This window comes from Notamacropus eugenii, chromosome 1, assembly GCF_028372415.1.
Source record: "Notamacropus eugenii isolate mMacEug1 chromosome 1, mMacEug1.pri_v2, whole genome shotgun sequence".
Lineage (NCBI taxonomy): Eukaryota > Metazoa > Chordata > Mammalia > Diprotodontia > Macropodidae > Notamacropus > Notamacropus eugenii.
In genome coordinates, this window is record NC_092872.1 from 758,910,933 (window position 1) to 758,981,407 (window position 70,475).

At 49.9% G+C, this 70,475-nt stretch overlaps 1 protein-coding gene and 2 long non-coding RNA genes across 4 annotated transcripts; 2 read left to right on the top strand and 1 right to left on the bottom strand.

Moving 5' to 3' along the window:
• Positions 1–7,479: 7,479 nt before the first annotated feature.
• On the top strand, positions 7,480–8,301 carry RHOB (ras homolog family member B). Its single transcript, XM_072648138.1, has one exon. The coding sequence runs from the start codon at positions 7,571–7,573 to the stop codon at positions 8,159–8,161; it is 591 nt and encodes a 196-aa protein (XP_072504239.1). The 5' UTR covers positions 7,480–7,570; the 3' UTR covers positions 8,162–8,301.
• A 7,995-nt stretch (positions 8,302–16,296) lies between these two features.
• Positions 16,297–32,131, bottom strand: LOC140529499 (uncharacterized). 2 transcript variants are annotated; one of them, XR_011975580.1, is made up of 5 exons: positions 31,998–32,131; positions 30,998–31,077; positions 29,690–29,786; positions 20,142–20,283; positions 16,297–16,821 (listed from the first exon to the last, which is right to left on the bottom strand). It is a non-coding gene; the product is annotated as an uncharacterized lncRNA (long non-coding RNA). The 2 variants fall into 2 exon arrangements; XR_011975585.1 differs by lacking the exon at positions 20,142–20,283.
• Positions 32,132–48,011: 15,880 nt separating this feature from the next.
• Positions 48,012–49,468, top strand: LOC140529561 (uncharacterized). The gene is made up of 2 exons (XR_011975598.1): positions 48,012–48,264; positions 49,161–49,468. It is a non-coding gene; the product is annotated as an uncharacterized lncRNA (long non-coding RNA).
• The last annotated feature ends 21,007 nt before the right edge of the window (positions 49,469–70,475 follow it).

Below are 70,475 nucleotides of genomic sequence, written 5' to 3' on the forward strand. Positions count from 1 at the left end.
AGAGAAGGGAAAGCATTCCAAGCACAGGGGACAGCTAGAGACGATGCCCAGTGATGGAGGGTTTTGTTTGAGGAGCAGCCAGGAGACGAGGGTCACTGGATTAGAGTAGATGAAAGGAAGTAAAGTGTGAGAAGAGTGGAAAGGGAGGAAGGGGGACACTAGGAAGGGCTTGAGCCTTAGGTGGCAACAGGGAGCCACTGAAGTTTATTGAGTGGATGGTGGGTGGGATATAATGGAACATTTTAGGAAAATCCCTTTAGTGACTGAGTGGAGGATGGATTGTGGTGAGAAGGGACTTGAGGCAGGCAGACTCCTAGCAGGTTAATGCAGTCTTCCAGATACGAGGTGAGGAGGGTTAGCACCAAGATGGGGGCAGTTAAGGGACAGAAGGGAGCATATTGGGGAGATGTTGCAAAGATGAAGTCAACAGGCCTTGGCACCATATTGAATCTGGGGGGTAAGAGATACTGAGGAATCCAGGTGACTCAAGTTGTGAGCCTGAGGGACTGGGAGGAGGGTGATGCCCTTGACAGTGATAAAGAAGGTAGGAGGGGTGGGAGGGAGGGTTTGGGGGAAAGCTCATGAGTTCTGCTTTGCCCATGTTGAGTTTATGGTGTCTACTGGACATCGTTAGAGTTATATGAAAGGCAATTGGAGGCGAGAGATTGAAGGTGAGGAGAGGTAGTGGGGCAGAAAACGTAGATCTAAGAATCATCACCACAGGGGGATAATTAAATCCATGGGAGTTGATGAGGTCACCAAGAGAAATAGTCTAGAGGAAGAAGAGCAGAGGGTACGGGACAGACCCCTGAGGGACAGCTGTGGTTAGAGGGTGTGAGCTAGAGGAAATCCAGCAAAGGAGACAGAGAAGGAGTGGTCAGAGAGGGAGGAGGAGAACCAGGAGGGAGGATCCTGAAAACTTAGAGGGAAGAGGATATCAGGGAGGAGAGAGTGACCAGCAGGGCCAAAGGCTGTAGGGAGGTTAAGAAGAATGGGGATTGCGAAAAGATCATTTTGGATTTGGCAACTAAGGGACAGATTATTGGTAACTGGAGGAAACAGATTTGGTGGAAGGATGAGGTTGGAAGCCATATTGTGAGGGGTTAAGAGAGTGAGAGTGGAGGCAGTTGGTGTAGATTGTCTTTGGGGAATTGGGCTTCAAAGGGCAGAGGAGTTAGCGGGATAGAAAGATCAAGGAAGGATTTTGTCAGGATGGGAGACTTGGGTATGTCTCTGGGTAGGAGGGAAGGAGCCGATATATAGCCAATACAGAGAGGGAGATGGGGGGGAGGGGTCTACTGGAGGAGATGGGACAGAAGGGGATGATCTGAGCAGGTTGAGGCATCTGCCTTGTCAGGAGAAATTATTATGGGAGACAGGGATGATAGAGTTGAGAGGGGCACAAGGCACCTGAGGGATGGGAGACAAAGAGGAGAGAAGGAGCTCACGGCCAATGGCTGTCATTTTTCTGTAAAATAGGAGGCAGGAGTCTCAGCTGAGAGAGTAGGGGAGGGAAGCCATGGAAGGCTGGGGAGCCTTGGTAAAGCGGGACAAGATTGCCTGGCAGCAGCAAGGGCCCAGATGGGGTTGTGTGGACTCCATCATAATGACTGCATGGGTAGGAGTGAAGGTGGGGAATGATGGGAGTGCCCCAAACTGAGGCCTGGCTGGACATAACTGGCCATATGATAAGGGGCTGGGGCCTGAAAAAAAGGAGGCCAGGGAGGGCTGAACTGGTTCACAAGGGGTTAAAGGGACTGGTGCAGGGGAGATGGCCTGGGGTCAAGGGTCTGGAGGTCATAGTGTAGACCTTCTGATCCCACCTTATGATTCCTGCAACAAAGTGGCAAAATAGAGTACTGCTCCTGGAGGCAGGAAGACCTAAGTTTGAATCCATTCTCAGAAACAGTGACCCTGGGCAAGTCACTGAACCTCCGCCTTAGTTTCCTCCACTCTACAATGGGGATAATAATAGCACTTACCTTGCACGGTTATTGTGCAGATCAAATGAGATAGTATTTGTAAAGCACTTCCTGCACACAGTAGGTCCTTAATGAACTCATTTATTTCCTGACAGAGGAATCTTTCCTGTCCCTAGATGTACTCCTGATGTTCCTCTTCGGAAGCTTCAGTGGCCCCCCCTTCTCTGCCTGGCATTTAGGCCCCTCCCCCAGACGCCCCTCCCTCCCTTTTTTAGACTTTTCCCTTGTGATGATTCCCCACCAACTCGGTGATAGTGACAAACTGCTCTGCAATTTCTCACCTCTGGGCTTTTGTATATGAGGCTCCCTAGGCTTGGAAGGTTCTCTTTTCCCCTCACTTTGACTTCTGACTAGTCTTCCCCTTGAAAATGACCTTTGGACATGTTGGGAGTTTTACACAATCTTTCCCCCTTTTCCTGTTTTTGTTACTCATTATAAGAGATATCATAGCTAGGTGATGTAAAAACAAAGTTATTGACACAAATTATTTATTTTACAAAAAAGAAAACTACCACGAACTCCCTGTTTCTGCCCTCACAAGGTGCTGTTTGGCCCTTAGGCGATAAGGCTATTGGAGCTTCTCTGCACTGGTGTCTGGGGCTGCGCTGAATGACCTGCGAGCTCCCACAGACAGGGGGCGGCTCCTTCCCTGGCAGGACCCAGAGCACAGCTTGCTCTCTCCCCTTCCCTCCCTCCCCCTCTTCATCTCTTTCTTCTCTCTCTCCCTGCCTTACCCTTTTCTCTTCTCTTTTTCTCCATCTCTTTCTCTGACTCTTCTCCCCTCTCCTCTCTCTCCCCCACTCTTCTCTTTCTCTCTTCTTTTCTATCTCCTCTCTATCTTTTTCTCTCTTCTCTCCCCTCTAGCTCTCTTCTCTCTCTTCCCTCTTTTTCTCTCTCCCCTCCCTTCTCTCCCCGACCCCCCACGAGTGGACAGTTTAGCTCTTATTTGAACCTCACAGCAGCTCTGATAGCTAAGTGCTTTAGGCATTAATTACTAGGTCCATCCACTTTGTGGATAAGGAACTTCAGAGAAGGTATATGACTTGCCCACAGCCCTACAGCCAGTCAGGTCAGAAATGGGTTTTGAAGTCACTCATTCCAGTACAGCAGGCTGCCTCTCTGACACTGACTGAATTTAATCAAAGGCAGGTTTTCATGACGGAGGCCTCTTCTACAATAAAATAACTGGGGCAGCTAGGTGGGGTAGTGGGGAGATGGATATGTTAGATAGTCAGGAAGACCAGAGCTCAATTCCTGCCTCAGATACTGACTTGGGTAAGTCACTGAATCTCAGTCTGCCTCCATTTCCTCACCTGTAAAATGGGAATCAAAACAGCACCCACCTCCCAGGGCTGTTGTAAAAGGCTCCGATGAGACAATATTTATAAAATGTTTAGCACAGTTCCTGGCAGATAGTAGGTGTTCAATAGATACTTTTCCTTTCCCTTCCCCTTACCTCCTGAAGTGGTCACAGGATTCGACAGGGTCAAAATTCCCAACCCTCCACTCCTACCACGAAGGCTGCCACGAGAGGGCGCTGGCATTCCAGAGAATCAGTGCCCATCCTAGCAGGGCAGGGAATTCAGGCTGTGCACCCTGGAGGAGTGTGACCCAGGGGGCACCATGGCCGTACTCCAATGGCCCTTCCCTCTGTGTGCCTGGGCTTTAGGAGCAGGGTCACTGCCCACCACAGGGGTGTTGGGAGGGACTTGAGCAGCAGCTGTCCCGAGAACCTGACCATGTCAATGGCCATGACTGCTGTTTCTTCCTTTTCTTGTCATTTCCTATGCGCTTGGGCAGAAACGGGCCAGGGACAAATCACTTTCCAGTTTATACTCACTGTGCTCCTCTTGCACAGGCGGGCAAAAGAACCATTTTGGGAAGCTGAATTAGACTGCCACTTCATTCCTCGTATTCTGAGCAAGACGGCTTGGCCCTGGGATTTCCATGGTAGAGGAAAGTCCCTTCACTAAGGCAGGTTGACCCTTTTCTCTACAATGCGGTAGGGTCAAACCCTTTGTTTTGAAATGAATGTTATCTATGCTGTGCTGAATTTTATTGATTTATTTATTTGGTTGAAAATTTCCTAATTATATTTTAATCTGGTTCAATCTGGTGGTGGGCCACAGGTGGCCAAGCTGTTTGACACCTCTGACCTAGAGGACAGAGCTTATGTGACTTGCCCAGGATCACAGTCAGCATTGGTCAGAGATGAGACTTGAAACCAGGTCTTCAAGGCTTTGAGGTGAGTTCTCTAGCAGCTAAAGCATCCTGCTTTGATTGCCATGGTCATCACCATCGGTGGCAGCAGCAGCGACAGTGGTAATAGAATGAATCAAGCTCAACTCACCAAGCGCTTACTAGGCACCTACACAGTCACTGAGAGTTGGTAGGCCATGATGATACCGACAGAAAAGTGAGCTTATATACTGCTTAAGTGAGATCAAACCTCAAGACAGAGTGCTCCAGATAACTCCGAGAAGGCCAGAGGGATCCTAAGCTGTGGGGTCTGGAAAGGCCCCCTTGGCTGAGCCTAGAAGGAAGTTGGGGATGACCAATCTCGGGGAGGAGGGAAGGCATTCCCAGCATGAGTGACAGATAGGGGGAAATGGAACGACTTAGAAAGGCCTGGCATTGTGGAGCTTTCTCTGGAGGGAACAAGTGTTTTCTCTTGGGGTCTCAGTTTCCTCCTCAGTAAAGTGGGGAGAATAATCCCTTCCCCTCTGCCCCTCCACTAAGCCCTGAGGGAGCCCCCAGTCATTTGCCTGGGGTCACCTCAGGAGTGTTGGTCCAAGGCCTTGTTCACACTGTGCCGGGAACCCCCCAGCATTTGTTTCGTTTTCCTGAGTTTTCAGTGTCTTGTTTACCAGAAAGAAGAAAGAAAAAGAGGAGGGGGAACAAAAGGGAAGCAGCCCCACAGGAAGGTTCTGGAACTCAGGAAACAGGCAATTTACCGTTTCCGGGTTCATTGTATGTGAAATAAAAGAACTGTTTTGTGTTCTGTGTTTTAAAATGCTCTTTCTCCCCAAGGTCCCCCTCCTACCCTCACCCCCGACCTCCATCTCTCAGACTCCTGAGTTAAGATAAGCGAGGAAGAAAACAGGCTGGCTTTGGGACAGGGAGGAAGGAGGTTTTCAGGGCCTGGTTCTTAGCAAGGGCCAAAGAATTCCTGGGGGTGCAGAGGCAAAAATGGATGGGGATGGGCCTTGCTCCTCATTCCCTGGGTTATTGTGTCTCCTTTTCCATAAAATGAAAGGGCTCCCCCAGGCCCCTCCAGACCAGAAGCATGCCTAGTAGCAACTCCCACTGTGTCTCATCCAGCACCTCCAGTTGGGTCAGAGCTGGGCTGACCACTGCTGCTGGGGAAGAGAGGGATGCAGTACAAGGATTATTGTGGCCACTTTTCAGATGAGGAAACTGAGGCCCAGAGAGCTAGTGGAAGGTGCACCTTGTGAGTGCAAAGGGGGATTTCCCACTTAGGCTACCACGGCTGGTCGGTGCTAAGCCTTTAGTCAACTCTGGAGAAATGAGCCCTTTTCAGTTTGTGGGGCTGTTTTGCTGGAGAACCAGTCTCCTGGCACAAGGCAGGGGAGGCTCCCCTCTCCCCAGCAACTTGGCTGTCCTCTTCCTTCTCCCTGCAAAATAGAAATTCCCTAAGGGCAGAGACCATTTCATTTTTATCTTACCTTCTCCAGCTCTGTGCCAGCCAGGCCTTAATAACTGTTGGTATTTACCTGGGTGGAGGGTCACAGCCCTAATGGGGAGTCATTTCCGGGGTGCTATAGCCAACAAAACCCCATGCCAGCTTGGGTATCACAGAGAGAAACCCATCCGGGAGTAGGGAGGTGGCCCTCCAAGTCTCCTCTGATTTCTTCTGACCCCATGGGAGGAGAGGGCTTAGACTTGGCCCCAGGAATGTGTCCAGAGTAGGTCAACCAAGAGGGGGAAGGGTCTTGGGTCCAGGCCCCAGAGGCATAGCTGAAGGAGAAGGTTTGGGGCAGTGGAGCGGCTAGGCTAGGCTAGGCTAACTGTCTTGGCAATTCCCTGTTCCAGGGAAGAGGGATTCAGTTTCTTAGGCTTTCTTTAATTACTCAGCACTAAGGAAGGCCTTAGGAGCCACTTGTCACCTTCTACTCAACACCAAGGAAAGAAGGCAGACCCGAAGGCTGGTTGGGGGAGCAGGCCTGTGAGGAGCCCCAGGGAAAGGTGACCGTGGGATAGGCTTGAAGCATCCTTGGGCCTGGGTCTTCCGGACCCCAAGACCTGTTCTGTCCGGGCTGCCTCCGAAAGCAAGAACAGAATAAATACCAAATAAATGCGAGGGCATGGGGTGGATTAGGAGAGGAAGTCTGAAGGAGGGGGCATGTGAGGGCGCCACTTTCATCCACAGCGGCTCTGATCCGTTGGCACAGTGCGAGGATCTTGCCCCAAGTTAGGTCCTCCTCCCCTCTGGCCTAGCGGAGAGCCCCCGCTGGTCTGCCTGCCTCGGTTTACCCTTTCTCTAGGCCATCCCTCCCGTGCAGTGCCCCTACAGCTGGCAAAGAAACTTGTCTAAAGCACAGTTCTGATCACGTCACGGCCCCCAGTTCGGGGCTCGGGGGGCCAAGGCCAACTCCGTGCCGGGCACTTCAGGCTCTTGCCAACCTGGTTCCGTCCGCTTCTGCTGAGCCCGCGCACGCCTCCCCAGGGGCCAGGGGCCAGGGGCCCGGGCAGGGCATTCTGCGGCCCTTCTGCCCCTCCACCTCCACCGTGCGGGAGGCCGAGCTCCGACTGGGCATCTCGGCTGGCTGCCCGCGCCTCTGCCCGCGCTTCCCCCGCAGTCCCTCGGCGCGCCCTGGGCACCAACACAACTTAGGTCCTGGAGGGCGTCCCCCGGCCGGGAGTCCTTGTCTTGTGTGTGTTTCGGGGCGGGTGCGCTCCCTCCTGCCCCGGCCCCGCTGGGCTGGACCTCGCGACCCGCGGCAGGAGCGCAGCACGGCCCCCGCTCCGCCCCACCCCGCGGCTCCTCTCCCTCGCCTTCCCCAGCCCCGCCCCCGCCCCGCCTCCTCGCTCCGTCGGCCCCGGGCCCCGCCCGCCGGCCTGCCGCCGCCGCCGGCCAATCAGGGCGCGCCCGCCCAGCGATGAGCTCAGCCCTCCCGCTTCCCATTGGTCGGCTATATTAAGAAAGTGGCCGAGCCCTTTAAATAGCGGGCGCCGGGGCGCAGGCTGCAGCAGCGGTAGCCGGGGCAGAGCAGGGCGGAGGCCGGCGAGCGGCGGGCAGGGCAGGAGAGAAAGCGGGAGGTAGGGGCGCCCCCCGAGACCCCCCGCAGCGCGCAGCCGGCCCGGGAGGAACCCCCAAAGCGCCTCGGAGGAGGAGGACAGCGGCGGCGGCAGCTGAGCCCGGCGGCACCGGCACCAGCCCCGGCCCCGGCCCGGCCCGGCCCAGGCCCCCGCCGGCCACGGTGCGCTCCCTCAAGGCCGGCCCAGCAGCCGCGCCCGGCTCCGCGCAGGCGGCGGCGGCGTCTGCGCCGTCGGGGCCCGGGGGCTCCGCGTCCTCGGCCGCCGCCCCGGGCCTGCCCCCGAGGCCCCCGGCCCCGGCCGGCCTGGCCATGGCGGCCATCCGCAAGAAGCTGGTGGTGGTGGGCGACGGCGCGTGCGGCAAGACGTGCCTGCTGATCGTCTTCAGCAAGGACGAGTTCCCCGAGGTCTACGTGCCCACGGTGTTCGAGAACTACGTGGCCGACATCGAGGTGGACGGCAAGCAGGTGGAGCTGGCGCTGTGGGACACGGCCGGCCAGGAGGACTACGACCGCCTGCGGCCGCTCTCCTACCCGGACACCGACGTGATCCTCATGTGCTTCTCGGTGGACAGCCCGGACTCGCTGGAGAACATCCCCGAGAAGTGGGTGCCCGAGGTGAAGCACTTCTGCCCCAACGTGCCCATCATCCTGGTGGCCAACAAGAAGGACCTCCGCAACGACGAGCACGTGCGCAACGAGCTGGCGCGCATGAAGCAGGAGCCGGTGCGCACGGAGGACGGCCGCGCCATGGCCGTGCGCATCCAGGCCTACGACTACCTCGAGTGCTCGGCCAAGACCAAGGAGGGCGTGCGCGAGGTCTTCGAGACGGCCACGCGGGCCGCGCTGCAGAAGCGCTACGGCTCGCAGACCGGCTGCGTGAACTGCTGCAAGGTGCTCTGAGCCCGACGGCCCACGGACCAGCCCGGGGCGCCCGCCCGCGCGTGGGCGTGGGCGTGCGTGTGCGCGCGGGGGCCGCGATCGGAGGGAGACGGCCTCCCTGCAGCCGCGGCGTGGGCTCGGGCGGGAGGGAGCGGGCACCGCCCCCGCCCGGCTGCCGAGCTCGGCCGGCCTGCTCCTTTCTTCCCGAGCTCCCCGCCCGCCCCCGATGTCGGGCCCGGCAGTGCGGGCGGGGGGCTGGGGCGGGGGTGGGCGCTGTTACATAGTGATAAATATAATTTTATTTTTTGGCAGTAGGATCTGTGAAAGGCCTGCTCTTATTGAAGGGGGAGGGCAGGGGAGGGGGGAGCCGCAGCTGACAGTTCGGGACCTCCCCTGGTCCCTGGCCGCTGCCCCCCAGGCCGGGGGTGGGATTGAACTGGGTTACACCCCTGGCAGAGGGGGAGAGACTGCTGTGACCGCCGGCGAGGCCAGGGGCGGGGCGGGGGTGCCATCTGGGCTGGGGCCGGCCCTCCTAGGGTGGTGGGGGCGGAAGCTCCCCGAGGAGCACTTGGTGCCCGTGTTCGCTGTCCGAGGGCTCCCTGCTCATCGGAGACAGGAGGCTGCGTTTGATTCTCTTCTCCCCCGAGATTCAGCGGAGCCACCGTTGCACAAAGGCCTCCTTTTCCCTGCTGGAGCTGGGGCCCGGGCCATCCTCCGCCCGCCGGCCCCAGGGTGTTGGCACCTCGTCTACGACTTTTTAAAAGGATGCCACTTTGAAAGATCCGGGAGGAGAAGAAACCACTGTAATCTAGTTTTGTTCCTTGAAACTCGCCGGGCAGCACTGATTTCTAGGGGGAGGGGGGAGGGGTTGGTTGCCTTTGTGCCCAGCGGGGCTGTTTTGATAAAGGGCAGCGAACGCTTTGGGGATTATTTAGACCATTTCCCCGGGCAGTCTGGGAGACTGGCCGGGCCTCGGGACTGCTGGCAGCTCTGCCTGAAGGCTGCCCTGTGCCTGCCTTCCTCTTTTTTGTCTTGAGCATCTTCTCCCTTCCCCCCAGCGGTACTTTGACCAGTGTCTGGGTTTTTATTTTTATTTTTTAAATAAACTGACCGTTGACCAAGTGATCATCACTTCCATAAAGGTGTTTACATGACATGCTCAGAAGCTTGTGCACAAAGGTTTTTTGTCAAACATTAAAAGATTTCAGCTATTTCACGAGGTGTGTGGTGGTTTACTGACATGTCCCAGAGGACTGTGGGCACGGGCCAGGGCCTCGGGATTCAGGTGAGGCTGGGCTTTCTTAACTGTCTCCTCCAAGCCTCTCACCGATCGGGAAACTGGGGAGGGGGTGGGGCCGTCGTAGACCTGTATGAAGGGCCGACTCTGTGCCCTGCATTGTTGCCAAATTTTCGGGGACAAAAGACAGTCCCCTCTCTAATGGAGCTCGTGGCTTAAAGCTCTTGCAAACAAGATAAAGGGGACATCCTTGCTCCTAGAGTTAAGGGGGGCCAGGAAAAGCTTCCTGGAGAATGTGGCTGTTTAGTTGGGACTTGAGGGAAGCCAGGAGGGGACAGCATGGGAGGCTTGGGGGACAACTGGGGAGGAGTATCTCTGTCCAGCAGCAGGGTCTGAGGAATTGTAACCACAGGCAAAGAAGGGGCACAGCTAGGGTTTGAAGGGGGATCTAGCTTGGACATCTGTACCCAGTGCTCTGCCACTTACCTGGGGCGGGCTTCCTGCTAAGAACGTTGTTTAATTAGTTCAGATTGGGCTTGTTCCACGAGGGGAGAAAACAAAGAAGGTGATGTGGGTCTCTGGGAGATCTCTGCCCTGGTCAGTTCTAAGCATTGGCAACATCCAAATAAGAGAATAATGCAAGGGAAGAGGGTGGAGGGCTCATTCCATAGAGGGTCAGATGAAGGAAGCTGAGGTGTTGGCCTGGAGGAGGTTGGGATGGGGGTGGGGGGTGTGAAACCACCTTCAAGCATTAAAAAGGCTGGCCCCATGCTCAGCTTGACATTGGCAAAGGGGAGGCAGAGAAAGATCAGACCCTCCCCAAAAGGTCCCTACCTTCAGGGAGCTTACTTTCCAGTAGGGATAATGTGCAAATGGTGGAGACAGGTAAATAAATGGCAGGTGATGCCAGAGGAAAGCCAATGGGGTTGGGGTGTGCGTGTGCGTGTGCGTGTGTGTGTGTGTGTGTGTGCGTGGCAGAAGGAAGGATCAGAGCTAAGACTGGAAGGAAGGAAGCTGAGGAAGCCAGCAGGAGGAGAATATTCCAGGCAGAGTTGATGCAGGTGATAGGAAGTCCCTGGAGCTGATCTGAGTGGCAGCTTTGCCATGATCCCACCAGAACTTCAAGTGGGACAATCTCTTTGGCTGTTGATTGAAAAAGACTGGTCCGGGGAGTTCTCAGAGTGAGAACAGACCAAGTGGCAGCCAGTGCCAGGGAGAGGAGGGCAGGGGGCACGTAGGAGAGATGTTATGAAGGAATCACCTTGGTAATAGATTGTTATATGGGGGAGGGGGGGAGACAATGAGTTCCACTTGGGACATCTTGCGTTTAAGTTGTTTCCATTGGAGATGTCCAGTGGTCAGTTGGAGATGTGAGATGAAGTCAGGAGAGATGTTAGGGCTAGATAAGTCTGAGCATCATCTGCATTGAGATGATCATTGAATCTGTGAGAGCTGATGGGCTCACCAAGTGAAGCAGAGGGAGCAGAGAAGGCCCAGGATAAAGTGTTGGGGGACACCCACAATTAGTGTGTGTAGCTTGGATGGAGACCCAGCAAAGGAGCCCAAGAAGGACTTAGCCAACAGATAGAAGGAGAACCAGGAGAGAGAGATCACAAAAACTCTGAGTTATCAAGGAGCAGTCATCATGGCTGCTGATGGCTACAGAGAGATGATGATCCAAGAAGAGTTGAGAATGGAGAAAAGGCCATTGGATTTGGCAATTAGGACACTGACAACTTTGGAGGGAGTCATTTCCGGTGGCAGGAATGATGAAGTTGGAGTGGAAGGGGTGAGAGGGTAAGAGTGAGAGGAGAGAAAGTGGAGGCATCTCTCAAGACATTTAGCCACAAAAGGGAGGAGAGATTCATGACAACTACTCAGTAGATGCATGGATCAAGGGAGAGATTTTTTGAGGGTTTGAGTATTGGCAGGAGGGAAACAGCAGCAGATAGGATGAGACTGCGGGTCAGTGATGAAGGGGGATGATCAGGGAGACAGGATGGCCTGGGATGGGCTGTGCAGGGGGGAGAAGGGTCACCTCTTCACGGGAGATGGTGAAGGAAAGAGAGAGGGCACAAGGCATCTGAGTGATTTGGGAAGGAGAAGGCGAAACCCTCCAAGAATGGCCCGTCTTTCCTTCAGTGAAATAGGAGACCAGGTTCTCAGCTGAGAGCGTGGCAAAGGGAGGCTGGCAAACCTTAGACAGGGATTAAGGGTCAAGGAACTAGAGGAAAGACTGGGACCTGTTCACCAAGGGGTCAAGATGGGGTGCAGGGGTGATGGCCTGGGAAAGAACTGAGGCAGGGAATTCTTGAAATAATGTCGAACCTCCCACAAAACTATCATTGTGCCTCTGCTCTGACTCAGTCATTCCACTACAGATTTCTTCCCCAAAGAGATCAGAGGAAAAGGACTCATGCACAAACATGTTTCTAGCAACTTTGTTTGTTATGGCAGAGAAATGGAAACTAAGGAAGCCCCCCCCTTTTGGGGAGCAGCTGAACAAGGCATAGCCTGTGAATGAGCTGGAATCCTATCATATCATGGGAAATGATGAAGGGAAGACTTCAGAGAAACCTGGGAAGACTCCGATGAGCTGATTCAGTGGGAAGTGGATATGAGTCAGAACAATTTTACAAGGAAAACAACATTTTAAGAACAAACACCTTTTAATTACTTGAGCTGAGAACTCTGATCAACCTGATGACAAAATAGGATTCCAGAGGACTCAGGATGAGATTCGATCCCACCTTGGACAGGATGGTCTGAGGCTGGGTGGCCTCAGAGGCCATCAGAGGAAGCCCAAAGACGAGGGAGGCAGTCAGAAAGGAAAGGGTTTCTTTAAGAAAGGTCCATTTTTGTGTAGTGGTCAGCAGTTCTCAGTTTATACAAAATTCTTGGCATGGCTGCTGGGGATATGGTGGGTGTCTGAATATAACTTTCCTTGAAAGAAGAGAGCAGTGGCTCAGAGGAGAGGACAGATTTAGAGTTGAAAGGGGTCTTAGGGAACCTAAGTGCCTCATTTTACAAAAAAAGGAAACTGAGGCACAGAAGCTTGGCTCTGCTTTCTACTGCTATCTCTCCTTGAGGGTTCCTGAACTCTCTGTGTGGATTATAGACTCCACTTTCTCATGCAGTGAGGTACGATGACCTTAGAGTTGAGGGGGCAGAGCATGGACCCAAACCTAAGTCCCTGGAGAAAGAATGTGCTAACATCTGGCCCCATTTTTTGAAAGCCATAGCACAGAGACAGGAGTCATGACACCTGGAAACTCCCTGAGGGCCATAGCTGTGGATCTATGGGAGGGGCCTTCCAGGTCATTCAGGCCAAGCCTTCATTTTGCAGGAGAGGAAGAGGGGGCCCAGAGAGGCCAGGTAACTTGCCCAGGATTAAGCAGTAAATGAAAGAGGCAGGGTTGGGCTCTCTCTAATGGATTGCCTGGGGCACACGTCTCTAACACATTTTTTTTTTTAAACTAGAAAGGAGGTGTTAGCAGCGTGGGCAGGCTCTCAGTGTCAGCCTCCAGGACCGTGAGTACAAAAATCTGACGGGGGCTTCCTCTCCAGAGCAGCCCACAGCATCTTTCTAGTCTCCGGCAGATTTGGGGAGAGCTGTGGCTGGGGGATCCTTGGAGGAGCTAATTGTTTGGGATAGAGAAAGCTGACCTGGCCCCTGGAGACCTTTCACCTATTTCTGGAAGGCATTCCCCACCCCCACTCAACTCCTGTTGTTGGTCTTGTGTGTGTGGGGGGGTGGTGGAGGTGTCTGGGACCTTCTAAGTGGAGCGCTGGGTGTGTATGGCTAGGGCTCTCAGAAAGGGGGTGTGTGTGTGTGTGTGTGTGTGTGTGTGTGTGTGTGTGTGTGTGTGTGAAGGGTATTGGATGTGTGTGTGTCTTCTCCGTCTCTGTCTCTGAGCCACTGCTTGGGAATGGGGGAGGGGTGGGCCTGGCTCTTCCTCTCTGGGGGCTCCTTGTTGCCGCAGCTGCTGGTCTGGGGCCTTCCTGCCCCTCCCCCCTGTTTCAGCTCCTCCCCCACTTTTCTCCATGAAGCTGAAAACATTTGGACCACAGACGTGTGTGTGTGTGTGTGTGTGTGTGTGTGTGTTGGGGGGCGGCGGGTGTCTGGGCCACCCTTTTAGGTCTCCAGATTTTGTTGTCCTCAGGTCCTTGGGCTGCATTCCCAGGCACTCCTTACCCCCAGGGGCTGCTGGGGCAGGGGAAGGAGCCTGTGTCCACAGCCCCACAGCTAGGGGCAGGGTCAGGATGAGAGGCTCCTGGGTCGTGGGTCAGTCTTCTGTGGGAGGGCCTTTGAGCTGGTACAAAATGGGGTTCTCAGGGTGCAACTGTACCCCACTTCTCGATCCCCCCATGTCCTCAAGCCAGTTGGGGCCCTGTTTCTGACTTTCCCTCATAGTCTGGTGAAACTGTTCTCCTTCATAGAAGGAATTTCTCTTGGAGGAGAAACCCAATGTCTATCTGTCCTTGCATTCCAGATCCTCTGGATCCCTGCCTACAGACCCAGGACAGAGCTCTAGGGCTGGAAAGGTCCCAAGAAGTCATTCATTCCCTCTTCTATATCCCTTTCAGTGAACCAGGTGGAGGACCAGGCCCAGAGAGGGCAAGGTAGTCACCTGGAGTCACACAGCAAGTTGATAAAAGAACTTTAGGATCTCAGAGCAGGCAGAGCTCCCCAGTCCCCCTGCCCCCATCCCTCCAATATAACACATTTCGCCCCCCACCTGCCCAGGCCACCCATCCTCCCCTCTGACCAACTCTGGCTCAAGGACCAAGCAGAACATGGTTCATCCCTCTTCTGCATCCTGGCCATCTGACTACTTAAAGGAGATATGAACCAAGCAGCATGAAGTGCCTACCATGTGCCAGGTTCTGTGCTGAGCCCTGGGTACAAACAAAGAGCAAACCCAAAAGCAGTGGCCGCCTCCAGGAACTCACAGGCTCACAGTGGCCAAAGACATCTGAACCAATAAAAGCTACTGAAGGTGAAATGGCAGGGAATCTCAGAGCAGAGTTCATGCAGAAGTAGGGGAGCCCAGGAGACAGAGAGGAGGAAGGCTAGCGTCTGGCCTTGGGGATGCTCGCTCAGCCAGAGAAAGGGCAGCTGGGAGACAGAGGCCAGGGTCGCTAGATGGGAGAGTGAGGAAGTGTGGGCAGGAAGGGGGTGAGGGAGGGAGGGATAGGGGAGGGAGGAAGGGAGAGAGAGGGACTGGGAGGAAGAAAGAAAAGGAGAGAGGGAGAGAGGGCTAGAGAGGGAAGGAGAGAGGGAGGGAGGAAGAAAGAAAGGGGGAGGGGGAGGGAGGGAGGGAGGGAGAGAGAGGAAGCTCCAGCAGACTTGGGATTCCTGAAGTTACCTAATCACTACTTGTAGCATGTTTCTGGGCCAGGATCGGCACCTCAGCTTTCTTTTTTTCTGTCTAGGTGTCTGCGGTTTATACGGATGGCAAAAGTGCCCGGACAGTGCTAAGTGCTTAATCAGTGCTTGTGACTGACTGTCAAAAGTGCCTTGATTTCTGACCTCCACGGACCTCCCCAGCCCTGGCTCTTAGATGTCCTCATGTGACCAGAGTTTTGACCTGGCCAATTTTTAAAATTTAATCTAATTTCAGTTCTACATTCTCTCTCCTTTATCCTCCTCTACCATCCAGGGAGAAGGCAAGAAAAACGAAGCCCATTGCCAATAGGTAGAGTCATGCAAAACAAATTCCTGTGTTTGCCATGTTAAAAGAAAGAAAGGAAGAGAGAAAAAAGAAAGAGAAGGGAAGGAAGAAGAAAAGAAAGAAGGAAGGAAGAGAAAGGAAGGAAAGAAGGAAGAGAAAAAGCAAGAAAGAAAAAGAAAGGAAAGAAAGAAAAAGAAAGAAAGGAAAGAAAGACAAAGCGTGCTCTGCTCTGTAGTCTCGGTTCCCCAGCTCCCCATCTGCAGGTAGCAGCGTGTTTGGTCTTGAGTGCGTCCTCTGGAATCACGAATCACGGTGGGTCATTGTGTGGATCTGAGTTCCTAAGTCTTTCAGACTCCATATTCCCTGTCATATAGTTGTTACTGTGTACGTTGCTGTCCTCGTCCGGCTCCCTTCCCTCTGGATCACTTCATACAAGTCCTTCTGGGCTTCTTTGAATCCATCCCCCTCACCCGTTCTTACACTGCAATAGAATCGATTCTAACCCTAAAGGCGCTTGGTTGCCCTAGTACTTTTGAACAGGTGGGGGAGGGGAGAGGAAGGGAAGTCCTTCATAAGTCTGTGCTAGCTCTCTAGAGGAGGTGGGGGAAAGAGAGACACAGAAAGAGGGGGAGAGAGAGAGAGACAGACAGACAGACAGAGACAGAGACAGAGAGGGAGGGAGAGAGAGGAGGGGGAGAGGGAGAGAGAGTGAGACAGGGAGAGAGAGAGAGGAAGAGGTGGTGGGGTGGAGGGAGGGAGAGGCAGACAAAGTCACTTTCTTTCGAAGGTGATTTGTGGTTGATCATTCTCCGACGCCATCAGGAGGGTGATGTCTTGACTTTCATGTGCTCAGCCTCCCTCTCTCCACAGTCATCAGAGGCCAGTGGCACTCGAAGGTCCAGATGACTGGTGATTTCTCTCCAGAGGAAGTTTTATTGTTGCAATACTAAATCTGTCAGTGAATAGATTAATACTAAAACATTTGAATTATACTATAATAGGATGCAAGCCTAAATGAGCTTACTATTTTAATCCGAAATATCCCAAGTAACTACAGAAATGAGTTATTAGCTTTGCCATTGCGTTACATGGGCATGTATACGATAAGGTCCTTAGAGGAGTTCATTCTTTCAGGATGAAATGAGGAATATACATGTATGTGCATATATGTATGTGTATGTACACATGTGTATGTATATTATGTATATGTATATATGTTCAAAAAGAGGCAGAAGATAAATGTGTGAGTTTTAAAATTTTAATTTGAGAAGACAAGATTAGACCGTCAGAAATCTAAGGACTGGGGTCCATCCACACTTGGCTTCCCCGTATTTCAAATGGAAAATACAGCTTGGAGTATGTGTCAGTAATAAGACTAAAACTGACCTCCCAGTTTAAACCATGCCTGGCCTCTGAAGTGTGGCGTTGAGCCGGCTCGAAGTTCAGGGTGGTCCAGTAGGGACTAGTCTCATTTCCCAGTGTCAGTGCAGGAGGACAGGAGCTGAGCTAACGATAATCCCATCTCCTCGTTGAAACCTGATATGAATGTGGCTGTACTCCAGTTTGTAAATGCAGCTCCTGGTTTTAACTGCTTGCTGCCTCTGTTTGCTAATAAAGGCCTTTTCTCTTATTAACTGAGTCTGCCTTAATGGACCAGGTGAGTCTTGAACCCGAATTTTCTTTTGAAAATCATTAGTGTTCAGTCTTCCTTTTCCAAAGAGGATCAAGGAGTGTTGCTTGAGGACAGCCAGGTGGCCAGTGTCACGGGTCTGTAGAGAGTATGGAAAGGGGCTTAAAAAGAAGCTTGGAAAAGGGGGAGAGGCTTTGAAGAGCAAGACCATTTTGGTTTTGCTGTTGGAGGCCACTGGAATTCATTGAGTGAGGTGTATGTGTGGGGGTGGGGATGAGGTGACAAGATGGGGCCTGTGTTTTAGGTATTGCAATGGAGGATGGACCAGAGTGGGGGGAGGCTGAAGCAGGCAGACCCACCGGCTGCTACGGCCATCGTCCAGGTGTGAGGTAATGAGGGTCTGCCTGCCTCGGATGTCTCCTCTCTTGAGTCCATCCTTCACTGAGCCACCAAAGGGATTTTCTTTTTTTCTCTTTTCCCATTTAATAGTATTTTCCCCCAATTACATGAAAAGATAGTTTTCAACGTTTACTTTTATAAGATTTTTTGAGTTCTAAATTTTTTCTCCCCCTCTTCACCCTCCCCAAGATGGCAAGCCATCTGATATAGGTTATACATGAACAATCATATTAGACATATTTTCACATTAATCATGTTGTGAAAGAAAAATCAGAAAAAAGGGAAAAGAACACAAGAAAGGAAAAACAACAAAAAAGAGAAAATAGAATGCTTTGATCTGCATTTCGACTCCACGGTTCCTTCCCCAAACAGACAGTATTTTCTACCATGAGTCTTTGGGAATTGCTTTGGATCATTGTATCCCTGAGAAGAGCTAAGTCTATCATAGCTGGTCATCACACAATATTGCTATTACTAAGCACAACGTTCTCCTGGTTCTGCTCATTTCACCCTGCATCAGTTCATGTAAGCCTTTCCCACTTTTTCTGAGATCTGCCTGCCCATCACTTCTTATAGCACAATAGTATTCCATTTCATTCCATTCATGTACCATGACTTGTTCCACCATTCCCCAATTGATGGGCAACCCCTTACCCGGGAGCTGCTTTTACAGACAGAAGTACAATTCTTGACCACCACAAAAAGAGCTGCTATAAATATTTTTGTACCTGTGGGTCCTTTAGCCTTTTTAAAAATCTTTTTGTGATACAGACCTAGTGATATTGCTAGATCAAGGGGTATGCACATTTTTGTAGCCCTTTGGGCATAGTTCCAAATAACTCTCCAGAATGGTTGGATCAGCTCACAGCTCCACCAACAATGAATTAGTGTTCCAACTCTCCCACATCTTCTCCAACATTTATCATTTTCGTGTTTTGTTATGTTAGCCAACTGAATAGGTGTGATGTGGCATCTCAGAATTGTCTTAATTTGCATTTCTCTAATCAGTAGTGATTTAGAGCATTTTTTCATATGACTATAGATAACTTTGATTTCTTTGTCTGAAAGCTGCCCATTCATATCCTTTGACCATTTATCAGTTGGGGAAGACTTGTATTCTTATAAATTTTACTCAGTTCTCTATATATTTTGGAAATGAGGCCTTTATCAGAAACATTGGTTGTAAAAATCGTTTTCCAGCTTTCTGCTTTCCTTCTAATCTTAGTATGGCTTTGTTTATGCAAAACCTTTTTAACTTAATATAGTCAAACTGCATTTCGTAATGTCCTCTGTCTCTTGTTTAGTCATTGGTCATAAATTCTTCTCTCCTCCATAGATCTGACAGGTAAACTATTCCCTGCTCTCCTGACTTGCTTATGGTATCACACTTTAAATCACGTACCCATTAGCTTGGTATATGGTGTGAGATTGTCCTATGCCTAGTTTCTGTCACACTATTTTCTAGCTTTCCCAGCAGTTTTTGTCAAATAGTGAGTTCTTATTCCAGAAGTTGGAGTCTTTGGGCTCATTAGACAGTAGATTATTATAGTCACTGAGTACTACATCTTGTGTAGCTAACCTATTCCACTGATCCACAGTACCAAACAGTTTTGATGAGTGCCACTTTATAAGACAGTTTTAGATCTGGGATGCCTAGGCCACCTTCCTTCCTATTTTTTTCCATTAATTCCCTTGATATTCTGGGTTTGTTTTTTTTTTCCCAAAGGGTTTTTTCTAATGTGAAGGTCTGAAACCTTATCACCCCCTGCTTTTGCATCCTTATACACTGACCTGCCTACACCAATGATCTGGTCTTGAGGACCTACCTATACTCAGAGGTGCAGCTGGCCAGGATGGGACTGATGCCTCAATCTTATGGTATTTGGTGCTTTTAAAACAATGCCCCCCCCCCCCCCCCCCCCCCCCCAGTAAAACAAGCATTTCTTAAGACTGAATGTATGCTGGATGCAGGGGGAGAGGCAGTTCTTGCACTCCTGGGACTCTTATTTTGGCAGGGGCCCCCAGACTCAAACACTGGGAAGGAGGTGGAATCCAGTCCTTAGAGAGGCCTGAGGTTTCCAGCTGGGGCTCCCCCAAGGCTGGCCTGACCTGAGTGGTTCTCTTCTTGGGTCCTGACCCCCAGCCATAGGGGTTCCGCCTGGGGCCCTAGCTGGGAATTCTCTCCTTGGCCCTTTAGCTCTCACCCCTGGGGGGGGCCACTGGGCCTTTTCCTCCCCCCCTCCTGAGCGATTTACCTGCCTCCTTTCTCCTATGTTCTCAGATTCACCATATATATGTGGAGGCTGAGAGGGACTTGGGAATGCTTTGAACATTTGGCTGTGAAAAGGCCTTATTCTGAAAGGTTTCCAGCGTGACCCTGTCAGAATAAGTCGTATTTCTATGAATTGAGCACTCACAGGAAATGCCCACTCTCTGGTTATGGCCAAATATGGAAAGCCTGGGTAGTGATATCTGGGTGCCCTCGGCAGGGGGGAGGCTCCTGGCCAGCCATTCACTCACCCATCCCTCCTACCCCACTCCAGGCTGGCCCTCTCTGCTCTGGAGAGATTTATGGTCTCAGGCCATGGAGACTCTGGAGCCTATCCCCCACACACCTCAGTGCCAGCAGGTAGGGAAGCTGCAGGAGTGCCCTGGGCTTGGAGGGGCCCATGAGCTCGCTGTGGAGTTTACTGTAAAGACAGCTCTGGGAACGCGAGGAAAGGCTGGAGCTGCCAGGACCCTGACTGGCGGGGTGGAGAGGCCATGGCCTTCTTCCCCCGACCAGTCCTCTGCTCTTTCACCAGGGCCCACCTTCCCTTCCCGTTCGGCTCCTGCTGGCGGCCTCCCTCCACCTTTGATTCTTCTGGAGGAGGGACAGAGTTAGCAGAGGGGTTCTGGGTCCTGCTTTGGGGCTGTGGACTGAACACCCTGCAGGGAAGGTCATGCCATATCCTAATGTGACAGTGCTGAATAGTTCTTGCTGTGGCATGTGGACTAGGGACCTGGACTCTGCCATGCTTTTTAGGAGGGATTCTCAGGCTCATTGATATGGTGAGGTACCAGATGAGGGGGGCTGCCAAGGTCCATTCTCCCAGCATCCTCTCCTAGCGTTATCTCTGGCACCGAAGCCCTGAGTGTGACTTTGGACAGTGGCCAGTTTTTGCAGGGCTGCTTCTGAGGTCCCACTTGAGTTGGATGGATACTGGGGAAACAAGGGGAGAAAGAAAGACAGAGATGGGAGGAGGGGGAGAGAGAGAGAGACAGAGACAGAGAGACAGAGACAGAGAGACAGAGACAGAGAGATTGGGAGGAGGGCCAATATAGGTCTGAGTCCTCCAGATAAAATCTCTTGGATTATCCTTGTGCATGAGATGGAAAGATACTGGGTCAAGAACTAATCTGGTCTGAGAGCTGTCAGTAGCTCATGGCTGGAGGTCAGCTTGGTAAGTCTCCAGAGGAGGGCCTCAGGGATTTGTGCTTGGTCCAAAGCTAATTAACATTTTTATGGAGGGCTTGGGTAAAGGCATGGATAGCACGTTCATCAGTTTTTTAGATGACCAAAAAGTTGGGTAAAGCTAAAACGCTCTTTTGTGGTCAAATACTGCGAGCAGTCATCATTCTGGATGCCCTCTTGTCTCTGGGTTTCCAGGACACAAGCTCCCCTGACTCTCCTTCTCCCTCTTAGACTGCCCCTCCTGTGTCTCCTTTGCTAGGTCCTCCTGATCACGCCCTCTAACCATGGACCCTTGTTCTCTTCTTCCTCTAGACTAGTTTATTTGGGGATCTCATCAGGTCCCAGGGATCTAATTCCCATCTCTGTGCTGGTGATCCTCAGGTCTACCCATCCTGCCTCCAATTTTTGGCTGACCTCCAATCTCACATCTCCAACTGGATGGTCAACAGATATCTGAAACTCAACATGTCCAGCTATGCCACCTCTATCCCCCACTCAGTAAACTCTAGAGGCTCCTTGTCACCTCCAGGATCAAATATAATACCCTGTTTTGGTATTCAACACCTTTCATAACCTCTGCTGCCCCATGACCCTTCCAGCCTTCTTATACCTTACTCTGACATTTACTTTAGATCTAGAGACCCAGCCTCCTGGCTCTTCCGTCAAGAAGACATTCTATCTTTTGACTCTGGGGATTTACTCTGGCTGCCCCACCACTTGGGAAAGAAGCCCAGATACTCTGTGAGGAAGATGGACTGTGGGAAGAAGATCATGGGGTCAGAATGTGATGTGAAATTGTCATTCTGTTGTGCCCAGCTGCATAGCAGCTATGAAGAATTTCCCCACAGGGAGGATAGATTCACATACATCACCCTTCCCTCCCTAATCTTGGGGTCAGTGTCTAGGAGGGGTGCTGTCCAGTCAGAGGGAAGGTTGGCAGTAAATTGAGGCTGACACCCAGAAGTCCCCAGGATTCCATTATGGATGGCTAGGAGGCTGATGACTCAATCCCAGGATAACAGCTGGATTAAAGGAGCAGAAAGGGGCCATCTATAGTAACCTTTGGGCTCAATGGTGCCCTAGGATTCACCGACAGGATGGGAACTAGGTCCCTGCAGATTAGGGTGTGTGGGGAGGACAGTATGTTAGCACTGTGAGAGCCCAATTACTAGTAACACATGAGCCCAGAACCCCAGAGCTAGGGTGGAGGTCAATGAAGCTGCTCAGAGCCCATAGCATCCCTGAAGAGTGGCCCCCACTCTCAGCTGGGACACCACCAGGGACTGGGAGCTCATACCCTTCCCAAAGCAGCCCAAGACCAGACTTGTTTGGGACTATTCCCAGCTCCAGGCTTCAATTGCCTTTCCACAGCTGGACCCACATAGAACAAGACAATCCTTGTCCCCCAGGGTGGCCTTTCAGGTGCTTGGCCATGGTTCTCAGGCCGGAGTCTTGGGAGAGGATCCCCTCATTGAATTTGGGAAATTTAGAAAGAAGTGAAAGGAGAAAAGCTGAAGGGACTCTGGCCTGGGAATCAGAAGTCCCAGTTTAGCTCTAGAGGAGCATCCAGGGATCATAGGTACCCAGGGCCAGCAGTGGGTCCCCCCAGCCAGCCTGGGATTCCTCAGAGCCCAGGATGGGGTCCTGTGAGGCCCTGAATGGCCTGCCTATTTTGGGAGCTCCCCAGGAATGAAGGACATGAGACTGCCTTGAGGAAGGTCAGCCCCAGTGTGGAAGGCCCCATTACTGCCTGGGCTGGCTTGGTTCACAGCCTCATTCTCTGGGCACCTGCCCTGAGTGGGAGGTGAACCCTCCCTGGGCAGCAGCCAGCTTTGGCTTTGTCCTGTTCCTTTGTACCACCTGGCTGTGAAAGGGGAGCTTGCTGACCAGGATTAGAGGCCCTGGCCCTCACAAAGTGTGGGATCTGGGACAGCTACTACCCTATGAGCCTCAGTTTCCCCCTCTGATGGAAGCCCAGCACTGGGCTGGATGCCTTGTTTCCCAGCTCAGTCTGAGACCCAGGAGCCTAGGGAGAACACGCAGGTGAGTGGCAGATTATAGCCCATCTTTACAGGCTGATTTTCCAGAGTGTCTGCCCCTGTAGACACGCCTGAGTTAGTGCGACCTGCCTATAGTCCACAGGACAAAGGGCTCAGCCCCTGGGGATCTGTGGTTGGAGGCTGGGCTGTAAGGTGAGGCCTCAGCCAGAGGATCAGTGCCGATGGAATGTGGGCTCCCGGCCAAGAGGCGAGGTTAACCCAGCCAGCTCCGCAAGGTTGTGGAGGGGTCAGCCTGAGCCAGGCATCTGATTTCTGGCTGAGTGCAGACAGATGTCTGGGGCTCACACCCGGCTGCCTTCTGACTCAGCCTCTTGCAGACAATATCAGGGTTGTCGGAGCCCAGGCCTGGACCTTGGCCTAGGACCCAAAGGTGAAGATTCATTGGGATCTAAGGCCCTTGGGACTGAGGGGTGGTATTTCCCCCCTTGAGGCCTGCTGCCCAGGGACATCCAGGGTGGGATTCAGGATTCAGGGAGGCCGCATGCCTTACCACCTCACCTGAAGGAATTGGGCAGACCCACACTGCTACTGAGATGCCCTCGAACCTTGTCCTAGCTCCCAGGGGCCCATGGCATCACCTGGAAAATGGGGGGCAGTGAAGTGGGGGTTTGTACCGGATGATCTCTATGGACCTTCTGACCCTAAATCTGTGATCTAGCCAGGGAGAGGAGCCCCTCAGAAAATGACTCAGGACCAGTCCCAGGAGAGAAGTCAGCCAGACAGCTGGCAGTGGTTGGGCCCTCCCGAGAAGGAGGGCAGAAGCCAACCCTCTATAGGATCTCTTTCTTCCCTCCCACTCACATTCTCTCCATCCCTCCCACTGTCCTTCCTTCTCTTTCTTCAATGCATTCCTCTATCATTCTATCCCTCTCTTCCTCCTACCTCTCCATCCCTTCTCTCAATCCTTCTTTCTCCCCATCCTCCCTCCATCCCTCTCCCTCTCTCAAGCTCCATTGCTGCCAGGTATCTGTGGGTACAGGCCTGTGGATACAGGCCTGGCTCTGAGTCTCTCCCTTAGCATCCAAGTCTCCAAAAAGATAATCAGACAGGATGGAGAGGATGAGGGGAAATTATGTGAAGCAAGGCCAGGAGAGATGAGAGCGGGCTTTCAATGCCTTGTGGAGGAGTTCAGTTTTTAGCCCAAAGGTGATAGGGAGCCATGGAAGCTTCTAGAGCACAGGAGGAACTGCAGTTTATGTTCAAACTCCTCATCTTTTCAGACCTGCTGCTGTCTGGCTATACTCCCAGCCCCCTCCCCACCCCATTTTGTGCTGGTGAAGCATTTTGGGATTATTTTTTGGACTCTGTTTCACCCTCAAAGGTCACAGGCTTAGAGCTGGACATAAAGTCTGAGGTCACCCAGCAGAGGTGAGATTTGAACCCAGAACCTCTGACTCCAGGATTGCCTGATCTTTCTTGACCTCCTTTGCTGTCTCCTGGCTTCTCCTGAGGCCTGCTGCTGGCCAGCTGTCAGATAAACTCTTTATACCCTTTATTCAGTGTCTTCCACTGTAATCTGTAATTTAATTCAGGCCATGCTCATTGAGGACCAGGCCAGGGATCTCCAGCAGCAGTCTTCTCCTATGCTCTATACCCTCCATGAGCCATAGCCATGGGGCAGCTCCCTACTATCCTACTGCCTACCTCTAGATACTGATCTGGGGGCTTTACCCTCTGAGGCTCCCTGACTGCCTGGAAAGCCCTCCTCCTCCAGACGCCCAGCCAGATGGTCTTTGAGTAGATCAGTATCACGTACCTTTAGAGTGGGGAGAAATCTGAGACACTGTCTAATCTGATCCCTTCCTTTCACGTATGGGTAAAATGAGGCCCAGACAGAGCTGGTCAGTGCCAGAACTGGGGTGTTGTCCTGAGTCTCTTGACTCCAGAAACAAGGATACATGGAAAGCAGGCTGGGCTACATCTAAACCCCAGTTCTGGCTCTTACTCATTTGCTTCTCTGGGCCTCAGTTTCCTCCTCTTGTAAAATGGGACAATAACACATGTAGTCCTTCCCTGCAGGATTATTGTGAGGTTTGAATGGAGTGAAGGTTCCTTCTAGTCTGAGTGCCTGGAGCTGTGGCCCCAAAGACAGAAGGGAGACAAATGAGGTCATGGCCATCCAACCAGATGGGTACAGATGCCTGCTGCCTGACCAGCTGTGTAACCTTGGACAAGTAGTTTCCTGTCAAAGCCTCTAATATCAATGCCTGACAAGAGCTGAGTCAGACGATGAGGAGAGTCCAGAAAAACTGGCAGGGTGGGAGAAGGTTCAGACCCCTACCCAGGGCCCTGACCACCACAGCTGGCCTTTGCCTCAGCCTCCAAGGCCTTGACTTCCTTGGCTCTTCCCAGTTTCTGGGGCCTCCCCACCCCTGCTCTTGCCTCACTTTCCCCCTTCTGAAACCTCTAGCCTTTGATTTTCCATTTCAGTCTCTGCTCTTGTCCTCTCCCCAGAATCCTGTTTCCTCCTGTCTTTTCACTGCCCCCAGCCCTTCCCCAGCCCCAATAATGCAACCCCAGTCCTACCTCCAGCCCCAAAGATGCAACTCCATCCCCTATAATGCACCCCCACCCCTGCCCCTCAGCCCTGATGAAGCACCTCCTCTAACCCTCTCCTAAGCACCTCTCCTTTTCTGTTCTGGGTTGCTGGACAGAGGCCCCCAACCCACCCGCAACTCTCTGTTGCCCATAGATGTGGGAGGCAGAGCTTGGGATTTAGAATAAGAGGGTGCGATTGAAGTCCTGACTTGGCTCCAGGTCCCTTTGTCTTTCTAGACTTGGTTTTTCTGCTGTAAAATGAGAAGGGTGGACTCTGGACCCTGCAGCTTGCCAAAGGTCCATGACCAATGTCCACTGGCCAACCCCCTACTCCAGGCCTCCTTCTGTCCTCAGGCTACCTGGGACACCCACCACTTCTTCCCTCTCCACAAACAGCCTCACTTAGGAGGCTTGGAGGCTTAGCCTCACTTAGCTTTAGAAAGAAAGTGGAGGCCATCTCCCAGAGCTGGCTCATCCTTCACTTCTCTGTCCAGCCCAGGAGGGGAGGTGTTCCTGCTCTGGCTCCTTGTTCTTATCTCAGTCCTTCTCATTTCCTCCAGAAGCTCACCCCTTCATTCATCCCCTCTCTCCTGAATTTGCCATTTCTCCTTATCCACCATCTCTTTTCCTGCTGCCTTCAAACCTCCTCTATCCTGAAGGAAAAAACCCTACCTAGCTGACCCTACCACTCCTCCAACTAGCCTCTGGTTTCTCCCCTTTTTTCATAGCCAAACTCCAAGCCAAAGCTGTCTCCACTTACTGCTTCCCCTTTTAGCCCTCCCAGCCCATCTCTCTCACCCTTTGCCCTCTGGACTGGCCCTCTCATCACCAAGCTCGGCACTCCATGAAATGAAGAGTCAACGAAACCTGATGGCCTTTTCTCAGGCCAATCTTCCCCCTCGTTGGCTTCATTTGGCTCAACGGGTCCTCTCCTCTAGCCATCCTCTCGAGTTAAGTGGCTCTGTCCTCCCCTGGCATCCCTCCTCCCTCTCTGACGGCTCCTTCCCAGTCTCCTTTGCTAAACCTTCAGCCATTTACCCAACTGAGTGAGGGGATCCTCCAAGGCTCCTTCCAGGCTCCCCCCTCCCCTCTCCTTCTCCTTTAATAAATGCCAGTTGACTTAAATGTCTTGGTGTCTCAAGCTCAATATGCCTAAAACAGAATTCTTCACCTTTGCCCCAAATTACCCCTTCTTCTGACCTCCTTTAATTCCATCAGGAGCTACACCATTCTCCTAGTCACCAGCTTCTCAGGGGACAGTGGGTGTCATCCTGGACCCCCCCAAAGCACTGCAATGCCACATCTCATTGTTCCTGCCTGCAGGGACTGCTGTCCCTTCCTCTCCCCTCACTGAGCGGCTCCCATCGGCCTGCAGTGCCTCTGACTGACTCTGGGAGCTCAGACTTTGCCAGCCCAGGCTCCAAAGCTGCCATTGGCTCCCTGGTTCTTCCTGCATAGTTAGCTGTGTCCCAGCAGTCCCCATGCATCAGATGGTGCCCCTCCTAGGCCTGTGCCTCACCAGTCCCCTCGAGTCTTTGTGTCAGTCCTTCACACTATCCCCATCTTCAAGGATGGGCCTTCCCTCGTACTTACTTCCTGTCTGTTCTGTATACAGCTCATTGGGTGTGTGTTTGTTTGCATGTGATGTCCCCCTTTACACTAAGGTCCTTGAGGACAGGGATTATCTTTTCTGTCTTTTGCATCCCCAGCATGCTTAGCACCTGGAACCCCTTAGGGATTTAATCGGTGTTGATTGATTGATCGTGGGGCAGGGAGAGCTGGGGGGCTGCTTTACCAACAGTGCTGGCTGGCTCTGGAAGGGCTCTTACATTGGCAAGTGGGTAGAGAGAAGGGTGGGCAAGGACAAGAGGAGTTAGGGCAGACTCTTGGGGGTGATGGTAGAGGGGGGGCAGAGGATGGGAGCAGAAGAGTTGGGCAGTCTGGTTGGAGCAGACTCCTGGCCGGGGAGGGGAAGATAGAGACAAGCAGGGCAATGGATGGGAGCTATGAAGGACAAAGGAGTTGGAGCAGACTGGGGGCACGGGATGGTAGAAAGAATGAAGAGGCCCTCGAAGGTTCCCTGCTGGGATCTGGACCAGCTCAGGTGCTGCCTCCTCCAGGAAGCCCTCCATCCTTAGAGCCAATGCTTCTCCCCTGGGGTATTACTGTGTGTGTGTGTGTGTGTTTATCTCTGTGTGTGTTCCAGCTTTGATGGTCACTTAGTAGGCTGTCTCCAGTGGAGTGAGTAACCCAAGAATCTGGGTGTGACCCTATGCTCTTTAATTTTCAGCTTGGATAAAGACATAGGTAGTATCACTAAATTTTCAGATGATACCCCAGAGGGAGGCAAAGCTGGTGGCCTGAGTGACAGACCCATGTCAAAGAAAAATGTGACAGGTTCTGTGCTTTTCTGAAACTAAACTGTCTTACCATGATGAAATCTATCAGGGATAAATGTAAATTCTTAAAACTTGGCTCAAAAAATCAGTATAACCAGTCCAAGACTGAGGAGGTAGGAGTAAGATAGGATTATACAGTGGGCTGGAAACAAGCTGGGGGGTCTGAGTGGTCTGCAAGCTCCCTGCTGGTCAACAACATAAAATGACATCTCGTAAATACACAAGAAGAGCTTCCAGGAACAAAACAGTGACCGTCCCTCTGCTCTCTGCCCTGGCCAGCCCCCATCTGGCCCTAGGGTTTAAGAAGGACACTGGTAAATAAGCTGGGGAGTGTCCAGAGGAGGATGAGCAGGATGGGGAAGGGTCTGGAGGTCCGACCCGAGGAGGACCAGCTTGGTAGGATGGAGGATGTCCATCCTACAGAAGAGGGGTGGGCAGGAGAAGGAACAACCGGGGTCAGTGCAGGGGAGGTACAAAGGCTCGAGGTCAGGAAAAAACAAGAAATGATCCCTGCTCTCAAGAAGCTTATGGTCTAGTAGCTTCCATTCTACTAAACGCAGCAACAATAACTAGCACTTACGGAGCGAGTTTTTAGGTTTGTTTAGCCATTTACAAATACATGATCTCATCTGCTCCTTACAACAACCCTGGGGAGTAGGTGACATTATTATCCCCCTTTTACAGATGAAGAAACTGAGGCAAATAGTGGTTAAGTCAGTTTCCTAGAGTCACACACCTCTAAATGTCTGAGGCAGAATTTGAACTCAGGTCTTCCAGACTCCAGGCCCAGGATTCTACTCTCTGCACCACCTTGTTGCCTCTGCGGGTCTCCTAGGATCCAGGCCTGGCCAGAGGAGCCCCCCCCCCCCCCCAGCTGGCTGGCTGCCTCAGGGCAGCCCCTGTTCAGTCTTTGTTTCCCTCCGAATGCAGCTGGCTTCACCCTCATTGCTGGTTCAATGGAACTGGACTGAATCCAAATCCCTCTTCTGTCACTTCTTAGCTGTGTGATATTGGGTACCTCTGTGTGCCTCAGTTTCCTCACTGGTAAAATGAGGGTGATAATAGCCCCTGCCCCCCAGTGAGCAACCTTAGACCTGTTACATAAGTCTGTGGCTACTGCTGCTGTCCCGACACCCTTTGTCCAGCCGGTCTTTGCAGGAGCATCTGGGGGATCTGAGGACCATGGCACCACCCTCCCTATGGGGAAGAGGGCTGTGTCCTGGGTGACTGTGTCCTCAGCACCAGCTGGTGTCATGGGGAGGGGCCAAGTTGGCACAAATACCATGCTATTCATTCCCACAAGCCTCCTTTCTTGGCCAAGCAGTGGTATGTGCTGCTCCCTCCTGCCACTGGGCATCACTCACCAGCTGAGAGTGTAGAGGCTGGGGGAGGTGCTGACTTTTGTACTTTTTTATCCGATGCAGTGGATAGAGCTGCTGGGCCTGGACTCATTTGGACATGAGTTCTAATCCAGCCTCAGAAGCTTCCTATCTGTGTGACACCATGGCGAGTCACTTAACCCTGTGTGCCTCAGTTTCCTTATCTGTAAAAAACAAGGTGGAGGAGGAAATGGCAAACTACTCCAGTGTCTTTGCCAAGATAACCCCAAATGGAGTCAAGAAGAGTTGGACTGAAGGATGACTGAACAACGTTTAGGTGTTGTGAAAGTCGAAAGTAGAAAGTGGGCACCCTGAGGGCCATTATTTGCCTTGTTCCTCCAGCACAGTATCCAGGGAGGGGAGGGAGGGAACAAGTGTCCGTTATGTGCCTACTGTGCGTCAGGCACTGGGCTAAGCCTGGCACATTGTGGGTGCTTAAAGGATGTTTACTGAATTAGATGGAATTTCCTGGCCCCCAAGTCAGACTGATGGCTCCTCCCTCCTGTTCTACCTTGATCCCTGTTCTGTCACTTGCCTCTAAGATTCACTATCAGGTACTGAAGGGGAGGCTAAAAATAAGCTAGGATTCTAAGAGGTCTTTGTTTGGGACCTTAAGCCAAACTTTTCCCTACAGGGAAAGGATCAGGGAAGGTTTAGAGGATCCATTAACACCTACTTGAGGAGAGTGAGGACTTCTCCCACCTGAGGAATGCCCCAGGCCTTGACACTGCAGGACAGAGTCACTCCCTATAATATTCAACAAAGTCATTTCACTTACCTTGGCAGTGTACTTCCCAGGGATGTACACACTGACGATGAGGTTGACGTACGCATTGCCAGAGCTAGCTTAGTGTCTGGGAGGCACCGAAGGAAAGCTAGGGAGAGAAGAGGTATTAGACTGACTACCAAACTGAAAGTCCACAGAGCTGTTGTGCTGACCTCAGGCCTGTGAAACATGGACAGTCTACGGGCGCCATGCCAGGAAATGAAATCACTTCCATTTGAACTGTCTTAGGAAGATTCTGAGGATCACCTGGCAGGATAAGGTACCAGACACTGAAATACCTACTTGAGCTGAACTGCCAAGTATTCAAACTCTGCTTCACAGAGTGCAGCTCCAATGGGTGGTCATGTTGTTAGAATGCAAAATGTACACTTGCCAAAAAGACTGTTTTATGGAGAACTCTCATGGGGCAGGTGATCACATGGTGGTCAGAAGAAGCGATACAAGGACACTCTCAAGACCTCTCTTGGAATTGATTGTGCCATATGGGAGACACTGGCACAGGACCGCTCAGCATGGTGTGCCCACATCACAAAGGTGCTGTGCTCTGTGAGCAAAGCAGAATTGAAACAGCACAAAGGAAATGCAGGATGAGCAGATTTGGAGAATCCACCCCAAATGTTCACACAGACTATTTGTGCCCCATGTGTGGTAGAGCATTCCGAGCTCGTACTGGTCTAATCAGCCATTGTCGGACACACTGAAACTTGAGTCTAGCACAGTGATGCCATTTTGGCCCTGTTCAGGAGTGTAGGACAACAACCTTGATTTTCTTAGCTTAGGCTTCACACACCCTCATAGTCTGAGCCACACCTTGGCACTTGATCTATAAAAGTGGGGAGGCAGATTTTCCAGAGACTTGGGTATCTGCTGTAATAAAACCTGCCTTTCTACCTGTTCTCCCTTCAAGTATCTCCCTGTGGTAGCTCCAGAGAGGGCAACCGTGGTCATGCAAGAGCATCTGGACCTTAAAAATGGCAATCAGGGCCAAGTGGTAGGAGTTCCTGCCCAGCCCGATCTTCCATCCAGACATGTGACCCCAGAAATGGAGAAGCAGCTTAGGAAGGAGTTATGGACTGAAAGAACAAAGCATGCACTTTGTCTTTTGCTGCTTGGATAAATTCATATAATGATAAGATTATGGGTCTAGAACTGTGAGGACCTCAGTGTCCAGCCCTCTCACTGCGGCCTAACCTGGTCCCAAGTGGGTGTTCCTTGGGATGGAAATCTCAGCTCCTAGGATGGATAGTACTCTGAGGCTAGAGGGCTGGCTCAGGCCCTGGGGTGCAAAGTGGGACTTACTAGAAAGCAGCAAAGGATCTTGGCTGTAGCAGGCTCCAATGGGTCCTTTTCTGTGTTCTCCCTTCTTTCTGAGGCATGACCTGAATCCAACATACATGGTTACCCCAAGTGCTTATGTGGGAGCAGGGACCTTTAGCTCCCACTCTGGAGTGAAGTAAGCAAGGCCCTCTAGTTCTCAAGGAAATGCGTTTAGGGGCAAAGTGAACCAGAGATGGCGGTTTGTTTTTAAAGAGAAACCCTCAAGAGACAGAACTGGTGTTTCAAAGAGACACTCCTAAGACAGAGGCCCAGACTATGGGCTTAAACAAACGATACTGTGTGTCCCGGTTAGCTTTCTCTGTGCCTTAACCCCTTACCTTCTACACTGTGAGCATCGTGAGGAAACTGCTGGGTTTTCTCTAAGCTTTGCATCTGCTCCAGGGGCTAGTCTAAGACTGCACACACTAGGTACTCAAGAAGTGTTTGGTGCATAAGAGCAGCATGGTGTTCTCTTATTCTCATTCAGTGACAAAACTGAACTGAACTGAGTCGCCCAGGCCTTGGTGCTGCCCTCCCAATAGCGCCTCCCATCTTCTCATGCTCTGACTTCTCCCGGATTTGTGTCACTCCTTCCTGGAGGGTCTGAGTCTGGACCAGGGGAGGGACTCAGGAAGTGTTTGGGGAGTCTTCCCTTCTGCAGGAAACCTTCTCTTCCCCCTCTCCTTCCCCTCCCCTCTTCTTCTCTTGCCCCTCTCCTTCCTCCCTCTTTCCCTCCCCTTCACCCCATCCTCCTCTTGCCTCTTTCCCTCCTCCCCGCTCTCACTCTCCTTCCCTTTCTACCTCGTCTCCCCTCCAGTGCCTCCTCTTTTCACATAGTATTCTCTGTGTATCTAGAGACCAACATGGTGTCTCCCTCATGAGACTAAGGGCTCCTTGAGGGCAGGGTCTTGCTTTTTGCCGGTCTCTGTATCTCTGGCACTTACAGCGAAGTTCTTGGCCCACAGGTGTGCTGAATGCATACCTGACTCATGGACTGACCATCAAGGATGCCTGGGACTGCACTGATGGAGGAGTAGACAAGAGGGAGAGAGGCTGAATGGATGACCTCGAGGCCCTGGAACATCTGAGTGGGGAATCTGGCCTCAGACACAGTCCACTGAGGAAACTCTGTCTAAAGTTTCTCACTGACCTCAGCCTATTTCTTCCTCTGTAAATGGAGATCATAGTTGTGACTTCATAGGGTTATTGTGAGGGAGGGTAGTCCAAGGAGATGTCTGAGGTCAGGAGGACGCCTGTTCGGCCTAGAGGCTGATGGGCTACCTGAGTCTTTCCTTACCTGTCGTCCAGGTCTTCGGTGGCCAAACCGGATAAATGTATTGAGAGAAGAGACTTTCCAGAGTCAAACAAGGGTTAGGCTTTATTCAGGGTCTTGGTTACATGTGCAGGGTGAATTCTTCCTCAGGAGAGAGGACCTCCTCCTCCCAAGGAGGCAAGGATCGTACAGCAAGAGGATGGGAGCGGGAGAGGGGAGGGACCCTCTGCCCTCTAAGGGCCCTTCAGCGTGAAGAGCGCCTTCAGGCTTTCCTGACCCTACTTAAGCTCTCCCGCTGCATAGTTTGCACGTGAATACCAGGTGTGCTCTCAGCCTTTAGCTAGTCAACAACAGGTGTGCTCAGACCCCGGGCCAGTCTCAAGGGTGGGATGCTCTCCCCAGCACGTATCCCACGGAGAAGAGGCAGAGATGCACGAGATAGCCCGTGTCTCACTCCTCAATTGCCAGCTATTCCCTGGGGGGCCTCATGAGAATTCTGAGGTTTAGAAGTCCTCACCTTTACCTGCCCAAGACTGTCCACATGAAACTGAGCTTACACCCCCAACAGACGCCCACTCTGCATGATTTGCTGTGGCCAAGAGAGCTCAGGGGCCAAAGGAAGGTTAATGAGCCACCCCAGCAGACAAACCATCCAGCCTTGGGTGGACATGGGGAGCCCCTTCCCCTCCCACCAGGGCTCAAGGTTTTAACTACAATAGCCTTTGAGAGCCCAGGGACATCGGAACAAAGGGCTATGACCCTAAGAATTTTGGTAAAGCTGAGCTGTGCTTGGCCTTGTAAATGTGCAACAAACAAGGCTGGTGGTCTTCCTTTTTAGAGAAGCCATTTGAGCCAAGAGAGGACCTTAGAGCTTCTGGTGTGTTTGAGTGTGTGTTTGTGAGTGTGTGTGCACGTATGAGTGTGTGAATGTGAGTGTATGTGTGTGAATGTGAGTGTATGTATGTGAATGTGAGTGTGTGTTTGTGAGTGTGTGTATGTAGGTCAGTGAATGAGTGAGTGTGTGCATACATGTATGTGTATATATGAGTTTGTGAATGTGAGTGTGTGTTTGTGAGTGTGTGTATATGAGTGTGTGTATGTAGGTCAGTGAATGAGTGTGTGTGTGTATACATGTATGTGTATATATGTGTGTGAATGTGAGTGTATGTGTGTGACTGTGAGTGTGTTTATATGTAGGGGGATATATGTGCGTGAATGTGAGTATACGTGTGTGACTATGAGTATGTGTCTGTGAGTATGTGTATATGAGTGTGTGTGTGTGTGTGTGTGTGTGTGTGTGTGTGGTGTGAGTGAGGGAGATGATGGGGCCCAGTCTGCCCAGAGGGTTCTAGACAATGGCAGGGTGTCACTGTTTATCCCAGCAGCTCCCCTTTTGGGTGGCCACCCCCTCCATCCCCTGCCTCTGTGTAGGACAGAGCACAATCTGCTGGCTCAGCAAGACCTGCCCCCATTGGTCGACCTCCATGACCGTTTCTGTGGGGGCTTGTTGGGCCCCTGCCAGAGGCCAGACAGAAAAGTAGGGGAGGGCACAGACCTGTTTTGTTTTCCTTCTCATCAAACTCCTGTGCCCAGGGCCCTGTGATGTTAATTTCATCCTGAAGCAGCCTGGAGGGTGGGTGTTATGGCAAGAGTGGGGAACCACAGTTCCATGGACTGGCACGTGGGGCAGGACTGTGTCCAGACAAGCGAAAGGAGTTGGGTAACTGAGTTAATTATTGTAAAATGCCAACCCTCTGCCCTATGCCATCCAAATCTCCTGAAGGAGATGAGATCCCAGGTGCCTGGAGACTGGCTAGCCTTGGTGAGGGAAAAAGCTCCATCTTCATCAGAGACTGGAGCAGAGGAGGGGCCAGTGGGAGATGATGCCAAGGCCACAAGAGATGAGAAGGGGAGAAGATGGGGCTCATGGCTTTGCTTTTTTCAGTATAGTACAAGGTGAGTGGGGAGAATGGAGGGTGCAGTGGGTGCTTTGAGGGGAGATGAGACAGTTTAGAATAACACTGGGGGTGGGGTAATAAATCATTTAGGGAGGTAGGAAAGGGTTGCCTTGCTGCAGCAAGTGCCCCATTGAGACTAGCTACCTTAAGTTTGCATCAGACCCAGTCAATATGGCTTCATGATTTCCTCCAGCTCTGTTCAGTAGTCTGAGAAAAAGAATGAAAGTAAATGGTGGGAGTCTTCTAAGGCTGAGGCTTGACAAGGCAAGATCCTTGGTAGGATAAGAGGGCGAGGGGCCTACAGATAAGAGGACCATGGAGAGTTTGAAGGGGCCACCAAGGGGCCAAGATGGGGAAGGGAGGAGGGCAAAGTCAGCACAGGGGTGGCATCCTGCGATAGAGGAGGTAGGGGTTGTGCTGGGGAACAGGCTTTGGGATCCTAAAACTGAGGGAGACTGGGATGGATTGTGATTGGATATGTGAATTTCAGGCTACTTAGTAAAGGAAATGGACCACTTGGGGGAGGTGACAAGATCTGGGGCAGGACCATCTCTGTGCTGAGCTGGGCTGGGGGGAGAGGATTGGAGGTAGTGAGAGTTTGGCTCAGGGATGACGAAGGAAGGATATTTAAGAGAGTGTTGGTATATGGCACATGTGAAGGTAGAGAGGAAGGCAGTGAGTTGGTCATTGAACTCAGTCTGAAGAGAAAGTGTCCTGTGAGCTGGCAGAGCAGTGTAGGCATCCCCAGGTCACAGACAAGGAAACTGAGGTCCGAGACACTGAGTGACTTATTAGCCCATCATTATAGGATGAGTTGGAAGCAGTATCCAACACCCAACTCTCTCCTCATTCCGCATCTCCTTCTACTTCACTGGGTGACCAGTCACAGTATGAAAATGCCCTCCTGCACTGGAGAGTGGCATGGCCAGAGGCTAGTGCCTTGGGATCCGCCAGCTCCTGGGCTGAGGTTAGGAAGTGCTCTCATTTTCTCTCATGCAGGCTGGTTCCTGCCTGCCCCCTACCTGCTAGGTGGGCATCCATGAGTCCCTTGGAGGGTTCAGCCAGTCTGGGTTACTGGGATCATCTGGGCTGGTGGGCAGTGGGAGGAAGCAGCCTGTGCCTGGGTCAGTATTTGGGGAGAGACTTCAAAAGACCATGACAGGGTCCTTGGAGAAAAACCCAAGACCAGCTGGAGAGGCTTTCCCTCTGCACCTTCTCTGTCCTCTCCCAAGCTTAGGCCTTCTGCATTTGCAAAAGCTTGGAAGCAATTGGCTCGTCGCAATGCCCTCACCAGGCCTGATCTGAGACAAGAAGAAAGGGAACCTAGGGGCTTTGGAGAAGAGCTGAGGGTCAGGGATGCCCTGGGTGCCCTGGTCAGTGCAGGGCAAAAGGATAGGGAGGAAGCCTCTGAAAGATGAATTGGGGAATTGGAGCCTGCTGACTGAGGGCCAAGGACTCAGAGCTGCCAGGCTGATCACTGTGAAGGAGATGCAGCTGGCAAGACAAATGCCCCCCTCTCCCTCTCTTTCTTCTTCCTCCTTCCCTCCCTGCATACATTCTTTCAGTCAATCATTCCACAAGTTTTTATGAAGCACTTTTTATGTCTCAGGAATACAAAGACAAAAGTGAAACCATGTGTGTGCATGAGCAGGACATCAGCATCTAAGTTGGTTGGTTGTTGTCCTTTGTCTTCAAAGAGGACCAAAGTGGCATCTCCATGATATGCTCAAGTTTCAGTGTGTCCAGCTGTGGCTGATCAGACCAATAGGAGCTCAGATTGCTCTACCACAGGTTGGGCACAGATAGTCTTTGTGAATATTTGGAGTGGATATCCAAATTTGCACATCCTGCGTTTACTTTGTGCTGTCTCAACTCTGCTTTGCTCAGAGTACAGCACATTTTCATATGTGGGCACACCATGCTGAGTGTGCCAGTGTCTCCCATGTCACACAGTCAAATCCAAAGTTCTTGAGAAAGACCTTGAGAGTGTCCTTGTATTGTTTCTTTTGCCACCACATGATCTCCTGCCCCATGCAAGTTCTCCATAAAAACATAAAATAGTCTTTTTGGCAAGCCTACATTTTGCATTCAAACAACATGGCCAGCCCATTGGAGTTGTGCTCTCTGAAGCATAGTCTGAATGTTTGGCAATTTAGCTGGAGCAAGGACCTCAGTGCCTGGTACCTTATCCTACCAGGTGATCCTCAGACTCTTCCTAAGACAGTTCAAATGGAAGCGATTCAGTTTCCTGGCATGGCGCTGGCAGACTGTCCATGGTTCACAGGCATACAACAATGAGGTCAGCACAACGGCTCTGTAGACCTTCAGTCTGGTAGTCAGTCTAATACCTCTTCTCTCCCAAACTTTCCTTCTGAGCCTCCCAAACACTGAGCTAGTTCTGGCAATATATGCATCAACCTCATTGTCAATGTACACTACCAAGGTAAGTGAACAGCATTCAAAACTTGTCCATTTGTTGTAACCAATGGTTCCATGTATGGATGGTGTGGTGGTGGCTGATGGAGCACCTGGGTTTTCTTGGTGTTAATTATCAGGCCAAAATCAGCACAGACAGCAGATAACTGATCCATGCTGTGTTGCATCTCAGCTTCAGAGGCTGCACTGAGCGCACAATCATCTGCAAACAGAAAATCATGCACCAACCCTCCCTCCACTTTGGTCTTGGCTTGTAGCCTTTTCAAACAGAAGAACTTACCATCTGTATGGTAGTTGACCTCGATGCTGTGTTCATTCTCATTAAAAGCATTTGTCAGCATGGCTGAAAACATCCTGCTGAAAGGTATGGGAGCAAGCACACAGCCTGTTTCACTCCATTGGTGACTAGGAAGGCAAAAGAGCTTTGTCCACTATCCAGAACCTGGGCAAACATGCCGTCATGAAACTAATGTACAATATTGATGAACTTCTCCAGGCAGCCAAATTTTGACAGAATTTTCCATAAGCCTCACAAGGACACTGCGGCCTGACCTCTGGAGCCCAGGTCGCCCCCATGCCTTACCCTACCCCCTTCCTATTTGTCTGTCTCTGAGGCCATGGAGACAAGGGTCCATGAGAGTCATACAGTGGCATGAGCTCCAGCTCTGGAGTGAAAGGGTCTGGGTTCAAGGGCCCCTGCTGATGCTCACTACCCATGTGACGTTGGCAAGGTATCTGACCTACATGGGCCTCAGTTTCCTGATCTATAAAATGGAGGGATTGGACCAGATAACTTCTGAGGTCCTTCCAACTGCCTGGTATGACTGAGGAAAGAAGTCAAGAAGTCTGGGCTAGAAATAGCCCCTGAGGCATGTCAGCCTCGAGGCCCATGGGGATGGCTGAGCCAAAGGAGAGAATGCAGAGAGAGAAAGAAGGGAGGCCAGGACAGAAGTCTGGAGGTCGGGGAGGGGCCTGGGCCTCATTGTCATGGACAGAGCCTGAAAAGAGGACCTGAGTGTGAATCCTGCCTCTGCCTCTGTGACCTGTGTCAGTCTGACCAGCACACTGACCAGCTTTGGGCCAGTTTTTCTCCTACAAAATAAAGGGCCTGAACTAGAGAATGTTATGCAGAACAGCAAATGTTAATGAAGCACCTACTGTATACACAATCCTTAGCTTGGCGTGGCAAGGGGGTGTCCAGGAACCCTGGTTAGAGGGTCCTAACCAGGGGAGGCAATCAAGGGGATTGTAAAAGCAAACATCCTGACGTACACAGAAGGGCCTACGTACAGGTTCTTAGATCTGCTTTTTAAAAGGAAACCAACTTTTGAGGGGTCAACAATCACTTTAATCAAGCACGTGTATCATTCACTTAGTTCAGGGGAAGAAGTCAGCACTCTGAACTTCAGAGAAAATGCAGAGGAAACAAAGACCAACAGACAGGGCTTCCAGCTGTCTGACCATAAGCAGTACATATATCACAGATCAGCAGACAGATCCACCTGTCTGACCATTACATACACACATAGTTACCAGAGAGAGAAGCACCAGCACCTGGGCTTTCAAAGGGGGGGTTGGCAGCTCCTTAGCAGCTGCCCAGAGTCCAGTCTGGCCAAACAAACACTTTCAATGAGTAAGCCCCAAAGTAAAACTGCACCTCAGAGTCTTTATACACTTTTTAGAGCCAGAGGGCATCACAACCCTCAAGAACCAGTGCCTCATTAACAAAAGGTGTGGGGAGCAGGGAAGGGACATTCCCAAGCTCTTGCACTGAGTTATGCTGGGACCAGGACTAGAAGAGAGCCAGCTGGGGTATAGAGGAAGGAGCACTGGATTCAGATTCTGAGGACTTGGGTTTGGATCCTGGCTTTGATACTTGCTGCCTCAGTTTCCTCATCTGTAAAATGAGGAGGTTTGGCTGGGCAGCTTTTCCAAGGTCTCCTTTCTCACAGTCCAGGGACCTTCTCCCCCGTCCCAGAATCCTCCTGAGTGACTGCCAAGGGAGGACATGCCCCTGCCAAGGCCTAGCATGAGTCTTGTTAAGTGAGACAGGCCTCCTTCCTCCATCACTTGGAGCTGAAGCAGAGGGATTACTTTCTCTCCATCTTGCAGACTTTGTTCTTGGTGGGTGTAGCAAAGACCCCCGTAACACTAAGGGCGTTCCTTAGTGTCAGCTCCAGTCTAGCCATCCTGGGGGCCTTCCTTGAGAGAGTCGCTGGGCCCCAGCTCCAGGACACAGACCTGAGAGAAGCATTGACAGAGCTCCCAAGAGCCTCTCTGAAGGGAACCTGTGATTTGAAGAAGTAGACATCAAATGGGCTCCCAATGTGCAATTAAGGCCTGTGGTTGAGAGTCAGACTAAGGCATGGGTTGAGGTCAGGTGAGAGGCCTCCCCAGTAGGCCCAAGGTTTGTGTTCCTTTCTTTAGAATCTATAAACTGTAATCCAGAGGAATACCCCTCCATTGGGGGCTTGGATGCTGAATGAGCCCCAAAGTCTGGAGCCCTGCTGGGGGCCACCACCAGCCCCCCCAGCCTTCATGGGGGCAGCATCCAATGACTCCTCCTCCCCCCACCAGAAGAGGTCCAGGGGACCTTCTCTTGGCTCTGGGACCTGAAGGGAGCCAGGGAAGGCCAGAGGGAGAGATGAGGAAAAGAGTGCTCCAGGCAGGAGAGGTGGAGGGGCCAGGAGGCAGGGTCATTAGATGGAAGCATAGGGGATCAAGAGTAAGGTGGGGGAATATGGAGAAGGAAGCAGGGGAATGAAGTAGGTGAGGAAGGGCTTGGAAGGTCAAACAGGATCTCTTATTTGACCCTAGAGGTAAGGGGGAGTCCTGAGAGTTTACTAAGGGGTGAAATGGTCAAACCTACACTTTAGGGAAGGAAAGAGGAAGGAAGGTGGGAGGAAAGGAAAAGAATACACATTTATATGCTTACTACATTTACAAGCCTACTATGTGCCAGGCAGTATGCTAAGAGCTTTTACAGATATTATCTCCTTTGATCACTTAAGAATCATTCTGATAGCTGAGCAGAGGATGAATTGGAGGCAGGCAGATCCCCACTCAGCCAGCAGCTGCTGCGATGGCCCCAGTGAGAGGTGAGGAGGGAATACACCAGGGTGGGGACCACGTCAGAGGTGGGAGCCATATCTGAGAAACTCTACAAAGGTGAAATCAACAGGGCTGCTCACCCTTGGCCACAGCTGGGATCTGGGGGGTGAGAGACAATGAGGAGTCCAGGATAGTTCCTGGGCTGGGAGCCTGGGGGACAGATGAGGAAACTGAGCCTGGGAGAAGTTCAGGGACTTGTTCAGGGTCACATGGCTCATAAGTGTCTGAGGTAAGATTTAAACCCAGCTCTTTTTGATCTCAACTCCAACATTCATACATTGCACCACCTAACTGCCCTCAGGGAGAAGGTGGGTGAGCGCTCTCTGCAGACATCAAAGACAGGATTCTTCATCTGGCACAGATTGGTCCAGATGCCAACTCTGAGATTCTCTGATCCTCAGTTTCAGCTTTAGTGGTCTCCATAGTCATGTGACCTCAGGCCCATCATATCATCTCTCAGAAGCTCAGTTTTCTGATCTATAAAATGGGCGAGCAACCCTTGGGCTTCCTGCGGTGAGAGGGCAGAGCTCCACAGACACCACGTCCTTCAGGCAATTGGATGTTCCCTCTGTTTGCAGCCTGTGTGGGTGTGAGCAGGGACCAGGCTGGGGATGGGATGGGCTGGGAGGCCGGTGGCAGAATGGTAAAGTTGAGGATGCTGGAGGATGTGAGAGTTGATGGGCGCAGTGATGAGGACCCGTCTACACAGCAGCAGGTGCAGGCATCAGAGCTTCTCGGTCATTTCCCCTGCTCTGGGTTTCAGTTTCTTCCTCTGTGGAAGGTGGGTGGGGCTCAATGCTTTCTTAGGTCTCTCTCAAGCATTCAGTCTGGAGATTCTATGATCCTTTTCCACCCAGAGAAAAGGGGACAACAAGTCAGTCCTCTCTTTCATCATCTTTCAGCTAGATCAGGGAAGAGAGTGCCAGACCAGAGGCCAGAAAGACCTAGGTTTGAATCCATCCTCAGCCAAGCAAGAAAAGTCAGATCAAGAGATCAGCTTTGGCTCTGTTGTGCTGTCTGGAGTCAATGCCTTCATAGCCATTGGCCACATGGTCAGCAGACAGGAACCAGTCTCCTCTCCTCCCCTCCCCTCCTCCCCTCTTCCCTCCTTTTCCCTCCCCTCCTCTCCTTTCTCATCCATAACATCTACATGCAGTTTCCCTCTCTCCAAGGTCTTCCCATTACATCCCATTGGTCCCTCAGAAAGCAGGCTCCAAATCAATGCTCGCTGGTGACTGGCTGACTGACTGACAGATTGATTGACTGGGAAAGTTTGTCAGAGAAGGTTTGAGTAGAAGAATGCCAGCTGACATGCCAGCTGAGCCTGTGTGCCAATGCCTGCAGTTCAGAACCAGCCTGCCCCATCAGACCTTCTTCACTGGAAATGCCCAAACCATCCTCATGACAACTGGTAGAATGCAAGGGCAAACCTAATCATCCCTATTCTATGGATGGTGAAGCCAGGTTCAGAGCAATTCAGTGTAAACCTTTCTTAAACACCTACGATATACCCTAGACAGAGGCACTGAAAGATTTAAAAATTGACTCTCACCTTGGCCTCTCCCGGGGGATATACTATGTCCACAGAGAAATTGATGCCATATACACAATGAGCACCAAGGACTTTTGAGAGGGAAACGTGATCATGGAAGGGGGGAAAGAAGAGGCCTCCCACAGCCAACAGGGGCCTCTCAGAGACGGAGGTCAGGAGTGGCGGTCCAGTTGTCTGGGGCTTTGTAAGACTGCCCAGCCTAACAGTCACCAGATTTGAAAAACCTACGTTAGTGCATTCAGAGCGTAGGCATCACCAGCCATGAGGTGACCTGTTAAGATATGTTAGGTAGCTTTTAGCTAGGGAGGGAGGGTGGGTCCGAGGGAATTTTACAGAAAGCAGAAGGGGAAAATGATGATTTAAACATCAAAGAACAGATGGCAGAAAAGCAAAGTCTGTGTCAGGTACAACAGGAAACTGGTCAGTAACACGGGCTGGAGCGGATATCTCAAGCTGGACTTTGCCAACAGGCACTAACCAGTTAACACAGGGGCTATGGTGGAGAGCTCAGCTTGATTTGGCAGGTTCTGGCTGGTTACATACCTGCTAATCTTAAGTAGCTGGTGGTAATCAAGTTAAGTTAGAAATTCTTTCACCACCAAAACAAGAGAGACCATCCGTGCAGAGATCTGGAGGCTAGAGGTGAACCGCTAGTAAGCCAACTTGACCAGAATGGACTGGAGGGAAGTAATATGAACTCAGACTAGAGAGGCATGATGGGGGAGGCATTCACTGCCAGAGAGAGCAGTCTGTCCTCTAGAGGCAATAGGGAGCCACTGAAGACTTGAGTCTGTGTGTTGGGGGAAGAGGCATGGGAAGGAGCTACATAGGAAAACTAGATTAGCTGCACACACTCTTACCTGAGAATCCCATTGGAGAGGTGCCAAAGCTGGACACAGCACTGTGTGGATGCCTGATGGCCCCCTGTGCCAACTTTGAATGGCAACAGACACACACAATGAGCTATTATTATCTTCTAGGTACTGATCTGTGAGGCCCTAGGTGGGAAGGCCATGAACGCCTCAGGACTAGAGATTAGGGCAGGCTTAGTGGAGGAGGCCTGAGCAGGGCTCTAGAGGATGGAGTCCGTCTCCAGAACAGAAGGTAATGGTGGAAACGCCCTAGGCAGGCTATACCAACCAGACCAGGGTTCCAGACTAAGGTTTCCTTCTAGGTGAAAGTTGCTGGCTCTGTCAGGACTTTATGTCCCCTCCTCCCCCCTTTTCTTTTCACCTGCCCTGAGGACACAGGCATGGGATGAACCTGAAGTTGAGAGATGGTCCAGCTGGTTCAGCTAGAGAAGGATGGACTCTTTGCCCATATCTCTGTGCTGGACTGAACCAATCACTGAGAAGTATTGCCTACTGTGCAGGCACTGTGCCCTTTGGTGCTGGAGCTAGGAGACAGTACCACCCTCTCTGGGCTTCTGTTCTAAAGGGAAGTGGAGGACGAGGGGTGCTGGTGAGAGCCGGCAGACAGAGGGATAGAGAGGAATTAAAAAACCAAATCCATTAGTCTGGGAAGTCCTTGAAAACAGGGACTCATTTTGGCTTTTCTTCATGTGGCCAGGCCTTGCACAGAGCTTGGCACACAGAAGACCAGAGTTTAAAAACACTTGACAGTATCAAACAAATGTTTGCATTCATTGATGAGCCCAGTCCTACTAAAAAGTGCTAGCTGGCTTAATGTGAAATCCTGAACTTGTATTAGACAAACAGTCTGAAGACGGGGTATGAGCCATAAATCTGGCTGCAAATGACTACCCTGTGTTACCTGTGAGAACTCATCCATAGGTGGTGCAGTGGAAAGAGTGCTGGGTCTAGACTCGGAGATCAGAGATCATATCTAACCTCTGGCACTAATCAGCTGTGTGACCCCAGGAAAATCACTTAACTTCTGTCTGCCTCAGTGTCCTCTTCTGTAAAATGGTGGTAATTATAAAACCTGATTTCCAGGGTTGCTGTGAAGAATTATATTTGGAAAGTGCTTTTCAAACCTTAAAATGCTACATAAATGAGAACTCCTTTTGTTAGTAAAAGATATCCCCAAGGATACGAATGATCCAAAAATGAGGTGGGTCAGTTTTGAGGGGAGGAGGAAAAATAGAGAGCCCCTGGCTGCCCCCAGGCCCCCAGGGTGGCACCCAACGCCCTGGAGGGTCTCCAGCCTCTGTGGGCTGACCCCCTGCCGGGAATTCATGGATTGGCAGAGAACACAGGCCACAGATTTGCAGCAGAGATTCTGAATCCTTTCAGTGTCCTGGACTCCTTGAGCCACACATCGGTGCTGAAGTTTATGGACAGATTCCTTCTCAGAGTAACGTTTTTAAATGTATTAAAGAACCTGTTCAACCTTGCTAAGGAAGCCAGTGATAGCTCACCCTCTGCCCTCCCTCTCAGCCTGGAGCTGAGGTGACAAGGGGTGTCACCTTGTGACACGAGGGGTGACAAGGCTTGAAGAGGCCAGAGCCCATGCAACAGGACTGTGCTCCAGGTCCCATGTGCTGCTGCTTTGGGGGTGGCTGGAGACAAGGGATGCTCTTCTCTAGGTCTCAGTTTTCCTTTCTGTAAAAGGGTCTGACAACACTTGTGCTGGGGGCCTTGCTCAGGGCCCCAAGTCTCTAAAAACCCAGGGTCCCACTGCCTGTCTTAGAAAAGTATGTCTTTAGCTTGTCCCCAGCTCCAGCTACCTCCTGTGCAAAGCATCCTGCCTGAAATACAGTAAGAGCTTAATCTATGCTCGCTGACGATTGGCTGATCTCCTCATGGTCAGGGCTCTTTTCCCTCTTTCCAGATTTTCATGTACTTGCTTCTCTGTTATAACCTCCCACATGAGGGACCTCTTTTCCCAGTACCTAGGTACCCAGTACCTAGCTCAGTACATGGCACACAGTAAGCACTTAATAAATGCTTGTTGAATTGGCTCCGATTGCATCAAATCCAATCAGAGGCCTCCCTACCCTTCCATACATGAGTTTTGGATGGCAAGCCCTCAATCCAGGAGCTTCAACTGGTTTTTATCCACAAGGAAGGGGCTGGGGCTGATGGAGATGGGAGGAAAAGGGCGCGAGGGTGATCTGGGCTGGCCTGGAGCAGCCTCCTCTGGATGGGATGCAGGCCCAGGCCTCTTCCCCTGAGGAGGGAGGGGAGCCCAGCAGATGCCTCTCCCTTCCCTCCCTGTCCCTGACCTTCCCCCTCCCCTCCCTCTGTGTGTGAGACAGAGACTGAGAGAAAGACAGAGGGAGAGAGGGAGAGGGACAGAGCGACTGAGGCAGTGACCAGCTCTAACCAGGATGCTGGCCCCTCCATACACTCTTGGAGCCTGGGGGCTGCCGTCTCATCCTTCATCTCTAGGAGGAAGGGGCAGACCATAGGCAGTTATTTGACTCAGTCCTCTCATTACTCAGGGGAGGAAATCAAAGTCGGGGCCAAAGGGGGCCAAGGCCAGCTCCTCTGACTCCAGAGACTGAGCCTTGCCCACTGCACTGCCCAGCCTCTAGCCATCAAGATTTGGTCTTTTCCACGCCAGGAGCTCTGAGAAGGACAGATGCTATCCAGAGCAGCCCCTGCCTCTGAAGGGGCTTTTCCCAGCTAGGCCTGCTGGGCCCAGGCAGTGATGACCCAGAGATCCTGGAATGGACGGAGGGCAGAGAGGGGCAGGCCTCGAGACTGCTGCTGGGGTCCACCTGGCCTTGCTTCTAGACACAGTCGAGTGACTACAGGCTTCAGTGAGTTTAAGTCCTACCTCCATGCAGAGCCCGGGTTAAGCTCTGAGGGAGGGAGCCACCCTGCCAGGCCCTGAAGGAGCAGACCCTAGCTAGGTGAGGGCTGCCATGGAGGCTGTCAGGGCTGCGCTGTCCCCAGCTTGCAGCAGGTTCTGCAGGTTCTGAAGCCCTTTTATGCAACAGACAGAGGAGCGGTGTAGGAGGAGCGTTTCAGTTCCTGTTTGCAGATGGGAAGACCGAGGCTCAGAGGAGGAAAGACAGATTATTTCCAGTTTATGCCATGGATAATGTTTGCACCTTGCTGACTGCTTGATGTCTCCCCGTTAGACTGTGAACTCCCCAAGGTCAGGGGTCTCTTCTGCTTTTGCTTGTTTCTGCAGCACTAAGCCCAGTGCCCAGCACATAGTAGGTGCTTAATCAGTGCTTGAGGAGCCCAGGTCTCAGCAGCCCCTGCTACTTCTGCCTTCGAAGTGGGGTGGGGGGCTCTTCAGGCAGAGACTGGCACGTTGGGGGCACCTGGAAGAGTGCCAGCATTTACAAAGCACCCACTGTGTGCTGGGACACGTGCTGAGTGGTTTTCAATTATCGTCTCATGTGATCCTCACAACAACCCTGGGAGGTAGGTGCTATTTTTATCCCCATTTTACAAATGAGAAAACTGGGGCAAACAGAGGTTAAGTGACTTGCCCAGGGTAACACAGCTAGGCAGTATCTAAAGCTGAATTCAAACTCAGATCTCCCTGATTCCAGGTCCAGTGCTCTCTCTACTGTACCACCAAGCTAGTTGCCTCTAGGCATCCTAGATTCTGGGTTCTAATGTTCCTTTCAGCTCTGACACTCTGGATTCTAGATTCTAAGAGCCCCCAAGTGTTCTAGTATCTAAAGTCCCTCCTAGTTCTAACATTGTAGAAGACATTGTAGAAGAACTCAAAATTCTAAGCTCTAGATTTAAAACTTATGAGTAATTTTTTCAATTAACCTTTATTTTTCCTTCTGCCCTTTACCCTGAAAGGAAAAAATAAAACCCTTGTGGTGAATTGGCACAGTCAAGTCAAACTCCCACACCAGCTGAGTTCTAGGTGCTAGAACCACTCCCAACTGTGAACGTTCTATGTTCTTCAATTCTACGGTCCCTCCTTGTCCAGACATTCTGGGTTCTAGGGCCCCTGCCAGCTGTAAACGTTCTGTTTTTAGGTTCTGGGGCCTCTGCCAGCTATGAATGTTCTGTGTTTTTAGATTCTAAGGTCCCTCCTTGTCTAGACATTTTGGGTTTTAGAGACTGTCAGCTGTGAGTGTTCTATGTTCTTAGATCCTGACAAGGGGACCCATCCAGCTGTGCCATTACAGGTTTTAGTGAGAGAACAGAGGAGGGAGAAAGAGTAATTTCTGGGAGCATCATTGCCCCTGGGCCTGGCCCCCTGAAGCCCTCTGACCTCTGTCCTTCAGCCAGGGCCTCCTCCCTACCTTAGCTGCCTAGAGCTGCCTCTCCCCTTGATGCTTTGCCTTGTAAAGGAAGTCAAACAAAAGCGTCCATGGTCACGGGGAACAGGGAGCTAACTGTTGGGAAGCTTTTCATGCTCTTGTTTTTGGCTGGAGGACTGGCACCATGACAGACTTCCCACAATACCCTGTTCCTTTCCAGCACCCTCCCAGCCAGGGGGACCCTATGCTCCTGGTGCCAGCTGAGCTCAGCCTGTGGCTGGGCCAGCCAAGGGGGTGGGGCTACATGTTCCTTTTATTGGGGAAGATGTGTCTCCCTGAGAAGGGGGCTGCATGGGCCATTGCCAGGCCCATGTGTGGGCAGGTCTGCAGGGAGCCTGGGCTCAGGGGCACCACGGGGCCTTGGGGAGGGTCTTCTCAGGATCCACAGATGCTTCCTGCGGACCAGCAGGGAGGGTGAGTCTGAAGATTTCACAGAGAGGGAAGCTGAGTCCTTGAGAAGGGAAAGGCCTTGCTGGAAGGCCTGGAACTGGTAGGAGAGGGTCAGGGGCTTCCTTGAGCCCATACCTGGCTCAGGATCACCTGAGAAGAGGACAGAAGGTGAAACCTGGCCTGGTTCAGCCTCAGGAGGTGGCAGTTTTTGGATTTCTGGGAGAAACATTTCCTTGGCTAACACTGGGTTGGCTTTGGTACCCAGGTTGCGGCAAACATGCTTTCAACTGGGGTCTCAGGAATGGAATGTGAAGCCCTGGTTGGGAATTTCTATCTTGGAGGGATGGGGAGGACCGGGGCTTGGAAGATTTCAGGACTGGGGATCAAAGACCCTCTTTACCCTTCCCTGATGGAAGAGCTGAGAAACAGGAGAGGGACTTGAATTCGAATCCTGTCACTCCCCCTCTCCTGGTGACCCTGGGCACCCCCAAGCCCCTTCATCTTTCTCAGCCTCAGTTTTCTCAGTTGTAAAATAAAAAGAGTTAGACTAGGTCACCTCGAAGGTCTTGCCAGTTCTAGAGCCATGATCCTGGGACCCTTAGTCCCTTGACCTTTTGGAGCCTTACTTGCCTGGTCTGGGAAATGGGAGCAACAAGGAATGTAGGGCCTAGCTTTAGGCTGGGAGGCTGAAGGAGATGCTGCGGTTAAAGCACTTTGCAAATGACAGTTCTGGTTTGTCATTGTGCCAGGCAGTCTGGTGTTCAAAGCCTAGGAAACCTGGGTTCAAGTCTGGCCTCAGACACCTGCTCCCATGTGAGTCCTCAGTGGCCCAGGAAGCTCTGAGATAGCAGAGGAGGTGAGATTCTGGCCTGCCTTGGGAAATGGAGTGTCCTCACCTGGGAGTTCCCCAAACCAAGAAAATCCCAGGGCCCATCCTTACAACTGCTGTGACTGGCAGGGACCATGGGCTCTCAGCACCACTAACCTTCCACTTGCTTTCTTGGCACCCACAGCATACCATAGACTCTCATTTTGAGGGTGGTCCACTCTAATGCCCAGATGTTTTTCAGATGGAAGACTGTCCAGCTCTGCCTCCTCTATCCAGCACCCGTGCAGCTGCTAGTTTGAAGCCAAGTGCCCACCCCTCCAAACACAGTACAGACCTTTTATTAACTTCTGGAAACTCAGCCCCAGGAGTGTCAGACCTGAGCTCATCTGGAGGATGGCTGAGGCTAGAACCATGGGAGATGACTCCACTCCAGGAGGGCCCCAGGCCAGCAGATTCAGACAATGCCTTGAATAATGACTGGGAACTGGTTGGAGGTGAGCACCAACCTAGTGCCTGGTCACTCAGCAGAGGCTCTGGCCCGAGTCCCCTCATTCTTGGGAGGTGCCCCAGCCTGGCATCGTCTGTACCCTGCCCTCCTAGCTAATGTAGCTCTAAAAAGGGTTGTGTATCTGCAGCAGAGATAACCTAAGGGCTGCTGGAGGGATGTCGAGCCTAGGGTCTGCTCGGGGGGGCCAAACCCAAGGGCTGCTCAGGGAAGTCAGGCTTTACTCCACCCCTCCAGAGCCCCAGGAAGGGAGGGGAGGGCAGACCTAAATGCCTTGGGGACAGAGGTCATGAGACTCTTGAGTTAAAGCTAGGAGGGTCTTCAGGTCTGATGCATTCATTTTTCAGAGGGAGGAAACTGAGGCTCTGGAAATTAAAACAAATTGTTCAAGGTCACACAGGAGGTATGGCCAAGAGCCAAGATTAGAAGCCAACTTCTCTGACATCTTACAAAAAACCAAACCCAACCCTCGTCCTGCTGCCAAACTCACCCTCCCTCAGTGATGAGATTTCAGGGGTTTCCTAAATGCCAAACTGGAGACTGAAACTGCCCAATGGGAGCCTGGCAGGAAGGTACCCAGAGCCAGGGTAGAGGCTGCATCCCTATGGGAATGCCCCCGCACCCTGCCCCCTTCACCCTGGGTCACTGTCCTTTGGAGGAGGTGCTTCTAAGATCTCTTCCCTCTATGATCTTATGGGTCAGAGTTCAGGCCCCAAACACCAGGGAGTGGCTGGGCCCACTCCACAAGACAGAACGTTGGCCCAGAGGAGAGAGGTCAGGGCTCCTATACGAGCCAGATGGCCCTGGAAAAGTCATTTCCCTCCTCCCCCATGTTTCTGATCTTTATTTACATACCTGTCTGGTGCTCTCTGCTCTCCTACACAGGCTGGCCGGAGTTGAAGCCCTGCTGAAAGGAGATGCTCATGCTGCAAAGAGCCCTGCATTGAGTCAGGACCTGGATTCAGATCTCCACTCTGTCTCTCAGAAGAGTTCACAAGGCTCTTCTCCTTAAGGGGCTACCAGAGGTAGCTTTCAGGCTGCTGGCCTGCAAACCTGCTGATTCCAGAGTGGCTTAGAGTTTGCATTAATTAATTTTGGGTGATGGATGCCACCCCCTCCCTAACGACCTCCCCATAGACTCTCCCATCCCTTATAATGAGGGCAAACAATTCAGTAAAACAAACTGAGAACTGTGACTTGTCTGACAGCATATGTAGCATTCAGTGGCCATGGGCCTCCACCTCTCTCTTAAGAGGATAGGATTGTGTTACATGGCTAGTTCTCTAGACCTCCCAGGTACACCAGGTGTTGGTATGCTGAACTTGGAGCAGGAAGACCTGAGTTCGAATCTTCTCTCAGAGACTTATGAGCAAGTAAGTCACTTGGCCCCTGTTTCTCTTCCGTCCCATGAGGGGCCCCTGCCCTGCCAGATCTAGGAACCTAGCTGCCTTCTCCTACTCTTTCTGTCCCCATTCTTGGAATGAAAGTGCAAAGCATCAATTCTGTAGAGAGTGTGGCCAAGCCCCTGCTTCTGCCTCATTTGGAGACACTATCTGCCCTGGGCTTATCACCGCTCCTGGCCTAGCAGTGGTCCATCCCATTCCAGCACCATGGTCTGCTTAGCCATCCCCACTCACCTAGGCATTACATGGTAGAGTCAGAATTCAAACTCAGGCCCTTTGACTACAAACCCAGCCCTCTCTGCAGTTTGTGCTGCCAAAATGGCATCTCCCATCCAGTCACGGCTGCTGTGATGATCTGGGGGTGCACATGTGGGGCCTTTGGTCCCCCAGGGGGTGAGCCCGTGGAATTTCTGCAGCAAAAGAGAAGGGTGTGTCTTTCCTCTAAATACAAAGTGCTTTATAATTGACAAAGAATGTACTTCTACACACGTGTTGTTCAGTGTTGCCTTAGTCTCCATGGCCCTGTGACCACAGCATGGCTGCTGCATGCCAGCACTGTTCATGGGTTTTTCTGTGCAGGGAGACTGGAGCAGACTGACATTTCCTTCTCCAGCTCTTCTTACAGATGAAGAACTGAGGCAAACAGGGTGAAGTGAATTGCCCAGGGTCATACAGTTAGTAAGTATCTGAGGCCAGATTTGAACTCAGGTCCTCTTGACTCCAGGCTCAGCACTCTATCCACTATGCCAATTAGCTTCCTCCAACTATACATATATACATATATATATATATACACACACATACATACATATACATATCTGTGTGAGTACACATATATATGTGTGTGTATAAACTTTATAGGGGATAGAGCACTGGACTTGGTGTCAGTAGACTTGGGTTCCAGTGCTACAGCAGACACTTATTAGCTAGGTGACCTCAGGCAACTTCTTTAGCTTCTCCAAGACTGTTCCTTATTTGTAAACTGATAGGAGTAATCCTTGCCCTCCCTCTGTCCACCTTTAGAAACCTTAGAAAGCAGACCAGAGATGGGAGTGATGATGATGATGGCCATAATGATGACCTCCTAAAAGTCCTTTGAGACAGCTGGATGGGGGTGGGGTCATCAACTCCATTGTTTAGTTGAGAAACTGAGGTCCAGGGAGACAAAAGTCATACCAGTTGGGGGTAGAGCCAGGCCTGAGGCAGAAAACTGAGTCCCCAATCAGGTCTAGTCTAAAGATAAAGAAGAGAAAAGGGGAGGCATCTTCTGAGGTCTCGGCTGGAATCTACCCCCCCACCCCCACCCCATCCCCTTCTTTTTCTCACTTCCTGAGGTTCTCTTTCCCTAGGTCATTCTCTCCACCCTGACATCCCTGCTGGGTCCTCAGTCATGGCCCAAAGGCTCCTAGATGGATGTGTCTCTCCAGACAGCCTCTCCCTTCCTCCCATCCTCCTGTTGTCCATCCCTAGCTCAGCGTAGGGCCCGAGGTCATGGTCACTGCAGGGAACACTCTATTCTGGGTGAGACAAGCCTCTGTACCCCCTTCCCTGGTATTCCAAGAACCTAGAAGATATTTTAACAAATGTAACTTCAGAGGGGAGGGAAGACCTTGGCCAGCCTAATGGGAGGAGGTAGCATCCAGTTTCTCTAGCCTCCTCCTCTGCTGGGAGCCTCAGTGACTTGGATGTGAGACAAGGTGCTCAAGTGACTTCAGAGATGGGAAGGGACTCAGTGAGTCCATTTATCCACAGGGGAGCGAGGTGCCCAGGCTGCCAGCAGCGTCCTTGCTCCTCGGGATGAGAAGTCTGGGTCCCAGGGGACCCTGGGCCTGTTGTGATTGGGAGTCTGTGCAGATGTATCTCCTTAAACTTTCAGACTGTTGTAACTCACTGCAGATACATGGGGAATCGTTGTGGTCCATTCAGACCCCAGGGTCTTTTTCACACAAATGGCTCCTGGCCCCACTTCCACCGAGGCTGGGACATAACGGATGAGGAATCAGACAATCTAAGTTCAAAACCTAGCCCTGCTCCTTCCTACCTGTGTAACCTTGGGCCCCTCCCCTTCTGAGCCTTAGTTTCCCACTTTGTGAGATGAGAGGCTTATGGAAAATGATCTCCAAAATGCTTTCAGGCTCCAGAGATGATGTCAGCTGGTCAGTCAACAAGCAGTAAGCACCTACTATGTGTTTAGGTGTTGGGGATAGAAAGACCAAACACCGAAGTCTCTTCTCAAGGAACTCCCAGTGTGACTGGGGGGAGGGCAAGGGAAGACAGGAAAGAGGAGACACTGTCTGGGCCTCCTCATACCTCAGGGCCCATCCGATTCTGAACTGCTGAGAGGGGCTCCCTCCCTCGTCCTGGATCCAGGCCCCGTTACTGGCTGCCAGTCCTCTGCCCATGACTTAAGAGGAGCCAGACTGGTCCTTGAAGGACAGACCCGGGTCCTACCAGAGTTTGTGCTTAGGAGGAGGGCTTGGGGGAGCATCTGTATTATAATGTGGGTTGGTATTTTCCGTGCTAGGAAGCCTGGCTCTCCATGGCCTGTGGGACCAAGGGCCTCCAGCCCTCTTGGGCCAGGAGCCCAAGGCTCCTACTGGGAGGGAGAACCTGGCCAAGTCCCTGTACAAACCTGCCCTGGGGTCTTGCCTTTGGGAATTTCTCAGCAGCCTCCTGGCCTGGCTGACCACTACATGGCCTCCATCTACAGATGTACTGGTTTTCAAAGTGTTTATCTGCAGACTTTGCTGCCACACCACAGGGGAACGGCCCCAGTCTGACAGAAAGTCAGACACCGGATTTCTAATCTCCTACTTTATAAACAGGACCAGTGATGCTTCCGATAAAGTGGTGAAGGCCTGTCTTTGTTCCCCTGTGGCCCATACACTTCCCTTTCTGGTTCTGCTCAGACCAGAAGCTGAGGGCCCTGCCCCCACCTCCAAGCTCAGCACAGCAGTGGACAGGATGTGGACAGGCTGGGGGAAAGCCCTGATAGGCTGGGGTCCAGAGACTTCCTGTTGCAGGAGGAACCTTGTTCAATATTCTCTCTCTCTCTCTCTCTCTCTCTCTCTCTCTCTCTCTCTCTCTCTCTCTCTCTCTCTCTCACACACACACACACACACACACACACACACACACACACACACACACACACACACACACACACACACACACACTCCCCTAACTCAGCTCTTACAGTTTTGTAAGTGGAATCCTCAGGAGGATGACTTCCTCATTGTTCAAGGGCTACCCACTCCTAATTTTAGCTCACAAGCCCCACTGGTGTATTCCCTAAGAATAGTCAGCCAATGGACCCAATTAGTTTTTAGCCAAGGCATTTACCATCAGAGCAGTTGAATGAAGCACTGCCCTTTTCCAGAGCCCTAGGGAGAACTCTCCCACAGTTACACACACTGTCCATGGGAAGGCCCCATTCTACTCTGAGGAGCAGGCAAGTCTGATCTGCCTTCCCTAGGATCAGCCTTCCTTCTGGGTCCTGGCAGCTTCCTGGTGCTCAGAGATGCAGATCGTTCCCCAAGGCGTGGAAAACTGTGGTTCAGCTCTCCCCTGGGTTGTCTCTCCATCCACCCACCTACGGTCACAGTCCAAAGAAAACTCAGCTGCCAGATGCTTCCTTACAAAGGGAACACCATAAAAGATGCTGCAGGTCTACAGGGAGGGGACCAGGTCCACTTCCTGACGGTCACACTTGGTAGGGGCTGCAGGGATGCCTCCTGAAACACCCAGTTAGACCCTGAGGGAGAGAAATGTTTAAGTCCTGGGCCTGGCCCATAAGGAGGGACTCCTTCAAGAATGATGCACCATAATGTGGATGAATGGGATTTGTCCTGGTGGCCCCAGAGGGCAGAACCAAGTATGGCAAGTGATGGAAATCCCAGGGACAGAGTTACATCTGTATTGAAGCAGAGGGGCAGCCTTGGGGGGAAAGGCTTCTCTCTCTTTGGAAGTCTCCAGGCAAAGGTCAAAGGACTACTTGTTGGGTAGGCTAGAGCAGCGATTCCTGCTAAGTCATGAGTTGGACAAGATGGCCACTAGATGTCTAGACACTATAAAATTCTGTAGATTCTTAGAGTTTATCCTCAAGGCAAAAAGGGACCATGGAGGGCTCTTAAGTAGGAGAGCAACATCGTTAGACTTATATTTGAGGAAGATACTTTGGGCATCTAGGTGGAGGATGGATTGGAAAAGGCAGCGACTAGAAACTGAGTTAGGAGGCTGGCATATTATTCTAGGCAAGAAGGCAAAAGGGCCTGAACTATGGGGGTGCTCTTGTGAGTTGTGTGAAAGTACCAGGGATGATCAGCAAGACTTGACAACTGATGGGTTATGGGAAGTGAAGGAGAGAGAACAGAAGAGGCTGGAATTTAGGAGCCTCGAAGGATGGTATTGTCCTCAACAGACATAGGGAAGTTTGGTCAAGGAGAGGTCTGGGGAAAGAGGTAGTATGCTGTTTCTTGGACACATTGAATTTGGGCTGGGTATAGGTCTTTCAGGAGAAATATCCAACAGGTCATGATGATCCAGGACTGGAGCTTAGTAGGTAGTCTAAGCCTACGTATATAGATTTGGATTGTGGGATCATAGCTTTAGAACTAGGAGGGACCTTAGAGATTATTTAAATCATTTTATGGTGGAGAAAATTGAGACCCAGAAAGTTAATGTGATTGGTCCATGGCCATATAGGTGGCAAGTAGCAGAGCCAAGAGAAGATGCCAACCGATCTCATAGAGATGACAAGATCACCAAACGAATGGGCATAGGGAGAAGAGGACCCAGGACAGACTTGGGGGCACCCACCCATGGGGGTGGAATGTGACTGATGATCTAGCAAAGGAGACTGAAGAGAAGCAGATAGGTTGGGTCTGGGTCTCTGTATCATAACTTAGAATAGTGGAATAGCAGGCTCCTGGCCAGGGATGGAGTGTCCCCAAGAAGGGATGATAACAATGAATTTTTTCTGCAACCTTGAACATCTAATCGAAAGGGTTTTGAACTGCAAAGACTGGGGGAGGAAGAAAACTGCCTGTACATGCCCCCCAGGCTTGAGACTGTAGGGAGCTGTAGCTCTGATGAGGAAAAAAAAAAATTTGAGACTCCCAGAAATATAGGGACAAATCCAAGAAAGGAGCCAATAGTGACACTCAGGGCTTCAGAGGTCCTGCTGAGACTTGGCAGAATGAGATCCAGGGCTGAAGTAAACATCCCTGGAGGTTCTTTGTCAAATCTTGTGTATCTGCCCTGGGAAGATGGAAGGCAGAGGGACCCACTTGAGAGGGAGATTTATGCTGTTTTCCTCAGTCCCAGCCTACAAAACCAGGGGCAGTGGGGATGGGAAGTGGCCTGGTGGGGGAGGTAGTTCAAGGGAGACAGATTTAGCCTTGAAGTCCGGAAGAACTCCTACTGACTGGAATGGGCTGCCTCAGGAAGCAGGGTCCCCCTCCTGAACGGTCTTTAAGTAGGGGCTGGTGGCCTCTTTTTGGGCAATTTGAATTCTTTTTGTTTTCTTTTGGATTGCTTGTTGCTTTCCTCTCTGACTGAGATTCTGTGACTCTTGAGTTTCTGTGCATTTGAAAGAAGGGGTGGAGATAGGTAGCTGGCAGCTGGTGGTTATGGGAGAGCCAGTCTCCCTCCCCATCCCCTTATTGGCACCTCTCTTGGGGGGAGGGGCACCAGAACTCTGTGAGGGGTAGATAACTAGCCCTTTTACTTGGGGCACCTGCTCATGAACATGAGACCCACCCAAGGAGGGCTAGAGTTAGACTTAGGATCTGAGGTCTGGGCTGCTTTCACAGGACAATCTGCTTTCTGAAAGCATTTGGCGCCAGATAAATCCTCAGCCCAGAAGCAGCAGCTGCAGAGGCTTTTCTGCTCTGTCTCTGGAATGATTCAGAGCCTGAGTGAGCACTCCACTGTCCAGGCAGGGCCCAGGGCCTTTCTGGGCAAAGCTGGTGCTTGGCACGGAGCTGTCCAACCCCCACCCCTGCCCCCACCCCCTAGCAGAAGGAAAGTACAGCGCTTCTGGGAAATGAGAAAAGAGATGTGTTTGGCAAGTGCTGGGGTGGGGTGGTGGGTGGGAGGGAGAGACAGACCCCTTTCAGCTTCTCCTCATTCTTAGTAACTCCCCTAAATACACCCAGACCAGAGGCTGGGTCACTGTGCTCACTTCTCATCCTTTCCCAGGAAGGATGACAGCTGAACTCTGCCTCCTCAGCTCTTAAAACACTAAAGGGACTGGCCTCTGGCCAGCAGGGTGATGTCAGCAGCAGTGGGCACTGGAGATGCCAGTTTAGAATGAGAGAAGCAAAGAGAGCCATCTTGAGGATCAAGTAAGTCAGTCTCTGTCTTTATAAAGGAGGAAACTGAGGCCTCCAGGGGGAGGAGATTTGGCCAAGACAGCCAGTTAGAGGGTGGCAGAGTCGAGATTCAGACTTGGGATCTTCCCTCAATTCCCCTCAGCCCCCCAAGGCCTCCCTCAGTGCCCCCAGGGGGGAGTAGCTGTCTGTCTGCTTCCCTTTTGTAGTCCCTGGGCTGTGCCCTGGCTGTACTGGCAGGGGCCAGAGAGACAACCACTCTCAAGGCAATCGATTGAGCCTTTCTTCCTCTTCTCCTTGTTCTCTCTTGGCACCTCCTTGCTGGCTCCTCATCCTGGGGGAACTGCAGGGTCACCCTCAGGCAAATGGGGAAGGGGAGGGGATGGCCTGGCACGTGTGGTGGAAACCAAGCTCTGTCTCTGCTTCTCTCTGGCTGTGTGACCTCAGCCAAGCAGGTCACCCTCTCTGAGCCTCACAGCGTGAGGGGTGGCTGTTCTAGAGAACCCCCAGGATCCCTTTTGGCTCCAACATTCTCTGAGTCTGGGTCAGGGATGGTGGGGAATCAGGATTCCTACTCCAATATCAGAGGAATGTCTGAATCCCTTCTAACTGAGATTCTGGGCTGGGCCCACTTGGCCAGAGGTAAGGGAGGCTTGCCTTGGGACACAAAGCAAGGTGATGGCAAATGTTTCATAACTGGCTCTCAGAAAGATTTGTACGCAGTATGCTTTGAAGTTGAATTGGCAGGGTTAGTGTTCACCAGCACTTTCTTAAGTGTAGACAATCAACAAAACGAAAATTTAAGCCTTGGTTTGTAGCATTTGCAGTTTCTGAGCTGAAAATGCTCACACTGAAAATTTAACAACTGGCTCTCGTAAGCTGCTATGGGCACATACCCTGGAAATATTTTCATGGATTTAAAACAATGTTAGCATCATTTCGGTGACTCAACTTCCCCATCTGCTCAGCGGGGACATGTCTGTTACCTGTTTTCTGTGTTTGCCACGAGGAAATGTCAGATCCTCAAAGACAATAGCCAGGGAATCTGCAAGGCTTTATCCAGGGATCTGCGCCAGGCTGGGGATGGCAGAAGTCCCTCAATGGAACCCTTCCTCTGCTGCCCCACCTAAGAATGGGTGGGGAGGGGCTCTCTAGGTGGACACTGATTCACTGTCCTTTCATTCTTTCCCTTCCAAGAGGACCCCACTGCCAACATTTCTCTCTTGGTTCTTTCCTTCTGACCAGCCTGCTTGTGGCAGGTACCCAAGGACCATCGGGTTGGGCAGGTAGCAGTCAGTGACAGGGCTGTGGGCAGGAAGGAGGTAAAATGAAAAACCACTGCCCTTTGTTGAGTGAGAGGGGAGTCTTTTATCTTCCTCCCTCCCTCCCTCACTCCCTTCCTTCCTTCCTTCCTTCCTTCCTTCCTTCCTTCCTTCCTTCCTTCTTTCCTTCTTTCTTTCCTTCTTTCTTTCCTTCTTTCTTTCTTTCTTTTCTCTTTCTTCCCTCCTCTCTCCCCCCATACATTTCTTAAACTAAGTTTTATTGTTTTCTTTTGTTTCTACAATGTAATAATTTTTGGATACACTCCCCCTTCTCTCCCCATCCTCCTTTCCCTCTTTTGTCTTCCTTGTAACAAAGCAAAAAAAGTGACGCTAAAAGAAGTGGTGCAGCTACTGGGTTTGCTACATACTACCAGCTTCCTGCCCTTGGAGTATCCCCCCCCTCTGCCGTATCTGTTCTCTGGCACCAGGATGGATACCTACAGTTGTTCAGCAGAACTATCTTTAATGACACCCCCATCTGCAGTGTTGTGGTCCTTGGGTACATTGTTTCTGTCTTCGGCAGAACAGGGTACTGGCCTGCTCTGGGAGCCGAGCTGTTTGTCTCTTGCTACTGCCTGGAATCTCCCAGCCTCCATTGCTAATGGTTTCTGCTCTGGAACCAGGAGGATTGTCCTGACTCCCTCAGAATGTTGGGGCTCAGTCAGTGGTGGTTGAGGGGTGGGGCAAAGGATTTTCACTGCTAGGTTATCTCTAAAGGAGAAGTGAGAAACCCCCAACAGGGGTGCTTCCTCCTGCCCTCTGGCAGGCCTACCTAGGCTGAATCCAAGATTTTCATGCCTCCCAGGCAGCCTGTGAAGAGGGATCTGGCCACCATGGGGATTGCAAGGTCATTGGCCCAGAACAAGGGCCCCCCATCTGCACAGTGCTCCCTGGCTGTTCATAAACATCACAGAGCCTTGGGCCGTAGCAGGAGCCTTATTAGGGTTCAGAATGTCAAAGCTGGGTGGGAGCTTAGAGACTATCAAGTCCACCTCCTTCCCCTGATTTTACAAAGGAAGAAACTGAGGCCTGCCTGGGGGAGGGGAAAGGAACCTCCTCTCCCTGCTCCATCCTACACACAGCTGCCCCAAAGCCTTCAGGAACTGCCTAGTGCCTCTGAGCTCCCAGCAGCCTGGCCTTGGTTTCAGTCTGTCACCAGCAATCCTTGCTGGCCTCATTTCCCACCACTCACTCCATGGTTGACCAAATTAGCCCAGCCTACCCGCTGTTTTCCAAACCTGTCCAGCCATCTCCCACATCTCCAAGGCTCAGTCCAGGTGGCACCACCTCTGAGAAGTCATACCTGGTCCCCACCTCCCCTAACAGCTAGAGCTTTGGCTTTCTCTGTGCCCATCTGTTTTCCCCAGCAGAATGAGTGGAAGCTCTCTGAGGACAGGGACTGTTTCTTCTTTGTCTGAGCATTCTCAGTGATTAGCAGGATACCTGGCAATAGAAAGTCCTTCATGAGTGTTGGGGGAATTATTGGATCTCACTGGAGTAGAGGCTCTGGGAGTCCTGGGGCCAGCAGGGTGCCTTGGATGCCTGGGTCAGCAGACTTTCTCTGAGACTAAGAGTAGCTCTCACAGAAGAATTCAGAACTTTCCAGCAAATGGGCCAGAAATAGCTTCAGGGCTCCTGGGGTCCATCCAAGACCCAGAATTAGACACTTTTTAAACATTTGAGCCCGATAACTTCAGGGCAGTCAGTGATAAATTGTCTCTGAAATCAGCAGATCCAGGCCAGGAGTGGAAATCACTCCCATCCTTCTGGGCCAAATTTATGTCATTTCTCCCCCCTCACCTTTCTGACAGGAAAAGAACAGAAAAGAAATGTATTTCCAGGCTCCAGGCAGCCTTTCTGAGTCTATGGGTATTGAGGAGTTCAGGTCATATCTTTTCCTGGGGCTTTGTTTCCTAAAGGAGCAAACCTTCCAAAGTAGACAGGGGGTTGGGGCAGGGCACGAAATATTTTGGGCAAACCCTGCACCGACCTCCCGCTTTCAACTCAAATCGGTCCCATGTATAGGCAGAGTGTGTGGCCATTCCCATGCTGTGATCTGAGAAGCTCCCCAATGTCCCCTCCAGCCTCCTCTACTGTCATTACTCTGCCTGGAAGGTAAACATATGGGCTATTTTCTTGGGTCTTGAAAATCTTGTGTCCTGTGCTGTGATGCAGGTGGTTCAAGAGGGCTGATACTGTTAGAAGTGAACCCACATAACAAGCCCCCAACAGTGGGAAACATGCTCACCTTAAATAAAGAACAATCCCTGTTGGGAAATCAGGAGAGCTTTTATTAATCTGAATAGACAGAGAACCTCCACAGTAAGGTTACAGCATGACTGCAATATGTGCAGAAAGATGGGGCTTCTTATACTGTTTTCCTAACTTTGGATCTCCCGTGATACCATCCCCTGGCTATGTGACTCCATGTTCTCCTCTCTGATAGGCCCTTCCTTACACAGCAACTTGGGCCTGCGCATTAGTTTCTGACCTCTAACCTTTCCATGCTAGGTCACAACCCTTATCACTCAGGAATGTAGAAAACAGAACTTTCTTACTTCCCCCCAAATCCCTTCTTTTTTTCTTTACTAAAATTTCTGTTTCTACACCTAAATCCAATCAATAAATACTTCCTCACATTCTTTCCCCTATGAATTCTTCCCTTTATCTATCTCCCCTTTATATGAATATGGGTAGGGAGCAAAGTTGACTGACTCATTGACAAATTACAAGGGTGAAGTCCCCTTTGATAAATATAGATAGAGATTCAAAAGGAAAAGGTAGATCAATGAATTGTCCATTTAGAGGTTCCATCTCATACAGCAGTCTGGGGAGGAACGTCATCTGATGTAGTTTTCTGGTCTGGATGCTCCTTCAGGCCATCTTCAGCACAGCGTCCCAGCATCTCCTTCCCTTTATCTTCTTGTAGAGATCCAGATGTCTACTCCCCTACAAAACAGACCTTAATACCATTTTAGATGACCATTCCTAATCTCACAGAATCAAAATGGGAACTTTGGTCAATTGTCATGTTTAAGAAATTCGCATTAGAACTCAGTTTTTACATTTTACATTAATTTACTATTCATTTCCCCCATCAGGAGGATCAGAATTCGCTAAGGAGCCAATAACAGGCTCCAGTACTTACATAAATAAAATGAATAATCATTTTTAACACAGTACATATCACATCATAAAACAATCCCAACTTCTGGTGGTGATGCGTCTTTTAAAGCATTTACAACATAGACCACAAACCATTTTTCTTTTAACATCTACCAACTGAGACAAAAATAAAAATGACTATGTATGCTAACCCCACAAATCCTTGACCTGATTGTCTCCATACTATTATTAAGAATTAAAGGACCTGGAGGGGGCGGAGCCAAGATGGCAGAGTAGATAGACACACATATGCTAGCTCCAAACCCACTGCCCATAAAATATCTGTAAAAAAGAACTTCCAATAAATTCTGGAGCAGCAGAACCACAGAACAACGGAGCAGATGAGATTTCTGTTCCAGAGAGCCTGAAAACCTCTTCCAAAAGGTCCATCGCGCTGCCGACGCGGAGCTGAGCTCAGCCCTGCAGTGGCCTTGTGGCACTGAGAGGAGCGGATCCGATCAGGCTTCAGGGACAGGATCTCCAGTGGCCACGCGGTCCCTCCACCCACAGGTGACAAGGGTCGGTGAGAGGGTCTCTTTGGCAGGTTGAGAGGAGAGTGGGGTGCCCCCATAACTCAGGCCCCCTCGGGAGGCAGCAGCGGAGGCAGGAGCAGACCAGGGCTCCCCAAGCAGGCAGAATCCCAGATCCATTGTTGAAGGTCTCTGCATAAACCCCCTGAGGGAACTGAGCCCCATGTGGCGGCCCTGCCCCCACCTGAGCACCTGAAATTAATCTCACACTGAACAGCAGCCCCGCCCCCGCCCAAAGGCCTGAGGCTGGGAAGCAGCATTCGAATCTCAGACCCCAAGCGCTGGCTGGGCGGATCTGAAGGCAAAGTGGGTGTGAAGAGAATACTCAGAAGTCAAGTCACTGGCTGGGAAAACGCCCAGAAAAGGGGAAAAAAATAAGACTATAGAAGGTTACTTTCTTGGTGAACAGGTATTTCCTCCCTTCCTTTCTGATGAGGAAGAGCGGTGCTCACCATCAGGGAAAGACACGGAAGTCAGTGCTTCTGTATCCCAGCCCACTCAATGGGCTCAGGCCATGGAAGTGCTCAAAAAGGATTTTGAAAATCAAGTTAGAGAGGTGGAGGAAAAACTGGGAAGACAAATGAGAGACATGCAAGCAAAGCATGAAAAACAATTAAACACCCTGCTAAAGGAGACCCCAAAAAATGTTGAAGAAAATAACACCTTGAAAAATAGGCTAACTCAATTGGCAAAAGAGGTTCAAAAAGCCAATGAGGAGAAGAATGCTTTCAAAAGCAGAATTAGCCAAATGGAAAAGGAGATTCAAAAGCTCACTGAAGAAAATAGTTCTTTCAAAATTAGAATGGAACAGATGGAGGCTAATGACTTTATGAGAAACCAAGAAATCAGAAAACAAAACCAAAAGAATGAAAAAATGGAAGATAATGTGAAAAACAACTGACCTGGAAAATAGATCCAGGACAGACAATTTAAAAATTATGGGACTACCTGAAAGCCATGATCAAAAAAAGAGCCTAGACATCATCTTTCATGAAATTATCAAGGAAAACTGCCCTGAGATTCTAGAACCAGAGGGCAAAATAAGTATTCAAGGAATCCACCGATCACCGCCTGAAAGAGATCCAAAAAGAGAAACTCCTAGGAACATTGTGGCCAAATTCCAGAGTTCCCAGGTCAAGGAGAAAATATTGCAAGCAGCTAGAAAGAAACAATTCAAGTATTGTGGAAGTACAATCAGGATAACACAAGATCTAGCAGCTTCTACATTAAGGGATCAAAGGGCGTGGAATAGGATATTCCAGAAGTTAAAGGAACTAGGACTAAAACCAAGAATCACCTACCCAGCAAAACTGAGTATAATACTTCAGGGGAAAAATTGGTCTTTCAATGAAATAGAGGACTTTCAAGCAATCTTGATGAAAAGACCAGAGCTGAAAAGAAAATTTGACTTTCAAACACAAGAATGAAGAGAAGCATGAAAAGGTGAACAGCAAAGAGAAGTCATAAGAGACTTACAAAAGATGAACTGTTTACATTCCTACATGGAAAGACAATATTTGTAACTCTTGAAACATTTCAGTATCTGGGTACTGGGTGGGATTACACACACACACATGCACATGCACACACACATAGAGACAGAGTGCACAGAGTGAATTGAAGAGGATGGGATCATATCTTAAAAAAAATGAAATCAAGCAGTGAGAGAGAAATATATTGGGAGGAGAAAGGGAGAAATGGAATGGGGCAAATTATCTCTCATAAAAGAGGCAAGCAAAAGACTTATTAGTGGAGGGATAAAGAGGGGAGGTGAGAAAAAAACATGAAGTTTACTCTCATCACATTCCACTAAAGGAAGGAATAAAATGCACACTCAGTTTGGTATGAAAACCTATCTTACATTACAGGAAAGTGGGGGATAAGGGGATAAGCAGGGTGGGGGGGATGATGGAAAGGAGGGCATGGGGAGGAGGGAGCAATTTGAGGTCAACACTCATGGGGAGGGAAAGGATCAAAAGACAGAATAGAAGTAATGGGGGACAGGATAGGATGGAGGGAAATATAGTTAGTCTTACACAACACGACTATTATGGAAGTCATTTGCAAAACTACACAGATTTGGCCTGTATTGAATTGCTTGTCTTCCAAAGGGAGGGGGTGGAGAGGGAGGGAGGAAAAGAAGTTGGAACTCAAAGTTTTAGGAACAACTGTAGAGTACTGTTCTTGCCACTAAGAAATAAGAAATACAGGTAAAGGGGTATAGAAAGTTATTTGGCCCTACAGGACAAAAGGGAAGATGGAGACAAGGGCAGAAAGCGATGATAGAAGAGAGAGCAGATTGGTGATAGGGGCAATTAGAATGCTCGGTGTTTTGGGGTGGGGGAGGGGACAAAAGGGGAGAAAATGTGGAACCCAAAATTTTGTGAAAATGAATATTAAAAGTTAAATAAATAAATAATTAAAAAAGAAAAGAATTAAAGGACCCTAACTTATTGTTGTTAGCCTAAAGCCCTAAGCCTAATAGCTTAATTTTAGACTTAACCTCAGATGTTCCCCTACCAACAATCTATTATTTAATAGGTCTTACAAAACCTTTGATTATAGGAAATTGCCACTAAGAGTAGGGACATTTCAGGGAAACAACATCTCCCTAAATTCATGTCAATTCCAGGCAGGAGTAGATTGTCAACTGGTATAGAGCCAGGCTTAAAGTCTGCCAGGTGTCAGTGGGAAAATTGAGTCAAGAGAATCCTACCTCAGCCCAGGCTGAACAGTCACTCTCCCACCCTTCCCATGAGATCACGTTTTTGCAGTTCATACCAGCATCTCACAGGCTTACTGGCATCATGGATTGGAGGCTGAGACCACCTTTCTTGCTATCCATACCTGGAGTTAGACTTAGAAGAACAGTCAGTTAAGAGTCCCATAAAATCTTAAAACAGGAAGCTCCAATATTCAGTCTCAGATATGACTATAACTTCACATTGGCTAAGGAACATCTTTTGAAGCAAGTCTCAAATAGCTTACAATGCCTTTCAATACATGTTCTAGTTCCTAATTAAACAACATTCATAAAATCAAATTTACCATTAAAACCATAAGTTATTACACTAATAGATTTACATCTGCTTCCCAAACTACTCTACCCCTTTCTAACCCTGCTCAATCTAAAAGAATGAGCTCCACCTATGATAAGTTCAAACACTAACTTAAACTTATTTTCATGAAATGAATTCAAGTTACAACAGAAGCATTGAACTTTTCCATCAATGTCAAATATTACCAGAGGGTACCGGCCTCTAGGAAACTTAGACTAAAGTTCTTTTCCCCAAACTAAAGATGTCTTTGATTTAGTCTTAGTAACATGATTCAGTCAGTTGTATTTACCCAATTGGTCTTTGTAACATGTAAAGACCTTATTCCAAGTTCCCCTTGTCCATTACCCCAAAGGAGTTTTAGTTCTAGTTTTATAAAAAGGCCCTGGAAAACCTCACCTTTAAAGCTCTTTGGCTTTTCCACATGAACTGGCTTTCTAGAGGCCCATGAGCTTTCCTCTATCACTATGCCCAAATCTGTTCCATTTCCCACTCTTAATCCTATCTGTCCAAATCTCCAGGTTACTGGTTACTCCCATCAAGACCATTCCTGGAACCCCCAGACTGCCTGGGGCCACCCCAGACTTCTTCCCCAGAGTCCCTCTGTAGGTAAGATACATCTTGTTTTAGCCTTACAAATGTTCAGATTCCCTAAAAGTCCACCTAATATAGAGAAATCTCAACAAACTTTGACTTTCTGTGGCTGAAAGAAGGCTTGGGTTGAACTCATGTGAGCAGGACCCAGAAAGTTGCTGTCCTTGGGTCCTTGACCATTCCATTACAGTTAACTTCAAATCCCAGTCTGGTCCTGTGGAACAATGAGACAACATCACATTGATACTTTGGTTTCCTTTCTTCATCTAATTATTCCCTTTACATTCAGAAAGAATGTTCCCAGGTATTTCATCATTCCCAAGACCGCACCAGAGTACCCATTTACCCAATTAACTGAAAACAGCAAGATTGCACTGCTTGCATTGTGCTTACCTCTTAAACTCTCTGCTTTGATTATAGAAACATGCCTTAAAGATAAAAGCAAGAACCTAATTAGATTTCATCTCCACTTTATAGCCAGACTCAGAAATAGTCAAGTGGGAAAACAGTCCTTTTCAAAGGGGAAACTGAGTCAGAAGGATCCCATCCCAGACTGAGGACAGGATTGTCTCTTGAGGCCAACTTCTCCTTGTCACATTCCTCTCTGAGTAGTAGGCCACAACAAGTAATGGTCCCAGAGGTTTTTACCAAATGGCAGGTTTCACAAATCAAAAATTTTACTAGGACTCACATCTTAAATTTGTCCTAGAAGTCAATCACTAGGGATTATTTATCACCAACATGAATTCCTTGTTTAGGAACTCCACATACAAACAGTTTACACTTTACAGAGGAGATTACAACTTTGACAATGTGAGGGGCCACACAACTTGGGTGACCATTTTAGACTCTTCAGCCCCTGGGTGGGGCTGGTGCCACTCCTTTCCTTTCCAATAGGAAATAGTTAACATCTCTCTTCTGAACATCTCCAGTTCAGATTAGATTTTAAGAAGTCCTTCTGTACTGACTGGACTTCAAAAAGAAAAGGGGATGGGGCCAGGAGGCTTTTTGTCTTAAAATTATCACAGAGCTTCTTGGACCCATAAAATTCCTGGTCTCCCTTATCTTGTCCCTTATCTTCCAACCCCCATAAAACCTGAAGTTATTATAACAAATTAGCTTACAAATATAAATTTGGTAGGTAGGTCTTTCAAAAATCAGACAAAAGATTTTACAAAACATTTCTTCATACAACAAATATTTTCCTCTACTAAGAACAGTTTACAATTTATCACAAAACCCTCGTGAACATAATTGGCAAAAATTACAAGACCTAAAACCAAGGCCTTTTCACATTTTCCCAGAAGCTTCCTTTTACAAACATACTTTTGCAAATGCTTGATTTATACTAAAAAACAATTTTAGTTAAAAACTTCCTTTTTAATGCAGAAATAAACTTTTAACATACTTAATACTTCTTTAGATGAAAAGGCTTGAAAATCACACAAATTTAAGAATAAATATGTATTTCTTTTCCAAGGATTCTCATTTTCTCGATAGGAATTCTACAACACAGAAACTCTTACATAGAATTCACAACAGCTTCTTTTAACCAATTCATCATTAATTTAACAATGCACTTCCTAATATAACAACATTTAGATGGATTACCTAAAAATTTAAACTATTTAAGCTTACTTAAAAGTTAAAATAAGCCGTTAACCCATTCAGCTGAATGCATTTCCACATCACCTTGCACAGTAATTCATCTCCTAATCACCACGTGGGCACACTCTATCACCTGATATCCATATCCTTTCAGATAGAATCATCTCAAATTTGACTGAGCTATTAATTATCAAATCAAGTTGCATAATTTTTTTTGTCTTCTTAAAATACTTCCTCACACCCTCACTGCTTATTGAGCCTATCTGAAACTGATCCATCCAGAACTACTCAAACCTTAAAAACCTTTTCCATCTTTCCAAATCCCTCAATCCCATTACTCAGATTATCCAGTTCCTCCCCATCTTAACCATCACTGACTGCACTGGAATTCCCTTCCGGCTTAAAGCAAAGAAGTTAACTCTACCATTATATAGCAAACATGAGCATTTTTTAAAATTTTTACTTTTTTAATTTTATTTGTTTTTAGTGTTCTACAATCACTTCCATATATCTTAGATTTTTCTCCTCCTTTCCCCTCTACCTCCCCATTCCCTCCCTGAGACAGCATACAGTTTTATATAGGTTCTACACATACATTCCTATTAAATACACTTTCACCTTAGTCATGTTGCATAGAAGAATTAAAATGAATGGGAGAAGTCATAAAACAAACCAAAACATAATACAAAAGAATATGATCTGCTTCCTTCTGTGATCGAATTCCATAGTTGTTTCCCCGGATGTGGAAGGTGTTTTGCCTTAAGAGACCATTGGGAATTATTTAAGTTCTTGCATTGCAATGAAGTACTACGTCTACCAGAGAAATTCCTTGCACACTGTGGTTGTTGCTGTGTACAAAGTTCTCCTGGTTCAAACACCAGCATTTTCACTGCTTATTTATAACCAAATATAAATTTCAAATTATCAAATTTCTATCACATCCTTTTAAAACCCCAGTCTATATAGAACAAACTCCAAATTTAAAAACTGTGTAACCATTACATTAGATTAATGTTGCATTTAGTAAATACCCATCCTTATACCCATCCTTGTGGTAAGCACTTTACAATCATAAAATGCCAAATAACAAAATCTTCTTCTGCTTAATCCTGATGGAAGGAGCGTTCTCAGATGCTGCTCCTGTTCTTTCAGGACAGATTTTGGCTTGAAGTCATATCAAACCTGGATTTTTAATCACTAATGATAAACATTTTAGCCTTCCTTTTTTTAAATCAAATATTTTTGTTACTTAAAAGAAAACTTTATTTATAACTTCCCATAATAATCTCTTTTTCCTCTACTTCCTTAAAGCGCTGTAATGCCACCTTCCAGCCCCCCACCAGACCAGCTCTCCCAGTCTCATTCCAGCCTTTAAATCATATGGGGGAGGGGTAACCTTCCCCTTGTCCATGTGGTCTGAGCACATGGACAGAGTTCATGCTTCTAAAAGAAATCACTGAAATTCTGAAGTGAATTCACAATTTTAAACGCATTGTCTTCTAGTATCAGATGTGTTTAATTTAAACATAAAGTACAGATTGTAGCTTTGAGATCTCGTTAAATCAAAATTCAACTTTTCACATCAGACTGCCAGTATTTTACTTTGCTAATTTCCATTACAAAAGCCAGATTTAAAAAGTTTTGGATCAGATTAGTTAAAGAACCTCCTTGCCCAGACAAAAAGGAATAATTTAATAATAATTTAATACTGACAAAGCGTGACTTCCAAGCATGAAACTTGGGAGCTTAATAACTAATAGTAATAATTACGAATCACAGTAAACAATTTTTAAATCCAACAACCTTCCATAACTTTGTCTGTTGATTTCCCAATCAGGCTAAACATTTTCTTAAGTGGGATGGGGGGAGCGGGCACATGGTGTGAGCACATGAATACTCCACCATCCTATCCATATCCCTCCCTCCTTTTATATTTCAAATAAACCAAATACTCACCATTTCTTCCTGCTTCTTTGTTACTTAAAAAGAAATCTGAGAGGTTAAGAGTCTAACAATTTGACTTATGAATAGAGCCACATTTTTAAGTTGAATACTCTGCAAAGAACAAAAAATCTTTCTTTTCAAAAACTTTTCTAACTCTGTATTAACATCATTATCAAGTCAAACAGGAAAGCATTTTTTTCTCTCTTTTTCTATCTCTCTCTCCAGCCCACTCACTCCTCTGAGGCTGCTGTGATCAGGGAGGGAAGGAAAGGGGAAGATTAAGAGATAGCAGAATTCCAAGGGAAAGTCCAGCTACAGCCCTTGCTACTCCGGTTGGCTGCATGGCTGCATTTAGAATTTAACAAAGCATTTCACAAACACACAGACAAACGTGGAACAGATAGATCAATACAGTTCCTCTCTTTTTAGGAAATAAACCAATTTTAGATTTGACCAGTCAAAATTCAACTCTTCATGTCAATTTACTGACTGATTCCAAGTCAATTTCAAAAGGATCCTTCCCAAAATCTAGGTTCTTCCTCTCCCTTCTTTCTCTTTGCTCTCTCTCCAGAGCAGACAGGGGAAGGAATATAGCCAGTACTCCTTCAGACAGGCTTCCGTCTTCCAAAGGAATACCAGAGGACTATTCATCCCCTCCTATGTACCATTATCTTAAGAGCACTCACTTCCCATCTTGGGACTTACGCTCTGAAGGTCCCTGAAGGACTGGTTGTGCCTAAGATCCTGAGACAGATAAGGTAGTACTGTACTTAGCAACCCATTTTTCTGCCCTTGCTCAGGTCCCTGACTTACTCTGCCTACGGCTCATTCAACCCATTGTTTTAGTTGTATTCCAAACAGTCCCAGAGAAGTCAGCAGTCAGAAGAGGGGAAACGTGCCTGTGGGTGTTTGAGCCACTGAAAATCAATGGGTGGGCTCCCATCCCCCACAAGCAAAATTCCATTCTAACCTTTCTGATGCTAAAGATCCCGGAGGAGCCCCCAAGAACAAGCCCCCAACCGTGAGAAACACGCTCACCTGAAATAAAGAACAACACCTGTTTTGAAATCAGGAAAGCTTTTATTAATCTTTGCGTTCATTACCCTGAATGGAGGGATAGCCTTCCCAGTAAGGTTACAGGATGACTGCAACATGTGCAGAAAGATGGGGCTTCTTATACTGTTTTCCTAACTTTGGCTCTCCCGTGATACCATCCCCTGGCCATGTGACTCCATGTTCTCCTCTCCAATAGGCCCTTCCTCATACAGCACCTTGGGCCTGTGCATTGGTTTCTGACCTCTAACCTTTCCATGCTAGGTCACAACCCTTATCACCTAGGAAGGTGGACAACAGAACTTTCTTGCCTCCCATAAAATCTTCAGTCCTTCTCACCAGATCACCTGGAGCCTTGAAGGTACCCAGGGATTCTGTGAGGTAGAGATAATGAGCTAGTTCATTCCAGGCATCAGATATAGCCTGGACAGAGGGACAGAGGTGGAAGATGGGAGACTGAGCTCAAGGATCAGCAAAGGCATCATTTTGACTGGAGGTAGAAGATGTTCAGGGGACAAATGTCAAATACACCTGGAGCCTGTAAAATAGAGGAATTGGGGTTTTGTGTTAGAGGTGAGAGGGGCACTGAGGATCCTCCAGTGTGGGAGAGACCTTAGATCACAGAGGAATGGCTAGCCTGGGAGGGATTTAAAAACCAGCTGCTCCTAATCCAACCAGCCTGATTTCTCAGAGAGCAGAGAGGGGAAGGGTCTGCCCATGGCCCTCCAGCAAGTGAGTGGCAGAGCTCCCTCTGTCCCCTCAGCCCTTGCTGGGGCTCTGGCTCCCAGGTCAGGCGGCACCAGACAGGTCCTTTGTACCACACACAGCACATGTGAGGAGGGAGCTGAGGCCTGAAGTGTTGGCATCCTCATCCTCTTTGGGGTCTTAGAGTTTGCAGGCTTCACCCTTGCCCTTATTCCCATCTCTGGTCCAGGGCAGTAGAAACAGCTGGTCAGTTTCTTTTACTTGTACCTGCCCCATGTGGTGGGTGAGTATTCAGGCCTTCAGGGGTCAGTCTGCCCTTCTCCTCCAACCCCCACACAGTCATGAGAGGGTCCCCCAGTGAGCCCAGCTTTGGATGAGTTCCTCACAATTTTTCAGAACCACAAAGCTTGGAGAGTGGGATGGGAAGAAGAGCTCTGGACCTTGGTCTCTCCCCAAAGGCATTGATAATCTGTCTGGGGAGACCTGAC

Bases quoted from the DNA above. Each gene is read 5' to 3' on its own strand.
- RHOB (XM_072648138.1), top strand. From the start codon at position 7,571: ATGGCGGCCATCCGCAAGAAGCTGGTGGTGGTGGGCGACGGCGCGTGC.